This window comes from Oncorhynchus kisutch, linkage group LG12, assembly GCF_002021735.2.
Source record: "Oncorhynchus kisutch isolate 150728-3 linkage group LG12, Okis_V2, whole genome shotgun sequence".
NCBI classification, from domain to species: Eukaryota; Metazoa; Chordata; class Actinopteri; order Salmoniformes; family Salmonidae; genus Oncorhynchus; species Oncorhynchus kisutch.
Genome location: NC_034185.2, coordinates 4,966,268 through 5,030,914, shown reverse-complemented (window position 1 = coordinate 5,030,914; position 64,647 = coordinate 4,966,268). Strand labels below are relative to the sequence as shown.

General features: G+C 43.5%; 1 protein-coding gene across 1 annotated transcript; it reads left to right on the top strand.

The window, feature by feature from the left end:
* The first annotated feature begins 28,102 nt into the window (after positions 1–28,102).
* baalcb (BAALC binder of MAP3K1 and KLF4 b) lies at positions 28,103–36,892 on the top strand. The gene is made up of 4 exons (XM_031836756.1): positions 28,103–28,269; positions 28,867–30,742; positions 31,771–31,964; positions 34,642–36,892. The coding sequence occupies exons 2-4, from the start codon at positions 30,556–30,558 to the stop codon at positions 34,822–34,824; spliced, it is 564 nt and encodes a 187-aa protein (XP_031692616.1). The 5' UTR covers positions 28,103–28,269; positions 28,867–30,555; the 3' UTR covers positions 34,825–36,892.
* The last annotated feature ends 27,755 nt before the right edge of the window (positions 36,893–64,647 follow it).

The window sequence follows — 64,647 nt, the reverse complement described above, 5'->3', positions numbered from 1 at the left end:
TTAATAACATGTCTGTTTAATAACCCTGATGACATGTCTGTTTAATAACCCTGATGACATGTCTGTTTAATAACCCTGATGACATGCCTGTTTAATAACATGTCTGTTTAATAACCCTGATGACATGTCTGTTTAATAACCCTGATTACATGTCTGTTTAATAACCCTGATGACATGTCTGTTAAATAACCCTGATGACATGTCTGTTTAATAACATGTCTGTTTAATAACATGTCTGTTTAATAACCCTGATGACATGTCTGTTTAATAACCCTGATGACATGTCTGTTTAATAACCCTGATGACATGTCTGTTTAATAACCCTGATGACATGTCTGTTTAATAACCCTGATAACATGTCTGTTTAATAACCCTGATGACATGTCTGTTTAATAACCCTGATAACATGTCTGTTTAATAACATGTATGTTTAATAACCCTGATGACATGTCTGTTTAATAACCCTGATGACATGTCTGTTTAATAACATGTCTGTTTAATAACATGTCTGTTTAATAACCCTGATGACATGTCTGTTTAATAACCCTGATGACATGTCTGTTAAATACCCCTGATGACATGTCTGTTTAATAACCCTGATGACATGTCTGTTTAATAACCCTGATGACATGTCTGTTAAATAACCCTGATGACATGTCTGTTTAATAACATGTCTGTTTAATAACCCTGATGACATGTCTGTTTAATAACATGTCTGTTTAATAACCCCGATGACATGTCTGTTTAATAACCCTGATGACATGTCTGTTTAATAACATGTCTGTTTAATAACCCTGATGACACGTCTGTTTAATAACCCTGATGACATGTCTGTTTAATAACCCTGATGACATGTCTGTTTAATAACCCTGATGACATGTCTGTTTAATAACCCTGATGACATGTCTGTTTAATAACATGTCTGTTTAATAACATGTCTGTTTAATAACCCTGATGACATGTCTGTTTAATAACCTTGATGACATGTCTGTTTAATAACATGTCTGTTAAATAACTCTGATGACACCGACCTTGCCACTATACCATGGTCTGATTGTGTTGATCAGTAGTAATGTTTCTCTATCTGTGTCCAGTGCATCGTGGTTTAAACTATCTATCTACTGTGTTGTTCACCGTATCGATTTAACAGTCATCACTCTTCACACCTAGGTTAAGAGAATATAGTGGCTGACATTAACTAAGGAACACCAATAATGAACTCATCTCAAAGCTTGCATCCCAAAAGGCACCCTATTCCCTATATAGCGCACTACTTTTGATGAGGGCTCTGGTAGAAAGTCGTGTACTATGTAGGGAATAGGGTGCCATTTGGGAGGCATGTAAAAGGCTTGTTAAACTCTTAAGGCGAACGACACCGTTGAGGCACTGAGCAGCGACGCCAGACATGATACTGTCAGAATGTCACTGTTGAGGCACTGCCACGCAATTAATCCAGTAACCCCCCGGGAATTAGATAATAATTATGTGTGTGTGTCTGTGTGTGTGTGTGTGTGTGTGTGTGTGTGTGTGTGTGTGTGTGTGTGTGTGTGTGTGTCTGTGTGTTTGCATGCGTGCGTGAGAGAGAGAGAGAGAATAACACAGTAATGACTATGTTGGCCAGCTAATACCCACAAGCCTAAGTACTATATACTTTCACGTGTCATTGTTGCTTTAACTAGATGCACCCATCCTGTTAGCGGGATCATTTACATCAACATCCGCTGAATTGCAGCGCGCCAAATTCAAATTAAATAACTCTAAATATTTAATTTTCATGAAATCACAAGTGCAATATAGCAAAACACAGCTTAGCTTGTTGTTATTCCACCTGGCGTGTCAGATTTCAATACATATTTTTGGCAAAAGCAAACCATGCATACCATGTAAGAACATCTCTCTCAGTAGACAAAATATCACAAACAGCTAGCCGCCAAGTAGATTGGTCACGGAAGTCAGAAAAGCAATAAATGAAATCGCTTACCTTTGATGATCTTTCAGATGTTTGCACTCACGAGACTCCCAGTTACACAATAAATGTTCCTTTTGTTCCATAAAGATTATTTTTATTTCCAAAAAACCTCCATTTGTTTGGCGCGTTATGTTCAGAAATCCACAGGCGCGAGCGGTCACAACATCGCAGACGAAAATTCCAAATAGTATCCGTAATGTCCACAGAAACATGTCAAACGTTTTTATAATCAATGCTCAGGTTGTTTTAGCAATATATAATCGATAATATATCAACCGGAACTTTAGCTTCGTCAATAGGTGAGAGAGACACAATGGCTGCTCCAAACTGTTGCGCAAGCAAAATTCTGGGGACACCCAGCACAGACGCAATGTGATCTTTCTCGCTCATTTTTCAACATAAAAGCCTGAAACTATGTGTAAAGATTGTTCACAACATGGGGAAGCCATAGGAAAATGAATCTGGTTGATATCCCTTTAAATGGAGGGAAGGCATTCAATGGAACATGGAGCTTTCAAAATAGAGGTCACTTCCTGGTTGAATTTTCCTCAGGTTTTCGCCTGCAATATCAGTTCTGTTATACTGACAGACAATATTTTTGGAAATATTTTGTCACTTCCTGGTTGAATTTTCCTCAGGTTTTCGCCTGCAATATCAGTTCTGTTATACTGACAGACAATATTTTTGGAAATATTTTGTTTTCTATCCTAATCTGACAATTATATGCATATTCTAGATTCTGGGCCTGAGAAATAGGCAGTTCAATTTGGGTACGTTTTTCATCCAAAAATCAAAATTCTGCCCCCTACACTCAACAGGTTTTAATTCAGATTGTATATTTTTCACATTATATGCTACAATTACTCCTAAGAATTGAAGGGAAACTCTGTAGGTAAGCATTGTGTTCTGATGAGGCTCTCTCTCGAGTGGGAGAGAGTCTGACACCTGAACAGATGTCTCTCTACACACCTGAGAAGCCCAGCTCTCTCCATCTCTCTCTCTCTCTCTTCTCTCTCTCTCTCTCTCTTAGCTCAGCTCTCTCTCCCTCTTTCTCTCACTCTGTCTTTCTCAGCTCCATCAATCTCCAGGCTGCTTTCCTCCCCTTGAAGACCAAGAACAGATGTGTTTGTCAGACACAGGTATTCAGTCACAATCTGTATCGTTCTTTTGCTCTCTTTCTCCCTCTTTCTTTCTCTCTCTCTCTGGCTTTCTTTCTTGCTCTATCTCGCTCTTTCTTTCTCTCTATATATCTCTCTCTCTCTTTCTCGCTCCTTTTTTCTCTCTCTCTCTGTCTCTCTCTCTTTGTCTCTTTCACTCTTTTTCTCTCACTTAGACTCACACACACTCACACCTTTTTTCTGCTACTGACCTTAACTGATATTGCACATGGCTCACGCAAAAAAATGTTTTGTTTGTGATAATTGAGCGAACAATGAAACAGAAGGTGCCTTCTTCCACAGAAGGAAAAACACCTTTTTTGCATATTGTTCTTCAAGATACCACCGATTCATTGTTAATTTTCTTGGAATCACATTTAAATAAATACAGAGAAATCTATTTGCACGTTTTAAGTGGTTTTACTATCCTTTAGAGATGTTTCCCTGTAATTCGTGCCTTGACAATGTCTCTGTCACGTTCGTCATAACGAGGAGACCAAAGCGCAGCGTGATATGAATACATTCTTCTTTATTTAAACGAAGAACATGAAACAAACTAACAAAATAACAAAACGACCGTGAAGCTATAGCACGAGTGCTGACATGCAACTACACATAGACAATAACCCACAAAACCAAAATGGTAAATGGCAACCTAAATAGGATCCCCAATCAGAGACAACGATAAACAGCTGTCTCTGATTGGGAACCAATTCAGGCCACTATAGACCTACATATACCAAGACATACTAAAACCTCATATATATACAAAAACCCCTAGACAGGACAAAAACACCTAGACAATACAAAAACCAAACCAACCACCCTTGTCACACCCTGACCTAACCAAATGAATAAAGAAAACACAGATAACTAAGGTCAGGGCGTGACAGTACTGAGTCCGCTCTTGTATCACTGACCCGTGGATCATCGTCAGAGGCTCTGGACTGTGGATCCTCGCCGTAGGCCCTGGGCTGGGGACCCTCGCTGCGTGGATCATCGGCGGATGTTCTGGACTGGGGACCGTCGCTGGAGACCCAGGACTGGGGACCGTCGCTGGAGACCCCGGACTGGGGACCGTCGTTGGAGACCCCGGACTGTGGCCCGTCATTGGAGGTTCCAGACTGTGGCCCGTCGTTGGAGGTTCCAGCCTGTGGCCCGTCATTGGAGGTTCCAGACTGTGGCCCGTCGTTGGAGGTTCCAGCCTGTGGCCCGTCGTTGGAGGTTCCGGACTGTGGCCCGTCGTTGGAGGTTCCGGACTATGGCCCGTCGTTGGAGGTTCCAGACTGTGGCCCGTCGTTGGAGGTTCCGGTCTGTGAACTGTCGCCGGACACTCTGGACTGGGTACTGTTGCCGGACGCTCTGGACAGGGTACTGTCGCCTGGCGCTCTGGACTGGGTACTGTCATCAGACGCTCTGGACTGGGTACTGTCGCTGGACGCTCTGGACTGGGTACTGTCACCGGATGTTCTGGACTGCCGAGGAGCATTGTTGGCCTGGTGCTTGGTGCAGGCACTGGTGGTAGCGGGCTGGGGACACGCACCTCAGGGCGAATGTGTGGAGCGGGAACAGGACACACCTGACTGGGAAAGCGCACTTGAGGGAGAGTGCGAGGAGTTGGCACAGGACGTACTGGGTCTTGAAGGTACACTGGAGACCTGGTGTGTATAGCCGGCATCAATTGTTCCGGAACTTTAACACACGTTTCAGGACGACTATGGAGAGCTGACTCAGTTGGCACCAAACTGACAAATCCGTGTGTCCTCCACCAACTCAACAACTCCACCATTTCTCTCTCCTCCGAATCCTCCTTCTTCTCCCAGACTGGCTCTGGTTTATTCCTCGGCTCCTCCGACTGCTCCATGTTCCCCCCCAAAAAAAATTGAATTGGGGTTTCTGTGGTAGCCTTGACTCCTCGTATCGTCGAATTCCGCCTGTGCTATCTCCGCCTGCTTCCATGGCCGGGTCTTGTCCCCTGACATTACCTCCTCCCGGGCCCAGGATGTCCTCCACTCATCTTTCTCCCGAGCCCAGGATGTCCGCTCCTCACTCACACGCTGCTTGATCCTTATTTGGTGGGTTATTCTGTCTAAGTGTAGTTGCATGTCAGCACTCGTGTTATATAGCTCCACGTTCATTTTGTTATTTTGTTTGTTTGTTTAGTGTTCTTCGTTTAATAAAGCGGAATGTAGTCATATCACGCTGCGCCTTGGTCTCTCTCTCTCTCTCTCTCTCTCTCTCTCTCTCTCTCTCTCTCTCTCTCTCTCTCTCTCTCTCTCGTCTCTCCTCTCTCTCTCTCTCTCTCTCTCTCTCTAGTTTGTGATTGTGATGACTGAGTATTGGGAACAATGCATTAGTAACCATACATTAGACACGATTCTCAAAGAGTTTACAAGTCTAGAAACAAGTTATTAAAAGATGTATTTTCAGTAGTCTCTCTTGTTGGCTGCAAGTTTTTCAAAGAATCATATTGAAATCATATTGTCTCAAAAACATTGAGTTATGTGATTGGGAGGGTTTCTTTAATTTTCCCAGAATGCATTGAAGATTCCTAGTCTGAAAAGCTTATTTTGGAGGATTATCTAATACATTATTTAGGAGCATTATCTAATACATTATTTAGGAGCATTATCTAATACATTATTTTTTGGAGCATTATCTAATGAATTATTGGGCATTATCTAATGAATTATTTTGGGCATTGTCTAATGAATTCTTGGAGCATTATTGAATGAATTATTGAGGCATTATCTAATTATTTCTTTGAGCATTATCTAATGAATTATTGGAGCATTATCAAATAAATTGTTGGGACATTATCTAATGAATTATTGGGGCATTATCTAATGAATTATTGGGACATTATCTAATGAATTATTGGGACATTATCTAATGAATTATTGGGACATTATCTAATGAAATCTTGGAGCATTATCTAATGATTTATAATGATTTCTTTGGGCATTATCTAATTCCTTCTTTTAGCATTATCTAATGAATTCTTTGAGCATTATCTAATTAAATATTGGGGCATTGTCTAATGAATTCTTGGAGCATTATCTAATGAATTATTTTCAGAGCATTATCTATTTAATTATTTTGGAGCATTATATAATTCATTTCTAATGTCTTCAAATGTCACACCACTGTATGGTGATCCACTTTAGAAAACAAGGATTTCAGGGGGTGCTAGACAGGTGAACAGAGATTATGATGTACTTGCTTTCTCTCTGACTCACGCACACACACATACGCACACACACACACACACATACGCACACACACACACACACACACACACACACACACACACACACACACACACACACATACGCACACACACACACACATACGCACACACACACACACACACACACACACACACACACACACACACACACACACACACACACACACACACGCACACACACACACACATACGCACACACACACACACACACACATACGCACACACATACGCACACACATACGCACACACACACATACGCACACACATACGCACACACACACACACACATACGCACACACACACACACACACAAACACACACATACACACACACACATACGCACACACACATACGCATACACACACACACACATACGCAGACACAAACATACGCACACACACACACACACACGTGACTGTATGTGTAACTAATACATGTATAACTGTCTCAGAGATTGTCTCTGTCCACCAGCCTGCAGATCCTGATGATCCATAGTTAACACTGATGTAATGGGACGTTGTTTTTGTACAGTTTGTGTGTTGTTGATGTTGTTGTTGTTGTTGTTCTGTGAGAGCTTCCTAACTTAATTTCCTTAAAACGAAAGTGTCTGTTTCGAGAAACTTCATGGATACTAATACTCCCACTCCTACAGATTCCTGGCGGCAGTAAGCCGCAACTAATGCCCAATTCAGTCTCAGTCTCTGATAGAATTAGCATGTTGTGTGTTTAGAGGGACAGTCAGTCTCTGATAGAATTAGCATGTTGTGTGTTTAGAGGGACAGTCAGTCTCTGATAGAATTAGCATGCTGTGTGTTTAGAGGGACAGTCAGTCTCTGATAGAATTAGCATGTTGTGTGTTTAGAGGGACAGTCAGTCTCTGATAGAATTAGCATGTTGTGTGTTTAGAGGGATTGAAACTAAACACAGAAACATTAAAGTGCAGAAGCTGCGTTCGAGGGAGCGACCGACCCTGAACAATGTTTAAAAAGGCGGAAATATTAATGGAGACACGAGGTTGGAGGGAGGAAGGGTGGAGGAAACCAGGTCCATCTATTGGCTATTTCCTCGGTATTAAAGAAGATGACATCAATCTGCCAGGCGGGATGATATGATTATGGAAATAGGATTCAGCTCTTTAGGTAAAACATGACTTTTAATGACCCACCCTTTTCCTCTCTTATACAGTCTTAGTCAGCGTAGAGGTCAGCAGTTTTCAGACAACATTTTTTTTCTCTCTCCCCATCGTAATAAAAAGAGAATCAGGACTTTTCAGATGACTTCCATCGGGATGTATAGATACTATTGATCCTGGAATGTCCATTAAAATGTTTTACAGAGAGGAACACAGACAATGGTATCTATAATGAGAGACAGTATGGGGTCCACTGGTATCTATAATGAGAGACAGTATAGGTCCACTGGTATCTATAATGAGAGACAGTATGGGGTCCACTGGTATCTATAATGAGAGACAGTATGGGGTCCACTGGTATCTATAATGAGAGACAGTAAGGGGTCCACTGGTATCTATAATGAGAGACAGTATAGGTCCACTGGTATCTATAATGAGAGACAGTATGGGGTCCACTGGTATCTATAATGAGAGACAGTATGGGTCCACTGGTATCAATATTGAGAGACAGTATGGGGTCCACTGGTATCTTTAATGAGAGACAGTATGGGTCCACTGGTATCTATAATGAGAGACAGTATGGTGGCCACTGGTATCTATAATGAGAGACAGTATGGGGTCCACTGGTATCTATAATGACAGACAGTATGGGGTCCACTGGTATCAATATTGAGAGACAGTATGGGGTCCACTGGTATCTATAATGAGAGACAGTATGGGTCCACTGGTATCTATAATGAGAGACAGTATGGGGTCCACTGGTATCTATAATGAGAGACAGTATAGGTCCACTGGTATCTATAATGAGAGACAGTATGGGGTCCACTGGTATCTATAATGAGAGACAGTATGGGTCCACTGGTATCAATATTGAGAGACAGTATGGGGTCCACTGGTATCTTTAATGAGAGACAGTATGGGTCCACTGGTATCTATAATGAGAGACAGTATGGTGGCCACTGGTATCTATAATGAGAGACAGTATGGGGTCCACTGGTATCTATAATGACAGACAGTATGGGGTCCACTGGTATCAATATTGAGAGACAGTATGGGGTCCACTGGTATCTATAATGAGAGACAGTATGGGTCCACTGGTATCTATAATGAGAGACAGTATGGTGGCCACTGGTATCTATAATGAGAGACAGTATGGGGTCCACTGGTATATATACTGAGAGACAGTATGGGGTCCACTGGTATCTATAATGAGAGACAGTATGGGGTCCAATGGTATCTATAATGAGAGACATTATGGGGTCCACTGGTATCTATAATGAGAGACAGTATGGGGTCCACTGGTATCAATATTGAGAGACATTATGGGGTCCACTGGTATCTATAATGACAGACAGTATGGGGTCCACTGGTATCTATAATGAGAGACAGTATGGGTCCACTGGTATCTATAATGAGAGACAGTATGGGGTCCACTGGTATCTATAATGAGAGACAGTATGGGGTCCACTGGTATCTATACTGAGAGACAGTATGGGGTCCACTGGTATCTATAATGAGAGACAGTATGGGGTCCACTGGTATCTAAAATGAGAGACAGTATGGGGTTAACTGGTATCTATAATGAGAGACAGTATGGGATCCACTGGTATCTATAATGAGAGACAGTATGGGGTCCACTGGTATCTATAATGAGAGACAGGGTAGCTGGACAGACAGATGGGTCTTTGGCAGGAGGTTGGACTGCAGGGTAGCCGTCAGGGTAGCTGTCAGTGTAGCTGGACAGGCAGACAGGTCTTTGGCAGGTGTTTCGATGGCAGGCTAGCTGTAGGGTAGCTGGACAGACAGATGGGTCTTTGGCAGGCGGTTGGACGGCAGGGTAGCAGTCAGGGTAGCTGTTAGGGTAGCTGGACAGACAGACAGGTCTTTGGCAGGTGGTTCGACGGCAGGGTATCGGGTCAGGGTAGCTGTCAGGGAAGCTGTCAGGGAAGCTGTCAGGGTAGCTGGACAGACAGATGTATCTCTGGCAGGATGTTTGACGCAGGTCACCTGCGTGTGCGTGTGTGCACGTCTCCTTCCATGGCTCCCTCTGCAGGACCACAGGTGTCCTCCAGTCCTCCTGTTGCGTGTCACTGCCAGAAGACGTCTGGTGGAGCTGTAATTGACCCCTGACCCGGGTAAATCCCAATTTAGGCAGCGCCTCTGGTCGGCCTGGCAACAGGGAACAATATCCGTGATTTGCGGATGGATTTGGGAGCAAGCGACGAGCGGACACGAGGCAAGCAGATCAGGAGATGTTTATCTGAGTTCAGGCACTACATTCTAAATCGCACCCTATCTAATACTTCACTAGTGCACTACTTTTGACCAGAGCCCTTTGGTAGTAGTGCACTATAAAGGGAATAGGGTGCCATTTGGAATAAAGCCTAGGGCAGTTTTTTCTCAAGATTGTCTCATAGACCAAAGCTGTGCTTGATTGATAAGAAACAGAAACGTATTGTATCTATCTGCACAAAAGACTGAAGTGGACAACGTTGACAAAGCAGAACATAGCCTAGATGTTATCATGGACAGCTGTCCTATACCTCCTCTTATCCCTCTCTTTTAGCTGTTGGTTCCCATTCATTTAAAGAAGTGAGGAGGTTATAGCAGTGATACGACCGTCTCCCATGACAGTATCAGCGTGTGATGAGTTACGTTTGTTTGAAAGCAGGCTTGGTGCTGATTGGCTTAAAGACACAGGCTCAGGGAGAAGGCCTTTAAAACTGGAGCGAGACGGAACTAAAAACCGCTTTTGAGCGTAACTGCACAGATACGATATGAGCCACGAACAACTGTGAATAATCAACGTTCTGAAACACTTCTCCCCTGTGTCTTCCTCATGGTACTGATTCCATTATTATCTACCATCCATGGAATTCCCCCAGGACTGGGGTGGGCGTGCGTGCATGCCAGTCTGACTTCCATATAAAATAGGCCTACAAGTTCAGGTTTGTGTGGGAACACAGCCTCCTTAGTTACCCACAACCCTAAACAATCCTCCTTTGTTACCCACAACCCCCAAACTATCCTCCTTAGTTACCCACAACCCTAAACTATCCTCCTAGTTACCCACAACCCCCAAACTATCCTCCTTAGTTACCCACAACCCCCAAACTATCCTCCTTAGTTACCCACAACCCCCAAACTATCCTCCTTGGTTACCCATAACCTTAAACTATCCTCCTTAGTTACCCACAACCCCCAAACTATCCTCCTTAGTTACCCACAACCCTAAACTATCCTCATTGGTTACCCACAACCCTAAACTATCCTCCTTAGTTACCCACAACCCTAAACTATCCTCCTTGGTTACCCACAACCCTAAACTATCCTCCTTGGTTACCCACAACCCAAAACTATCCTCCTTAGTTACCCACAACCCCAAACTATCCTCTTTGGTTACCCACAAACCTAAACTATCCTCCTTAGTAACCCACAACCCCAAATTATCCTCCTTGGTTACTCACAACCCTAAACTATCCTCATTAGTTACCCACAACCCCTAACCATCCTTCTTAGTTACCCACAACCCTACACTATCCTCCTTAGTTACCCACAAACCCCAAACTACCCTCCTTAGTTACCCACAACCCTAAACTATCCTCCTTAGTTACCCACAAACCCAAACCATCCTCCTTAGTTACCCACAACCCCAAACCATCCTCCTTGGTTACCCACAACCCTACACTATCCTCCTTAGTTACCCACAACCCCAAACTATCCTCCTTAATTACCCACAACCCCAAACTATCCTCCTTAGTTACCCACAACCCCAAACTATCCTCCTTAGTTACCCACAACCCTAAACTATCCTCCTTAGTTACCCACAACCCCCAAACTATCCTCCTTAGTCACCCACAACCCCAAACTATCCTCCTTAGTTACCCACAACCCCAAACTATCCTCCTTAGTTACCCACAAACCTAAACTATCCTCCTTAGTTACCCAAAAACCCAAACCATCCTCCTTAGTTACCCACAAACCCCAAACTATCCTCCTTAGTTACCCACAAACCTAAACTATCCTCCTTAGTTACCCAAAAACCCAAACCATCCTCCTTAGTTACCCACAAACCCCAAACTATCCTCCTTAGTTGTCCACAAACCCAAACCATCCTCCTTAGTTAGCCACAAACCCCAAACTATCCTCCTTAGTTGTCCACAAACCCAAACCATCCTCCTTAGTTAGCCACAAACCCAAACCATCCTCCTTAGTTGTCCACAGCCTTAAACCATCCTACTTATGTCTTCCATAACTCAGCCTGCCGTACTAGGCTTGCACTTCACTGGTTGTTGTCTTTCTCCTGCACACTGACAGACTGAGCCAGAGCATGACATTACCCCCTTTCCTTCTCCTCCTCCCCCTTTCCTCCTCCTCCCCCTTTCCTCCTTGGCCACCCCAGTTCCTCTCCCCCTGCCAAAGCCTACTCGTAAATCAGTAGAGAAATGCATATTATTTGCTATCAAACTTTCCCAGCTGTTTGGAGCAAAGCTCTGATGAGTAATGACCAACAGAAATAAACTGTCATGCTCAAAGCATCGTTCAGACACACGTGTCTCTTGGCAAACACACACGTGAAAACACAGCGTGAGCTTCGAAAGTAACAAGAGCCTTGAAATTTAAAAAAAGAAAAAGCCTTGAGACTTATCTGTTGCAGAGAGACTTTTAACCAAGGGCCATATGTTCAAAGTCATACAGGCCAAACAGAGATTTAAAAAAAAGCTCTACGACTAGATTCACTGTAACACAACTAGGAAGGTGACGGGAACTGTACTTGTAATGACTACATAATACTGTCATGACTAGCCTGGTTACCAGTCTACATAATACTGTCATGACTAGCCTGGTTACCAGTCTACATAATACTGTCATGACTAGCCTGGTTACCAGTCTACATAATACTGTCATGACTAGCCTGGTTACCAGTCTACATAATACTGTCATGACTAGCCTGGTTACCAGTCTACATAATACTGTCATGACTAGCCTGGTTACCAGTCTACATAATACTGTCATGACTAGCCTGGTTACCAGTCTACATAATACTGTCATGACTAACCTGGTTGCCAGTCTACATAATACTGTCATGACTAGCCTGGTTACCAGTCTACATAATACTGTCATGACTAGCCTGGTTGCCAGTCTACATAATACTGTCATGACTAACCTGGTTGCCAGTCTACATAATACTGTCATGACTAGCCTGGTTGCCAGTCTGTTTAGCTTAAATTCCACTCCTTATACTCCCATGCCATTTGCTTTTGTCTAAACAGACCTGTACCCAGACTAGCCCATGACCTAATATTGGACTACAACTACTTCAATCCTATAGTGCATTCCACCGTCTGTCACCTATCCATCAATCCTCAATGTGTGTAGATACAGGTTGTTTTGTTGCCAAGTCCTTAGAGACGTCTGAATTATCATTAATATTAAATATCTGTGAAAAATATATCTACACTAAATATATGTGAAAATATATCTACACTAAATATATGTGAAAATACTGTTCTATTACTGTGTTTTCCTCACTCTCATTTTCCTACTTAAATGCAGCTGTTGATAAGCCATATCTCGTTAGTAACATGCCACACACACACTTTATTGTTGCTATATCTCTTCTGTAGTTCATTACTTAAATCTGAAACCTGTGATTCTATAGGATTCAAACTACTGGGATGAAATGTTTCCTCTAAGTGAGATACTGTATCTCATATCATGGAAATGATTTGTTTGTTTGTGTGTGTGTGTGTGTGTGTGTGTGTGTGTGTGTGTGTGTGTGTGTGTGTGTGTGTGTGTGTGTGTGTGTGTGTGTGCTACAAATATCCAGCCAACCTGTGCAGAACTCCGGTACAACAACATAATTGAACCGTGACTGTCCTCTTGTGGACATTATACTGAAGTTCTCACTCAGAAAATCAAATATTTATGCAAAATCTCGTTCTCACTCAGAAAATCAAATATTATGGCAAACGCTCCAGAGACCACAGGATGCTGCTGAATGGAGGACGGATCATAATAACGTCAGGAACAGAACAAATTTTGTTTAAAAAAAATGCACCTTTATTTAACAAGGTAGGCAAGTTGAGAACAAGTTCTCATTTACCACTGTGACCTGGCCAAGATAAAGCCAAGCAGTGAGATCTATGTACAGTGTGTGCAATAAATTGTCCCTAGAGGTGAAATAATAACAGTTTAGCATTAACACTGGAGTGATAGATGTGCAGATGTGATGTGCAAGTAGAGATACTGAGGTGCAAAAGGATAAATAATAATATGGGGATGAGGTAGATGGGTGGGCTATTTACAGATTGGCTATGTACAGGTACAGTGATCAGTAAGCTGCTCTGACAGCTGATGCTTAAAGTTAGAGAGGGAGATATAAGACTCCAGCTTCAGTGATTTTTGCAATTCATTCCAGTCATTGGCAGCAGAGAACTGGAAGGAAAGGCAGCCAAAGGAAGTGTTGGCTTTGGGGATGACCAGTGAAATATACCTGCTGGAGCACGTGCTACGGGTGGGTGTTGCTATGGTGACCAGTGAGCTGAGATAAGACGGGGCTTTACCTAGCAAAGACTTTCAGATGACCTGGAGCCAGTGGGTTTGGCGATGAATATGTAGTGAGGGCCAGCCAACGAGGGCATTCAGGTCTCAGTGGTGGGTAGTATATGGGGCTTTGGTGACAAAACGGATGGCACTGTGATAGACTACATCCAGATTGCTGAGTAGAGTGTTGGAGGCTATTTTGTAAATGACATCGCCTACGTCAAGGATCGGTAGGATAGTCAGTTTTACGAGGGTATGTTTGGCAGCATGAGTGAAGAAGGCTTTGTTGCGAAATAGGAAGCCGATTCTAGATTGGAGATGCTTAATGTGAGTCTGAAAGGAGGGTTTACAGTCTAACCAGACACCTAGATATTTGTGGTTGTCCACATATTCTAGGTCAGAACCGTCCAGAGTAGTGATGCTGGACAGGCGGGCGGGAGCGGGCAGCGATCGGTTGTATGCTTTTAGTTTTACTTGTATTTAAGAGTAGTTGTATGGCATTGAAGCTCATTTGGAGGTTAGTTAACACAGTGTCCAAAGAAGGGCCAAATGTATACAGAATGGTGTTGTTTGCATAGAGGTGGATCACCAGCAGCGAGAGCGACATTGATATATACTGAAAAAAGAGTCGGCCCGAGAATTGAACCCTGTGGCAATCCCATAGAGACTGCCAGAGGTCCGGACATCAGGCTCTCCGATTTGACACACTGAACTCTATCTAGGAAATAGTTGGTGAACCAGACGAGGCAGTCATTTGAGAAACCAAGGCTATTGAGTCTGTTGATAAGAATGTGGTGATTAACAGAGTTGAAAGCCTTGGCCAGGTCGATGAAGACGGCTGCACAGTACTGTCTTTTATCGATGGAGGTTATGATATCGTTTAGGACCTTGAGCATGGCTGAGGTGCACCTATGACCAGCTCGGACACCAGGCTGCATAGTGGAGAAGGTACGGTGGAATTCGAAATTGTCGGTGATCTGTTTGTTAATTTGGCTTTTGAAGATTTCAGAAAGGCAGGGCAGGATGGATATAGGTCTATAACAGTTTGGGTCTAGAGTGTCTCCCCCATTTAAGAGGGGGATGGCCGCGACAGCTTTCCAATCTTTGGGGATCTCAGACGATATCAAAGAGAGGTTGAACAGGCTAGTAATAGGGGTTTGTAAAAATGTTGGCGGATAATTTTAGGAAGAGAGGGACCAGATTGTCTTGCCGAGCTGATTTGTAGGGATCCAGATTTTGCAGCTTTTTCAGAACATCAGCTCTCGCGATTTGGGTGAAGGAGAAGCGGGAGGGAAGGGAGGGGCTTGGGCAAGTTGCTGCAGGGGGTGCTGAGCTGTTGGCCGAGGTATCTTATTTCAGATGGCGAGGAAAGCAACCAGGCATCCTCTTTATTTTTTATTTTATTTCACCTTTATTGAACCAGGGAGGCTAGTTGAGAACACCTTTATTGAACCAGGTAGGCTAGTTGAGAACACCTTTATTGAACCAGGGAGGCTAGTTGAGAACACCTTTATTTAACCAGGTAGGCTAGTTGAGAACACCTTTATTTAACCAGGTAGGCTAGTTGAGAACACCTTTATTTAACCAGGTAGGCTAGTTGAGAACACCTTTATTGAACCAGGGAGGCTAGTTGAGAACACCTTTATTTAACCAGGTAGGCCAGTTGAGAACACCTTTATTGAACCAGGGAGGCTAGTTGAGAACACCTTTATTTAACCAGGTAGGCTAGTTGAGAACAAGTTCTCATTTGCAACTGCGACCTGGCCAAGATAAAGCATAGCAGTGTGAACAGACAACAACACAGAGTTACCCATGGAGTAAACAATAAACAAGTCAATAACACAGTAGAAAAAAAGAAAAATAAGAGCCTATATACATTGTGTGCAAAAGGCATGAGGAGGTAGGCGGATAATTACAATTTAGCAGATTAACACTGGAGTGATAAATGATCAGATGGCAATGTGCAGGTAGAGATACTGGTGTGCAAAAGAGCAGAAAAGTAACTAAATAAAAACAGTACGGGATGAGGTAGGTAAATTGGGTGGGCTATTTACCGATGGACTATGTACAGCTGCAGCGATTGGTTAGTTGCTCAGATAGCAGATGTTTAAAGTTGGTGAGGGAGATAAAAGTCTCCAACTTCAGCGATTTTTGCAATTCGTTCCAGTCACAGGCAGCAGAGAACTGGAAGGAAAGGCGGCGAAATGAGGTGTTGGCTTTAGGGATGATCAGTGAGATACACCTGCTGCGTGCTACAGGTGGGTGTTGCCATCGTGACCAGTGAACTGAGATAAGGCAGAGCTTTACATAGCATGGACTTGTAGATGACCTGGAGCCAGTGGGTCTGGCGACGAATATGTAGCGAGGACCAGCCAACTAGAGCATACAGGTCACAGTGGTGGGTGGTATAAGGTGCTTTAGTAACAAAACAGATGGCACTGTGATAACAGCATCCAGTTTGCTGAGTAGCGTATTGGAAGCTATATTGTAGATGACATCGCCGAAGTCGAGGATCGGTAGGATCCGACTCTAGATTTGATTTTAGATTGGAAATGTTTGATATGAGTCTGGAAGGAGAGTTTACAGTCTAGCCAGACACCTAGGTACTTATAGATGTCCACATATTCTAGGTCGGAACCATCCAGGGTGGTGATGCTAGTCGGGCGTGCGGGTGCAGGCAGCGAACGGTTGAAAAGCATGCATTTGGTTTTACTAGCGTTTAAGAGCAGTTGGAGGCCACGGAAGGAGTGATGTATGGCATTGAAGCTCGTTTGGAGGTTAGATAGCACAGTGTCCAAGGAAGGGCCAGAAGTATACAGATGGATCAGGGAATCGCCCGCAGCAAGAGCAACATCATTGATATATACAGGGAAAATAATCGGCCTGAGAATTGAACGCTGTGGCACCCCCATAGAGACTCTACTGACGGGATGAGGTCAATATCCTTCCAGGATACCCGGGTCAGGTCGATTAGAAAGGACTGCTCACTGAAGTGTTTTAGGGGGCGTTTGACAGTGATGAGAGGTGGTCGTTTGACGCGGACCCATTACGCACCCAGGCAATGAGGCAATGATCGATGAGATCCTGGTTGAAGACAGCAGAGGTGTATTTAGAGGGCAAGTTGGTCAGGATGATATCTAAGATTATGGATTTAGGGTTATATCTAGTAAGTTCCTTGATCATTTGTGTGAGATTGAGGGCATCTAGCCAGAAGAGGACTGGCCACCCCACATAGCCTGGTTCCTCTCTAGGTTTATTCCTAGGTTTTGGCCTTTCTAGGGAGTTTTTCCTAGCCACCGTGCTTCTACACCTGCATTGCTTACTGTTTGGGGTTTTAGGCTGGGTTTCTGTACAGCACTTTGAGATATCAGCTGATGTACGAAGGGCTATATAAATAAATGTGATTTGATTTGATTTGATTTGATCTAGCTTAAACTGTAGGATGGCCTGAGTGTTAAGCATGTCCCAGTTTAGGTCACCTAACAGTACTAACTCTGAAGATAGATGGGGGGCAATCAATTCACATATGGTTTCCAGGGCACAGCTGGGGGCTGAAGGGGGTCTATAACAAGCGGAAACATTGAGAGACTTGTTTCTGGAAAGGTGGATTTTTAAAAGTAGAAGTTTGAATTGTTTGGGCACAGACCAGGATAGTATGACCGAACTCTGCAGGCTGTCTCTGCAGTAGATTGCAACTCCGCCCCCTTTGCCAGTTCTATCTTGTCGGGAAAATGTTATAGTTAGGGATGGAAATGTCAGGATTTTTGGTGGCCTTCCCTAAGCCAGGATTCAGACACGGCTAGGACATCCGGGTTGGCGGAGTGTGCTAAAGCAGTGAATAAAATAAACTTAGGGAGTATGCTTCTTAACATGCATGAAACCAAGGCTTTTACGGTTACAGAAGTCAACAAATGAGAGCGCCTGGGGAATGGGAGTGGAGCTAGGGGCTGCAGGGTTAACCTCTACATCACCAGAGGAATAGAGGAGGAGTAGGATACAGCTAAAGGATAGAAGAACTGGTCGTCTAGTCGGAACGGAGAGTAAAAGGAGCAGACTTCTGGGCCCGATAGAATAGATTCAAGGCATAATGTACAGACAAAGGTATGGTAGGATGTGAGAACAGTGGAGAAAAACCTAGGCATTGAGTGACGATGAGAGAGGTTTTGTCTCTAGAGGCACCAGTTAAGTGAGGTCACCGCATGTGTGGGGGGTAGAAAAAAAGGGCTATCTAAGGCATATTGGGCAGAGCCGGAGGCTCTACAGTGAAATAAGACAATAATCACTAACCAAAACAGCAATAGACAAGGCATATTGAAATTAGGGAGAGGCATGTGTAGCATAGTGATCAAAGGGTCCAGTGAGTAGCACTAGATGAGTCAGGGAGCCAATTCAGTAGTCTCTACTACGTAAGGCGAGCTGGAGACATGGCGATTCAGACAGCTAGGGGCCGGGGATAGCAGAAGAAATGGCATTAAACACATGGAAACCATGGAAACCATGTTGCTTTGTTTAGTGCGTTTGATACCATTCCACTGATTCCGCTCCAGCCATTACCACAAGCCCGTCCTCCCCAAATTGAGGGGTCAACAACCACACCTGTGATTTGGACCCTTTCTTTAAATCTCACATCCTGTCTCCTTTGAGTAGTAGGGCCGTGGGTAAAATCACTAGGGAAGCCAATCCCGAAATAAAAGCCATATTACAACCTGTGTGTTGTGATAATTGTGTTGTTTGCTCTATAACCTGTTTAGTTCATATGCCTTGACACCCTGATATATACTGTAGGCCTGAAGGCCAAGACAATAAGAAGACACTGTTTAGTTCATATGCCTTGACACCCTGATATATACTGTAGGCCTGAAGGCCAAGACAATAAGAAGACACTGTTTAGTTCATATGCCTTGCCACCCTGATATATACTGTAGGCCTGAAGGCCAAGACAATAAGAAGACACTGTTTAGTTCATATGCCTTGACACCCTGATATATACTGTAGGCCTGAAGGCCAAGACAATAAGAGGACACTGTTTAGTTCTTATGCCTTGACACCCTGATATATACTGTAGGCCTGAAGGCCAAGACAATAAGAAGACACTGTTTAGTTCTTATGCCTTGACACCCTGATATATACTGTAGGCCTGAAGGCCAAGACAATAAGAAGACACTGTTTAGTTCATATGCCTTGCCACCCTGATATATACTGTAGGCCTGAAGGCCAAGACAATAAGAAGACACTGTTTAGTTCATATGCCTTGCCACCCTGATATATACTGTAGGCCTGAAGGCCAAGACAATAAGAAGACACTGTTTAGTTCTTATGCCTTGCCACCCTGATATATACTGTAGGCCTGAAGGCCAAGACAATAAGAAGACACTGTTTAGTTCATATGCCTTGCCACCCTGATATATACTGTAGGCCTGAAGGCCAAGACAATAAGAAGACACTGTTTAGTTCATATGCCTTGACACCCTGATATATAATGTAGGCCTGAAGGCCAAGACAATAAGAAGACACTGTTTAGTTCATATGCCTTGCCACCCTGATATATACTGTAGGCCTGAAGGCCAAGACAATAAGAAGACACTGTTTAGTTCATATGCCTTGACACCCTGATATATACTGTAGGCCTGAAGGCCAAGACAATAAGAAGACACTGTTTAGTTCATATGCCTTGACACCCTGATATATACTGTAGGCCTGAAGGCCAAGACAATAAGAAGACACTGTTTAGTTCATATGCCTTGACACCCTGATATATACTGTAGGCCTGAAGGCCAAGACAATAAGAAGACACTGTTTAGTTCATATGCCTTGCCACCCTGATATATACTGTAGGCCTGAAGGCCAAGACAATAAGAATACACTGTTTAGTTCATATGCCTTGACACCCTGATATAAACTGTAGGCCTGAAGGCCAAGACAATAAGAAGACACTGTTTAGTTCATATGCCTTGCCACCCTGATATATACTGTAGGCCTGAAGGCCAAGACAATAAGAAGACACTGTTTAGTTCATATGCCTTGCCACCCTGATATATACTGTAGGCCTGAAGGCCGAGACAATAAGAAGACACTGTTTAGTTCATATGCCTCGACACCCTGATATATACTGTAGGCCTGAAGGCCGAGACAATAAGAAGACACTGTTTAGTTCATATGCCTAGCCACCCTGATATATACTGTAGGCCTGAAGGCCAAGACAATAAGAAGACACTGTTTAGTTCATATGCCTTGCCACCCTGATATATACTGTAGGCCTGAAGGCCAAGACAATAAGAAGACACTGTTTAGTTCTTATGCCTTGCCACCCTGATATATACTGTAGGCCTGAAGGCCAAGACAATAAGAAGACACTGTTTAGTTCATATGCCTTGCCACCCTGATATATACTGTAGGCCTGAAGGCCAAGACAATAAGAAGACACTGTTTAGTTCATATGCCTTGCCACCCTGATATATACTGTAGGCCTGAAGGCCAAGACAATAAGAAGACACTGTTTAGTTCATATGCCTCGACACCCTGATATATACTGTAGGCCTGAAGGCCAAGACAATAAGAAGACACTGTTTAGTTCATATGCCTTGACACCCTGATATATACTGTAGGCCTGAAGGCCAAGACAATAAGAAGACACTGTTTAGTTCATATGCCTTGCCACCCTGATATATACTGTAGGCCTGAAGGCCAAGACAATAAGAAATACACTGTTTAGTTCATATGCCTTGACACCCTGATATATACTGTAGGCCTGAAGGCCAAGACAATAAGAAGACACTGTTTAGTTCATATGCCTCGACACCCTGATATATACTGTAGGCCTGAAGGCCAAGACAATAAGAAGACACTGTTTAGTTCATATGCCTTGACACCCTGATATATACTGTAGGCCTGAAGGCCAAGACAATAAGAAGACACTGTTTAGTTCATATGCCTTGACACCCTGATATATACTGTAGGCCTGAAGGCCAAGACAATAAGAAGACACTGTTTAGTTCATATGCCTTGCCACCCTGATATATACTGTAGGCCTGAAGGCCAAGACAATAAGAAGACACTGTTTAGTTCATATGCCTTGCCACCCTGATATATACTGTAGGCCTGAAGGCCAAGACAATAAGAAGACACTGTTTAGTTCATATGCCTTGCCACCCTGATATATACTGTAGGCCTGAAGGCCGAGACAATAAGAAGACACTGTTTAGTTCATATGCCTTGCCACCCTGATATATACTGTAGGCCTGAAGGCCAAGACAATAAGAAGACACTGTTTAGTTCATATGCCTTGACACCCTGATATATACTGTAGGCCTGAAGGCCAAGACAATAAGAAGACACTGTTTAGTTCATATGCCTCGACACCCTGGTTTACCTACAGCATGGTCAGGCAAGGTCATTTTCCTGACATTTTCGGACTACTAAACAGCTATTGATTTAGAACCACGGAGAATTACTGCAAGTCGCAAAGAAAACAGGAGCTGCCTCCACTATTTCAGCATCATTTCAACTTCAACATTTCAGCATCACCTCACCTATGCTTAGTGATAGTGACAACTAATAGATACCAATAATGATTGGCTGTCCATGGTTCTGATATCTGTGTGTGTGTGCATTCCAGTAGAAAGACATGTTGACTCACCCTTCTTGTAGAGAAATGCCAATGACATCCTCCTCTCTTTCTTGTTGCCTAAACAGTCATACGCTTTATTTTTTGTTGTCCAGAGCTACTTGGCTAAAATATTTGCTCACTAGCCTAACTTCCTTTCATGGTCAATGGTATGCCAAACCAGCTAGTTAACATTAGAATACTACATCTAGCAACATGTTGAACTTCCATCCTCTCAGGCCAGGGGCACAATGTATGAATTTATGGTCGGATCAAAATCGCCGTTACAATCATTGGCCAGTACGGAGAATTAAGTAATACCACATGTTCAGATCCCTGTCTCCATCCATGGCTAATTTAGGAAAGGGATGGTTTTAGCTAGCTAGCCACCGGATGAAGACAACACAACAAGATGCAACAATGCAAGTTTTTTTTCTGACGTTTGGTTTGTGATGTGATTGGTCTGAAGCCAAATTCAAACTGGCTTCCATTTTGTTGTGCAGTAGGACCATTCATAGCTGAGCTCACTTAATTAGGTTCAACGCAGATTGGCTATTATACAAAAATGAAAATATCATTATACAAAGATAAAAATATCAAAGGAGGCGAAATACTTGCTAGCTTCCCTTGCATTCAATGCTACAGGCGTCAACAATGTCAAGCTCTTTCTGATCGGACAGCTTCAGATAGATACGCTACACATAGTGAGACAGAGGGGTGCTGTTTCGTTCGCTCAGATGCTTTCGCCGGTGAGATACATTCAGCCTCTGCAAATTGAAGGAAATGTATGAAACACAGAGTCAGTTTTGTAAATTTTATATTCTAGATTGACTTCATAGATGATATTATACATTATATTATACATTATATTATACATTATATTATACATTATATTCTAGATTGACTTCATAGATTATATTCTAGATTATATTCTAGATTGACTTCATAGATGATATTATACATTATATTCTAGATTGACTTCATAGATTATATTATAGATTATATTATACATTATATTCTAGATTGACTTCATAGATGATATTATACATTATATTATAGATTGACTTCATAGATGATATTATACATTATATTATAGATCGACTTCATAGATTATATTATACATTATATTATAGATTGACTTCATAGATTATATTATACATTATATTATAGATCGACTTTATAAATTATATTATAGATTATATTCTAGATTGACTTTATACATTATATTATAGATTGACTTCATAGATGATATTATACATTATATTATAGATCGACTTCATAGATTATATTATACATTATATTATAGATCGACTTTATAAATTATATTATAGATTATATTCTAGATTGACTTTATACATTATATTATAGATCGACTTCATAGATTATATTATACATTATATTATAGATCGACTTTATAGATTATATTATAGATTATATTCTAGATTGACTTTATAGATTATTTTATAGATCGACTTCATAGATTATATTATACATTATATTATAGATTGACTTCATAGATTATATTATACATTATATTATAGATTGACTTCATAGATTATATTATACATTATATTATAGATTGACTTCATAGATTATATTATACATTATATTATAGATCGACTTTATAAATTATATTATAGATTATATTCTAGATTGACTTTATACATTATATTATACATTATATTATAGATCGACTTCATAGATTATATTATACATTATATTATAGATCGACTTTATAAATTATATTATAGATTATATTCTAGATTGACTTTATACATTATATTATAGATCGACTTCATAGATTATATTATACATTATATTATAGATCGACTTTATAGATTATATTATAGATTATATTCTAGATTGACTTTATAGATTATTTTATAGATCGACTTCATAGATTATATTATACATTATATTATAGATCGACTTTATAAATTATATTATAGATTATATTCTAGATTGACTTTATACATTATATTATAGATCGACTTCATAGATTATATTATACATTATATTATAGATCGACTTTATAGATTATATTATAGATTATATTATAGATTGACTTCATAGATGATATTATACATTATATTATAGATTGACTTCATAGATTATATTATACATTATATTATAGATTGACTTCATAGATTATATTATACATTATATTATAGATTGACTGCATACAATCTGGAAAGTGTTTATGTATGTATAGTTGCGTGCAAATGTATTGTCACAATTGTCCATTTTTTTTATACATTCCTATTTCTTCAATAAAATATATATTTTTTAACATATTTGGCCACAACTGTAGTTACATAAATATTTTCCAGATTGTGTGCAGTGAGAGTATTCTGTGGAAGTCAATCTATAATATAATCTATAAAGTCGATCTATAATATAATCTATAATCTATAATATAATCTATAATATCTGGCCTGGTATGGTTCCCAATCAGAGGCAGCTGTCTATTGTTGTCTCTGATTGGGGATCATATTTAGGCAGCCTTTCCCCACCTGTTGTTTGTGGGATCTTGTTTTTGTATTGTTGCTTTTGAGCCATACACGGCTGTACATTAATTTGTTTGTTACTCTTCATTGTTTTGTTGCTGGTTCACATTTAAATAAATTACGATGATCCTAAATCACGCTGTGCCTGATCGTCCACTCCTTATAACGATTGATACAGAAGTCTATAATATAATCTATGAAGTCAATCTATAATACAATCTATAATATAATGTATATTAAAATCTATATTATAATCTATAAAGTCCATCTATAATATAATGTATAATATAATGTATAATATAATGTATAGTATAATGTATAATATATAATGTGTAGTATAATGTATAATATAATGTATAGTATAATGTATAATATAATGTATAATATAATGTATAATATAATGTATAATATAATGTATAATATAATGTATAATATAATGTATAATATAATGTATAATATAATGTATAGTATAATGTATAATATAATGTATAATATAATGTATAATATATAATGTATAATATAATGTATAATATAATGTATAATATATAATGTATAATATAATGTATAATATAATGTATAATATAATGTATAATATAATGTATAATATATAATGTATAATATAATGTATAGTATAATGTATAATATATAATGTGTAGTATAATGTATAATATAATGTATAATATAATGTATAATATAATGTATAATATAATGTATAATATAATGTATAATATAATGTATAATATAATGTATAATATAATGTATAATATAATGTATAGTATAATGTATAATATAATGTATAATATAATGTATAATATATAATGTATAATATAATGTATAATATAATGTATAATATATAATGTATAATATAATGTATAATATAATGTATAATATAATGTATAATATAATGTATAATATATAATGTATAATATAATGTATAGTATAATGTATAATATATAATGTATAGTATAATGTATAGTATAATGTATAGTATAATGTATAGTATAATGTATAATATATAATGTATAATATAATGTATAATATAATGTATAATATAATGTATAGTATAATGTATAATATATAATGTATAGTATAATGTATAATATAATGTATAATATAATGTATAATATAATGTATAATATAATGTATAATATAATGTATAGTATAATGTATAATATATAATGTATAGTATAATGTATAGTATAATGTATAATATATAATGTATAGTATAATGTATAATATAATGTATAATATAATGTATAATATAATGTATAATATAATGTATAATATAATGTATAATATATAATGTATAATATATAATGTATAATATATAATGTATAATATAATGTATAATATATAATGTATAATATAATGTATAATATAATGTATAATATATAATGTATAATATAATGTATAATATAATGTATAATATAATGTATAATATATAATGTATAATATATAATGTATAGTATAATGTATAATATAATGTATAATATATAATGTATAGTATAATGTATAATATAATGTATAATATAATGTATAATATATAATGTATAATATATAATGTATAGTATAATGTATAATATATAATGTATAATATATAATGTATAGTATAATGTATAAAGTCCATCTATAATATAATGTATAATATAATGTATAATATATAATGTATAATATAATGTATAATATAATGTATAATATAATGTATAATATATAATGTATAATATATAATGTATAATATATAATGTATAGTATAATGTATAATATAATATATGATATAATGTATAATATATCATGTGTAGTATAATGTATAATATAATATATAATATAATGTATAATATATAATGTGTAGTATAATGTATAATATATAATGTATAGTATAATGTATAATATATAATGTATAGTATAATGTATAGTATAATGTATAATATATAATGTATAGTATAATGTATAGTGTAATGTATAGTATAATGTATAATATGATGTATAATATAATGTATAATATAATGTATAGTATAATGTATAGTATAATGTATAATATATAATGTATAGTATAATGTATAATATAATGTATAGTATAATGTATAGTATAATGTATAATATATAATGTATAATATAATGTATAGTGTAATGTATAGTATAATGTATAATATAATGTATAATATAATGTATAATATAATGTATAGTATAATGTATAGTATAATGTATAATATATAATGTATAGTATAATGTATAATATATAATGTATAATATAATGTATAATATATAATGTATAGTATAATGTATAATATATAATGTATAATATATAATGTATAGTATAATGTATAGTATAATGTATAGTATAATGTATAATATAATATATGATATAATGTATAATATATCATGTGTAGTATAATGTATAATATAATATAATATAATGTATAATATATAATGTGTAGTATAATGTATAATATATAATGTATAGTATAATGTATAATATATAATGTATAGTATAATGTATAGTATAATGTATAATATATAATGTATAGTATAATGTATAGTGTAATGTATAGTATAATGTATAATATGATGTATAATATAATGTATAATATAATGTATAGTATAATGTATAGTATAATGTATAATATATAATGTATAGTATAATATAATGTATAATATATAATGTATAGTATAATGTATAATATATAATGTATAGTATAATATAATGTATAGTATAATGTATAGTATAATGTATAATATATAATGTATAGTATAATGTATAGTGTAATGTATAGTATAATGTATAATATGATGTATAATATAATGTATAATATAATGTATAGTATAATGTATAGTATAATGTATAATATATAATGTATAGTATAATATAATGTATAATATATAATGTATAGTATAATGTATAATATATAATGTATAGTATAATATAATGTATAATATATAATGTATAGTATAATGTATAGTATAATGTATAATATATAATGTATAGTATAATGTATAGTGTAATGTATAGTATAATGTATAATATGATGTATAATATAATGTATAATATATAATGTATAGTATAATATAATATATAATATATAATGTATAGTATAATGTATAATATATAATGTATAGTATAATGTAAAATAACATCTATAAATGGATAACAAAGGACATGCAGCACTACACTCTTAGAAAAAAAACTGTTCCAAAATTGTTCTTCAGCTGTCCTCATAGGAGAACCCTTTTTGGTTCCAGAGAGAACCCTTTTTTGGTTCCAGGGAGAACCCTTTTTGGTTCCAGGGAGAACCCTTTTTGGTTCCAGGGAGAGCCCTTTTGGGTTCTGTGGAAAGAGTCCTACATGGAACCCAGAAGGGTTCTCCCTGGGACTAAAAAGGGTTATTTAAGGGGTTTTCCTATGAGGACAGCCGAAGAACCCTTTGGGAGCTTCCCAAACGGCATCATATTCCCTGTTGACCATAGTCCTATGGGCCTCATCAACAGTAGTGCACTATTTAGGGAATGGGGTGCCATTTGGGATGCACATCATCTCTTTAGCATTACACAATACATCTGACTCATACACAGATGCCTCACAGTGAGCAGAGAGTAGGTGTGTCAGGGATTTTACATCCGGCATCATGACGTGCTTTTCCTTTAGTTCATTTCCAATGTACTCTGAGTAGCCAGGTAAAATAAGGAATACAAATATATTTTTCAAAGAGCAATTAATTACAATGTAATTACCTGTAATGCCCATTGTAAATATAATCCAGTGTGATGCTTTAAAGAGAAGAAGGTCTAATAAATGACAGTATGTTTTTTTCACTATAGCCCCATTACGGAGAATATGTGAGACACGAATCAAGAGACTGTAGATGACGTGGCATTTCTGCTATCAATGTTCAAATTGGCTACAAGCACTAATATGCGCGCATAGGGCAGGCTCGTTCACGCTTGCGAGCGCCAGCCCCCGCGCGCGTAACACACACACGGTGAAGGGGGAGTGTCATTATTGGCCCAGTGGTTCTACTGGCTCTGGTGGAAGGCTACTCGCTCTGAAAGGAGGGATGCGAGGCGGAGAGGTCAGGCGGAAAAAGAGGAACCAGGTGGATGTTCGTGGATAGTAAGTAAATTAATGCAAGCGCAAGACTATTGTTATTGCTTTTTATATCAGATGAACACACGAAAAAAAGGGTAGCCTTTCTTACAGCTGAATATTAGCCATTCACGTTCATATTTTTTGTTTCTTCCGTCGCATCTGTCTAATTTTCTATTGAAACGTCATTGATTTATTGTGATGTTATTATGGCCCACAACGACATAGATGTGGTGCTCTGTGTTGTCGTACTGTTATTACAGGCGTGTGCCAATACATCGCTAATGCATACAGTATTTCGATACATTGGTAAAATAAATATATATATATATATATATATATGTATATATATATGACATTTCAGTTGGTTATGATGTCAGCGTGATTTCAAAATCCCAAACAGTAATTTTCATTTTGCACAAAAAAACGTTCAAAAAAACACGCAAAATATTAGACATGGAAACAATCAATTAAGATGACAGTCACCCTACTTGCTGTGTCAGATAGGCTTGGGGCATTTCATTTCAATCAGAAAACAGCAGCTAATAACACAACAAGATGTCACTTTATAATGCACAACAAATGACATGCACAGTTGACATGCTTTCTCCATCCTTTCCCTAGGCAAAAACCCCTCAGGCTCCCTTCCCTGACAGACTGATATGTCATTGGACCAATGGGATGTTGATAATGCAGGCGCAGCGGTTGGCCAGGTGAGATGTAAGACCCGCCCACTGTGTGTCCTACTTCACCTGCAGAGGAACAGGAATCTGTAGAAAAAAAGACCCCAATAATTCTTCTGAAACAAATCAACTAAAGTGATTTTAACAAAATGGCGGAAAATCGAACAAATGGGTGCTGGTAGTGAACGCCACTACAAACCACCTCACCCTTCCCCTTGAGATAGGATTGCATCTCCTGCTGATTTCTTGACATCTGGCAGATTCCTTTCTTAGATCTCATGTATTTGGTACATTGCAATCAACCCCAGGCATCCTGCTGGCCCACCAACCTATTAGACCAAGAGGACTTCCAGGTCTCCTGCTGACTCACCAACCTATTAGACCAAGAGGACATCCTGGTCTCCTGCTGACTCACCAACCCATTAGACCAAGAGGACTTCCAGGTCTCCTGCTGACTCACCAACCTATTAGACCAAGAGGACATCCTGGTCTCCTGCTGACTCACCAACCCATTAGACCAAGAGGACTTCCAGGTCTCCTGCTGACTCACCAACCCATTAGACCAAGAGGACTTCCAGGTCTCCTGCTGACTCACCAACCCATTAGACCAAGAGGACATCCTGGTCTCCTGCTGACTCACCAACCTATTAGACCAAGAGGACATCCTGGTCTCCTGCTGACTCACCAACCTATTAGACCAAGAGGACATCCTGGTCTCCTGCTGACTCACCAACCCATTAGACCAAGAGGACTTCCAGGTCTCCTGCTGACTCACCAACCCATTAGACCAAGAGGCCTTCCAGGTCTCCTGCTGACTCACCAACCCATTAGACCAAGAGGACATCCAGGTCTCCTGCTGACTCACCAACCCATTAGACCAAGAGGACTTCCAGGTCTCCTGCTGACTCACCAACCCATTAGACCAAGAGGACATCCTGGTCTCCTGCTGACTCACCAACCCATTAGACCAAGAGGACTTCCAGGTCTCCTGCTGACTCACCAACCCATTAGACCAAGAGGACATCCTGGTCTCCTGCTGACTCACCAACCCATTAGACCAAAGGTCAGAGGGCAACATCAGAGTTAACTTAGGGTTACAACATCCGGGCTTACGAGTCCCAGTAAGGGCTATCTCTTCAAGAGAGTGGGATTCCAAATCACCTCTGAAACATAGAATCCACAGCTCTGATCCCTCCCTTCTCTGCGCCCGCTGAGAGGAGGTACCTGTCTGTCTCTTCATTTTCCTGTCTCTGTCTGAGAGGAGGTACCTGTCTATCTCTTAATTTTCCTGTCTCTGTCTGAGAGGAGGTACCTGTCTGTCTCTTCATTTTCCTGTCTCTGTCTGAGAGGAGGTACCTGTCTGTCTCTGTCTGAGAGGAGGTACCTGTCTGTCTCTGTCTGAGAGGAGGTACCTGTCTGTCTCTGTCTGAGAGGAGGTACCTGTCTGTCTCTGTCTGAGAGGAGGTACCTGTCTGTCTCTGTCTGAGAGGAGGTACCTGTCTGTCTCTGTCTGAGAGGACCCAAGAGCCAGAGTCCCACCGTTTGGGTTTCTCCCTCCTCTTTCTCTGTCTGAGGAGAATCTGGTCTGTCCCTCCCTCCCTGCTAAGTAGGGGGAACTATAGGAGGCACCATGGGGTGTGGTGGCAGCAGGACTGATGTTCTGGAGCCTAGGTACCTGGAGAGCTGGACCAAGGAAACAGAATCTACCTGGCTGACCAGTACAGACACAGACATCCCACTCTCCTCCATACAGAGTATGGATATCCCTTCTGAGAACTCATCTGAAAGCTTCGTCTCTGAGAAAACCATCACACCTGGTAAGAGAACGTACCTGGTTCGGCTTTAGGCTGCACCTGAAACACCATTTTATTTGCTATATAGACCTCTGGGCCAAAGTATTGCACTATGTACAGTAGGGCACACGTGTCAAACTCATTCCACAGAGGGCCGAGTGTCTGCAGGTTTTCACTCCTCACTTAAGGTCACTGATTATTAAGGAACTCCCCTCACCTGGTTGTCTAGGTCACTGATTATTAAGTTAATCCCCTCACCTGGTTGTCTAGGTCACCGATTATTACGGAACTCCCCTCACCTGGTTGTCTAGGTCACTGATTATTACGTTAATCCCTACACCTGGTTGTCTAGGTCACTGATTATTCAGGAAATCCCCTCACCTGGTTGTCTAGGTCACTGATTATTAAATTAATCCCCTCACCTGGATGTCTAGGTCACTGATTATTAAGGAAATCCCCTCACCTGGTTGTCTAGGTCCTATTTGAAAGGAAAACCCTAAATTCCGCAGACACTAGGCCTTCTGTGGAATGTGTTTGAAGCCAGCAAAGGTTGAAAACATTGCCAAAAGGCCTGTAGTTACCATGGAAATAGTAAGTATTTTAGTGGTCACTAAGGGAGATCCATTATCATCCATTATCATGTGTAACAAGGAAACAATGTTTAGGCTGCATGACTCATTCACTTAGTGCAGATGTGACAAACCTATGCATCGAGCAGTGGTGTTTCAACCAGCTCTCACAGTCTCACATCAGAATTAGACATTCATCCATGTTTCTCAAACGTCAAATTTAGAAGTTGTTCGAAAACGTCAAATTCTTATTTACAATGGCGGCCAACTCCGGCCAAACCCAGACGACACTGGGCCAATTGTGCACCGCCCTATGGGACTCCCAATCATGGCCAGTTGTGATACAGCCTGGATTTGAACCAGGGTGTCTGTAGTGATGCCTCTAGCACTGAGATGCAGTGCCTTAGACCGCTGTGCAACTTGGGAGCCCACTGCACAAGAGACTGGTAGATAAAGGGGGACATTAAAGGTGTTTTCTTCTAGATGCAGATTTCTTTGAAGACGGCTTGCCTGCCCCAGCCCAGGCCTATCTACAGGTGTGCTCTGACATGTCTGAAGCAGGACTGAACAATGTAAAGCTGAGTGCCCACCCCGCAATACTGCCCTCCCACAACCAGGCGCTTCAGCCCTCACCTGTCACAGTACAGAGAAGAAGCGTCCTACGCACTGAGGAAATAGTAAGTCAACTCTATCACTGAGGAAATAGTAAGTCAACTCTATCACTGAGGGAATAGTAAGTCAACTCTATCACTGAGGGAATAGTAAGTCAACTCTATCACTGAGGGAATAGTAAGTCAACTCTATCACTGAGGGAATAGTAAGTCAACTCTATCACTGAGGGAATAGTAAGTCAACTCTATCACTGAGGGAATAGTAAGTCAACTCTATCACTGAGGGAATAGTAAGTCAACTCTATCACTGAGTGAATAGTAAGTCAACTCTATCACTGAGGGAATAGTAAGTCAACTCTATCACTGAGGGAATAGTAAGTCAACTCTATCACTGAGGGAATAGTAAGTCAACTCTATCACTGAGGGAATAGTAAGTCAACTCTATCACTGAGGGAATAGTAAGTCAACTCTATCACTGAGGGAATAGTAAGTCAACTCTATCACTGAGGGAATAGTAAGTCAACTCTATCACTGAGGGAATAGTAAGTCAACTCTATCACTGAGGGAATAGTAAGTCAACTCTATCACTGAGGGAATAGTAAGTCAACTCTATCACTGAGGGAATAGTAAGTTAATGGTTGAATCTTAAAAGTATTTTCCTCGATTCTCTCTCATCTCCTTCTCAAAATGGGAACCTGTAAGAGCATTGGAGGAGAAGGTCCTTGTTCAAAATACACTCTTCTCTTCCCTCTGAAGTTGAGGAGGTTGAGGATGAGATTCATTGACAAAATACTTTTTGGATTTACCCACAATGTATTAAAACATTCTTGTTTCGGTAACACTTCAAGTTTACCTACATAGTCGATTTATAACACATCCATAACCCGTACATACCACATTCATGATCCGTACATACCACATTCATAACCCGTACATACCACATTCATAACCCGTACATACCACATTCATAACCCGTACATACCACATTCAGAACCCGTACATACCACATTCATAACCCGTACATTCCACATCCATAACCCGTACATACCACATTCATAACCCGTACATACCACATTCATAACCCGTACATACCACATTCAGAACCCGTACATACCACATTCATAACCCGTACATACCACATCCATAACCCGTACATACCACATTCATAACCCGTACATACCACATCCATAACCCGTACATACCACATTCATAACCCGTACATACCACATTCATAACCCGTACATACCACATTCATAACCCGTACATACCACATTCATAACCCGTACATACCACATCCATAACCCGTACATACCACATCCATAACCCGTACATACCACATTCATAACCCGTACATACCACATCCATAAGCAATATATTGTATATCTTTTTTCAAATACCACAAATTATTATGTTTGCTTATCTAAACAGTTTTTTTTCCTATAATGGTGACAAACCATTCTCTCTTTAGTAACAATTGAAGAGTACCAACATAACACAACACATTCATACGACACACAGTACCAGTCAAAAGTTTGGACACGCCTACTCATTCAAGGGCTTTTCTTTATTTTTACAATTTTCTACATTGTAGAATAATAGTGAAGACATCAAAACTATGAAATAACACATATGGAACCATGTAGTAACCAAAAAAGTGTTAAAGTGCTGAGCACTTGTTGGCTGCTTTTCCTTCACTCTGCGGTCCAACTCATCCCAAACCATCTCATTTGGGTTGATGTCCGGTGATTGTGGAGATCAGGTCATCTGATGCATCATTCCAGCACTCTCTTTCTTGGTCAAATAGTCCTTACACAGCCTGGAGGTGTGTTGGGTCATTGTCCTGTTGAAAAACAAATGATAATCCCACTAAGCTCAAACCAGATGGGATGGCGTATTGCTGCAGAATGCTGTGGTAGCCATGTTGGTTAAGTGTGCCTTGAATTCTAAATAAATCACAGACAGTGTCACCAGCAAAGCACCCCACACCATCACACCTCCTCCTCCATGCTTCACGGTGGCAACCACACATGCAGTGATAATCAGTTCACTTACTCTGCATCTCACAAAGACATGGCATTTGGAATCAAAAATCATTTATTTCAGATGCAATCTGAGGTGCAGGTAACTCTAATGAACGTATCCTTTGCAGCAGAGGTAACTCTGGGTCTTCCTTTCCTGTGGCGGTCCTTATGAGAGCCATGTTCATCATAGCGCTTGATGGTTTTTGCTACTGCACTTGAAGAAACGTTCAAAGTTCTTGAAATTTTCCAGATTCACTGACCATCATGTCTTAAAGTAATAATGGACTGTCGTTTCTGTATACCAACTCTACCTTGTCACAACACAACTGATTGGCTCAAGCACATTAAGAGTGAAATAAATTCCACAAATTAATTTTTAACAAGGCACACCTGTTAATTGAAATGCATTCCAGGTGACTACCTCATGAAGCTGGTTGAGAGAATGCCAAGAGTGTGCAAAGCTGCCGTCAAGGCAAAGGGTGGCCACTTTGAAGAATATATAAAATATATAGGTTTTTTTAAACACTTTTTTGGTTACTACATGATTCCATATGTGTTATTTCATCGTTTCGACATCTTCACTACTATTATACAATGTAGAAAATAGTTTTAAAAATAAAGAAGATCCGTTGAAAGAGCTGGTGTTTCCAAACTATTGACTGGTAGTGTATATACCACATATATACCACATTCATAAAGAGTTACCCTTGTTCCCCCCACAGACTAAATGGCAAGACAACAGGATGTCCACGAAGCAGGTAACCATCACAGTGACACAGAGCATCAGACACGTGGACAAGAGTGGGAAAATTAAGGAGAAGTCCCTCACCACCTTCGAGGTCATGAAGCCTATGGAGGGCCTGAAGGACATGGCTGAAGGACGTAGTAGGAACATTAGGGAATAACACTGTGATACGCCGAGGTCTGAGGGGGTAACAGGGGACAAAGCTAATGACAGAGTGTGGTTTGGAAAATCAATGGCAGAACGTGGTTTGGAAAGACAATGACAGAACGTGGTTTGGAAAGACAATGGCAGAACGTGGTTTGGAAAGACAATGACAGAACGTGGTTTGGAAAGACAATGACAGAACGTGGTTTGGAAAGACAATGACAGAACGTGGTTTGGAAAGACAATGACAGAACGTGGTTTGGAAAGACAATGACAGAACGTGGTTTGGAAAGACAATGACAGAACGTGGTTTGGAAAATCAATGAACGCTGTGAGAAAGACTGTATTGCTGAATAGACTTTCCTTTGAGGGGGAGAGAAACAATGATACCAAAATGCTGTTTGAGGTTCATGAAGATGAAAAAAAAGATAATGATTGGATTATAGAGATAGAGGGTTTGAATCCGTGGCACAATTGGTCCGCTAACTCTACCTGGGACCAGACCTGATAAACGAGATACCTCTACGGGCCTGACACCAAATGCTGTCAGGATGAGAGAGTTTGTGACTTTGTCTAACGAAGATGAATGCTTTTTATAAGCTGGGCTTGGGACCAAGATGTAAAATAAAGAAAAATAAAAGAAAGTACAACTTTGACCTGGTAGGAACTGAACTGAACTGAATTTAATTTAATTTAATTTAATTGAACTGAACTGAACTGAATTGAACTGAACTGAATTGAACTGAACTGAACTGAACTGAACTGAATTGAACTGAATTGAACTGAACTGAACTGAACTGAACTGAACTGAATTGAACTGAATTGAACTGAACTGCACTGTAGCGGCTGAATGATCGGCCATATTGAAGACGTATCATAATCTAATGTTCCTAAATAGGAAACATGTCTTGAAGTAGCTAGCTTTGTAATGTACTGTATATGTTTAGTATTGCTACGGGCAACTCGTTGGGCAGTGTTTGTTTGGTCTTTGATGGATGAAAAAAAAACGTTTTTAGACTACGATGTTTACAAGAAGGTATGTCTTCTAATGAATAGGCACTTTTTGTGAACAAAACTTTATGAACTAGCTAGTGACTTTACAAACTAATGAGTTTATGTACTAGTGACTTTATAAACTAGTGACTGAATGGCTTGATTAAGAGGTCGTGCCACTATATATCTAGTATGAGCTCTACATGAAGAGAGCTTGATTCAATCAGAGAGACAATTTAGTTTCAAACAGATTGACTTGTGAAGTGTGATTATTTAAATCCTTCCTCTAGTGCAGGAATGGGCCACCCCCACTTTTGAAGGCCCTCAGATAAATTCCATCCCCCCAAATTTAAATAATGAGTTCTGATTTTTGGTGGCCCCACCCCCAATCAAAGTTTCCCTTCCCTGATCTATTGAATGCTTACAGTAGCATCAGCAGATTCTCAATGAAATTCTCCGGAAGTTTTAGACGGAAACACTGTGTAGCAGACAGTGGTGAAATACATATATTTTTCCCCTCTTCATATAATTCATACATAGTATTTATCTCAAATTCTAATTCAATTGAAACACAATGAAGTTGTTATCAATGGCTTAGGATTTACTTGGTTTAAACAATACACAATGAATCTGATTGGTTAGAGATAAGTTTAAACAAAACACAATGAAGCTGATTGGTTAGAGATACATTTAAACAAAACACAATGAATCTGATTGGTTAGAGATACGTTTTAAACAAAACAATGAATCTGAATGGCAAATAAGAAAAAAACTGTTAAAAGATCAGACTTATATTGATTGGTTGGAATTGATTGGTTGGAATTGATTGGTTGCAATTGATTGGTGAGTGTACAACAAAAGGGTTGACTTAAGCAGTATTTCAATGGTGTTTTACTAATTTACATATTGCCTCAGTGTGATTATCTTGGTACCTATTTGTACTTTTTAACGTAACAGCTTGTAAGTACACTTTGTCAGGTCATTTTGGCTTAACTCTTTGGTTCAAGTTTATGAATATGGACAGTATACATTTGTACTGAGTACTGACAATAAATTAACATATAGGGACTTCTTTGTAGTTTTGTTTCCTTTTTTAAGTCACTTCCTAGAATTCTTGAAATGTTTGTACCATCTGTAGATACTTTTGGTTGGAAAACTGTCCACTGGTTGATTATCCACTGGATGACTGTCCACTGGTTGACTGTCCACTGGTTGACTGTCCACTGGTTGATTATCCACTGGTTGACTGTCCACTGGATGACTGTCCACTGGTTGACTGTCCACTGGTTGACTGTCCACTGGTTGACTGTCCACTGGTTGATTATCCACTGGTTGACTGTCCACTGGTTGATTATCCACTGGTTGACTGTCCACTGGTTGACTGTCCACTGGTTGATTATCCACTGGTTGACTGTCCACTGGTTGATTATCCACTGGTTGACTGTCCACTGGTTGATTATCCACTGGTTGACTGTCCACTGGTTGACTGTCCACTGGTTGACTGTCCAACCTGTCCACTGGTTGACTGTCCACTGGTTGACTGTCCACTGGAAGATTGTCCACTGGTTGACTGTCCACTGGTTGACTGTCCACTGGAAGATTGTCCACTGGTTGACTGTCCACTGGTTGATTGTCCACTGGTTGATTGTCCACTGGTTGACTGTCCACTGGTTGACTGTCTACTGGTTGACTGTCCACGGGTTGATTGTCCACTGTGCATAATGTTGAACTAAATTCCAGCGCATAAACATTTTGACATTATCGGGATCATAAAAGTGGATTTTGAGTAATACACTTAAAAGAAGAGACACATGCACATTCCAGTACTGTATGTGTCAAAGTAATGGCATCATCAAAACATATTTATGACTGTCATAAACCTACCCCCCAGGCCAACGTCATGACAACATCTATCTAGTCAAGATGGATAATCATGATGGATTGTGTAGAAATTATTAGAAAACCTTAGGGTCTGTTTGTGTGTGACTACCTGATTGACTGACTACCTGACTGACTAATACCTGACTGACTAACTGACTTCCTGACTGACTGACTACCTGACTTGACTGACTACCTGACTTGACTGACTACCTGATTGACTAACTACCTGACTGACTGACTTCCTGACTTGACTGACTACCTGACTGACTAACTGATGACCTGACTTGACTGACGACCTGACTTGACCGACTACCTGACTTGCCCGACTACCTGACTTCACTGGCATCATCAAAACATATTAACATTGTCGTGTCTTTGGCTATGCCGGATTAAGTGATATGACATGCTATTCTATAAAATAATTTCTCCGTAATTAATATTACCTGATTGAGCTAATCATGTAAATGTAATTAACTAGAGAGTCGGGCACCACAAAATAATATTTATAGAGCTGTTATCTTCCCAATAAACTCTTAAAGACCTAGTAATATTTTACATCCATAGCAGAGAATATTAATCATCATCTTAATTCAGTCTCATCTGAAAGTTGTAAATTCTTGGTTATCTTCACGAACCCTGGCTAACAAGTTGAATCAGCAATACAAAATTGTGTTTAATTATTTATTTACTAGCTACCTAACTAAGCACGCAGATTTACACATACACATAATTCATCATAACTTGATTACAAATTACGTCATAAAGGAAAACGTCCCTAGCGGGCGGAACAGATATGACTGATTGTTACACAAACGAAAAGGGGCTGGGTTGAGAGAAAGAGCGGGAACACTGAGTAACAAAGGAAGAAGCTGTGCTATCGTTAATAAATCTTATGCATTATAAATTACCAACCAATTGGAAAAGGAAAATGCAATAAATATTTACTCTGAGCTGCACTTCAGTAGGTTGGTGGTAGATGGAAGACCGTGTTGCCAAACAGAGTCCTTTGTCCTTTGAAGAATGTCTCTGGTGGTCAATTGGATACGTTGTAGTAACATTGTTGTGTGATAGACGGGATACTCTGTCTGTTCCTTCCTAACCTTCGTTTGCATCTGCTGTTGCTAACTCAACGGCTAGGAGGTATCACTTCTGTAGTGAATAAGAGTTCAAAATTCATACCATTCGCAACCAAGGCTCACGCTGATGTTGGCTTTGTTCTGTAGTTATTATCTGAACCATTCTGACATCGGACTGTCGTCCTCACATCCTCGGAACAGGAGGTTATATTGTCGTCAAGGCTTTATATAGGAAGGGAGAGGAGGGCGTGTTTGAAAAGTTTTATAGCCCATGTCTCTTCACAGGGGCGGGCCACTGATTGAGCAGAGCCCTAACCTTATGAAAACCCAAATCTCTCTTTTGGAAGCTAAAATCACATTTCATCCCATCACGAATAATTTCATATTCAAACATTTAAATTGAACAACAATTCCATGTGAATCAGATACCTCTGATGGGTAGACTTTCCACTGTAGAGTTTATGTCATCTTATCATTGATGAGAATGTCTCAGATGACAACCGAACTGACATCATATTCATTAAGTACCACCGCATATGTTCAATTGGTCGGATTACTAGAATGTAGTTCATTTCCCCCCACCTTCTGATGTTCCCAGAATCTCTATGTTAACCAAGGGGTTTGCAAATATAACATCAGTAGGGTAGAGAGAGGAAAAAGGGGGGAAGAGGTATTTATGACTGTCATAAACCTACCCCCCAGGCCAACGTCATGACAACATCTATCTAGTCAAGATGGATAATCATGATGGATTGTGTAGAAATTATTAGAAAACCTTAGGGTCTGTTTGTGTGTGACTACCTGATTGACTGACTACCTGATTGACTGACTACCTGACTGACTAATACCTGACTGACTACCTGACTTGACTGACTACCTGACTGACTACCTGACTACCTGACTGACTACCTGACTTGACTGACTACCTGACTTGACTGACTACCTGACTGACTGACTTCCTGACTTGACTGACTACCTGACTGACTAACTGACGACCTGACTTGACTGACGACCTGACTTGACCGACTACCTGACTTGCCCGACTACCTGACTGACTACCTGACTGACTAAGTACCTGACTTGACTGACTACCTGACTGACTACCTGACTTGACTGACTACCTGACTTCACCGACTACCTGACTTGCCCGACTAGCTGACTGACTGACTACCTGACTGACTACCTGACTGGGGATCACCCAGGCTCCTCCCTTTCCATCCTCACAAGAAGAAACTGATCTGCCTCTGTGCCGACTCCAACGAATCTGAGAAGAGGAGACTGACCAATGTAAATTACATTGATGTGTGTGTTGTGTGTGTAGTGTACGTGGTCTCCCATACTGAAACAATATTGAGTAAAGCGGGCAGACAGGACCTGACAGAGACCACCCACCACAGAGTAGCTTACTGCTGTTTCCCTGCACACCATCAATATTTATCTTTGTTCAGCAGGATCTGCCATGATCCCTATATTACATATATAGTATACAAAACATTAGGAACACCTTCCTAATATTGAGTTGCAATCCCCCCTCCTACAATGTGTCGAAAGAGTTCCACAGGGATGCTGGCTCATGTTGACAACAAACTAAAAAATCCCATAGTTTCAAGTGGGCTGGATGTCCTTTGTGTGGTGGAACATTCTTGATACACACGGGAAACTGTTGAGTGTGAAAAACCCTGCAGCATTGCAGTTCTTGACTCAAACCAGTACACCTGGCACCTACTACCATACACTGTTTAAAAGGCACTTAGATATTTTGTCTTTCCCATTCACCCTCTGAATGACACACATACACAATTAATGTCCCAATTGTCTCAAGGTTTAAAAATCATTCTTTAACCCGTCTCCTCTCCTTCATCTACACTGATTGAAGTGGATTTAACAAGTGACATCAATAAGGGATCATAGCTTTCACCTGGATTCACCTGGTCAGTCGATGTCATGAAAAGAGCAGGTGTTCCTAATGTTTTGTACACTCAGTGTAGGTAGTGCACTAAATAGGGAGTGGGGTACCATTTGACTCTTCAGACGAACAGTCACAACATCATCCAGTCATCTTATAGAAAAAATATGGCCTTCCTTCATAAAGCCAGTGTGAGGAAACAGCTTGACCTCTGTCTATAAGGCCTTCCTTCTTAAAAACAGTATGAGGAAACAGCTTGACCTCTGTCTATAAGGCCTTCCTTCATAAAGCCAGTGTGAGGAAACAGCTTGACCTCTGTCTATAAGGCCTTCCTTCATAAAGCCAGTATGAGGAAACAGCTTGACCTCTGTCTATAAGGCCTTCCTTCATAAAGCCAGTGTGAGGAAACAGCTTGACCTCTGTCTATAAGGCCTTCCTTCATAAAGCCAGTGTGAGGAAACAGCTTGACCTCTGTCTATAAGGCCTTCCTTCATAAAGCCAGTGTGAGGAAACAGCTTGACCTCTGTCTATAAGGCCTTCCTTCATAAAGCCAGTATGAGGAAACAGCTTGACCTCTGTCTATAAGGCCTTCCTTCATAAAGCCAGTATGAGGAAACAGCTTGACCTCTGTCTATAAGGCCTTCCTTCATAAAGCCAGTATGAGGACACAGCTTGGCCTCTGTCTATACACAGATCAATGAAAGATAGGAAGGAAACAAATGCTGTGATTGAAAGAAAACACCTGGTTCATTAGCATGAAAGGTGAACTGGTCTTTACCTGAGCCGTGTGCAGTATCCCTGGTGTCAGTGAGTCCGTACTGGGCTCTGACGGGTAAGGGAGAGGTGTACCAGGAGACCCATCATTTCTCTCCGGGGGGAGGGGAGGGGGGGGGGGTGTATGGCTGCCTCTCTGGCCAGGACGTATTCCTGCATCGAATCACTAGGTAAGTGGAACAGCAGAGGATGGAGAAAGTGAAAATTAGTTTCACACAATCTGATGTGAGGCACAGAAGAGTGCACAACGGTATTCACCTCTTAATATCACTACAAGCTCGATGTCCTCAAATGCTTTGTACATAATATCTCTGAACGACAGAGATATTCTGTGCCTCACATCAGATTGTGTGAAACTAATTTTCACTTTCTCCATCCTCTGCTGTTTGATCAAATCAAAGTTCATTTGTCACGTGCGCCGAATACAACAGGTGTAAACCTTGCAGTGAAATGCTTATTTACAGGGTCTAACCAATGGTGCCACAAAATAGGTGTGTGTGTGTGTGTGTGTGTGTGTGTGTGTGTGTGTGTGTGTGTGTGTGTGTGTGTGTGTGTGTGTGTGTGTGTGTGTGTGTGTGTGTGTGTGTGTGTGCGTAGGTAAGTAAAGAAATAAAACAACAGTAGAAAGACATTTGAAAAGAGAGTAGTAAGGCTCTATACAGACACCTGTTAGTAGCAAGGCTCTATACAGACACCTGTTAGTAATAAGGCTCTATACAGACACCTGTTAGTAATAAGGCTCTATACAGACACCTGTTCGTGGTCAGGCTTATTGGGGTAGTATGTACATGTAGGTATAGTTAAAGTGACTATGCATATATGATGAACAGAGAGTAGCAGTAGCGTAAAAGGGGGGTTGGGGGGCCACACAATGCAAATAGTCTGGGTAGCCATTTGATTACCTGTTCAGGAGTCTTATGGCTTGGGGGGTAAAAACTGTTGAGAAGCCTTATTGTCCTAGACTTGGCCTTTCAAAGCACTTCATGGTGCGATGGTATACTCATTAAAACATGACTAGGTCATCAAGCATTTCGCTACACTCGCATTAACACCTGCTAACCATGTCTATGTGACAAATAAAATTTGATTTGATTTGATTTGATCCACTCAGAGTCATCCCACATGAAAGGCCCACAGTACACAATAACACAATATATTATTGATGACAAGGAAAAGACAGTCTAACCTAAAAATACAAATAAAATACAAACTTGGACCCCCCCCCCCCCCCCTCCGTGACCGGTTACCGCGGCAACCACCTTCCACCGCTGCTTGCTGCCCCCCCCAATGCAGGACAATGTGTTCCAAATGGCAGTCTATTGCCTTTTGAAGAGCCTTTATGGGCCTTGGTCAAAAGTAGTGCACTGTACTAGAATGACGTGTGAAAACACCATTAAAAGCCATAGGACTTCTCTGCATGGGGTCTACAGGCCAATTAATGGTATATTAGGGAATCCCCCTCCACCACTCCCACAAATTGGGGAAAACAAACATTCTTTCCCATATTTTAAAGAAATAACCAAATATGCCGTAAAGCTGCTGTGTTGTTCAATGTACACGTAACCAGGTCAAACATCCTGACCTGCGGTTGACAATTCTCCCCCGTAGGGAAATGGAGCCTGCAGGAAAAAAAGAGCCCGGTGTCTCTTCAGGCTGTTCGGAGTGGGAGAGTGGGGACTGTGGGGACCCGGTGTCTCTTCAGGCTGTTCGGAGTGGGAGAGTGGGAACTGTGGGAACCCGGTGTCTCTTCAGACTGTTCGGAGTGGGAGAGTGGGGACTGTGGGGACCCGGTGTCTCTTCAGGCTGTTCGGAGTAGGAGAGTGGGAACTGTGGGAACCCGGTGTCTCTACAGACTGTTCGGAGTGGGAGAGTGGGGACTGTGGGGAGTGGGAGAGTGGGAACTGTGGGGACCTGGTGTCTCTTCAGGCTATTCGGCGTGGGAGAGGGGGAACTGTGGGGAACCGGTGTCTCTTCAGGCTATTCGGCGTGGGAGAGTGGGAACTGTGGGAACCCGGTGTCTCTTCAGACTGTTCGGAGTGGGACAGTGGGAACTGTGGGGAGTGGGACAGTGGGGACTGTGGAGACCCGGTGTCCAAGTAGACTACACGTAGCTATGTGTGTGGAAAACAATTTCATCACATGTAAGATATTTAACTGGTTTAGTACAGTCTGTTAGTAACACCACTCTACTTGTAGCTGTACAGTCTGTTAGTAACACCACTCTACTTGTAGCTGTACAGTCTGTTAGTAACACCACTCTACTTGTAGCTGTACAGTCTGTGTGTAACACCACTCTCTACTTGTAGCTGTACAGTCTGTTAGTAACACCACTCTCTACTTGTAGCTGTACAGTCTGTTAGTAACACCACTCTACTTGTAGCTGTACAGTCTGTTAGTAACACCACTCTACTTGTAGCTGTACAGTCTGTGTGTAACACCACTCTACTTGTAGCTGTACAGTCTGTTAGTAACACCACTCTCTACTTGTAGCTGTACAGTCTGTTAGTAACACCACTCTACTTGTAGCTGTACAGTCTGTGTGTAACACCACTCTACTTGTAGCTGTACAGTCTGTTAGTAACACCACTCTACTTGTAGCTGTACAGTCTGTGTGTAACACCACTCTCTACTTGTAGCTGTACAGTCTGTGTGTAACACCACTCTCTACTTGTAGCTGTACAGTCTGTTAGTAACACCACTCTACTTGTAGCTGTACAGTCTGTTAGTAACACCACTCTCTACTTGTAGCTGTACAGTCTGTGTGTAACACCACTCTACTTGTAGCTGTACAGTCTGTTAGTAACACCACTCTCTACTTGTAGCTGTACAGTCTGTGTGTAACACCACTCTACTTGTAGCTGTACAGTCTGTGTGTAACACCACTCTACTTGTAGCTGTACAGTCTGTTAGTAACACCACTCTCTACTTGTAGCTGTACAGTCTGTGTGTAACACCACTCTACTTGTAGCTGTACAGTCTGTGTGTTTGTGTTCTTGGTCTTGTGGTCGGTAGCTAGCTAGCACCGTCATGAAAAGAAGCATGAGGGAAGCCCTACCATATTACATTTCTCTAAGTCGTGAGAACGCCCGGGAGCAGGCAATGTTGAAAAGTCATCTTTTGACATGTTCTACTTTTCTTAAAAGTAGTTTTGTTATCGTCTAAAACAAGCAGACAACAAAAAAATGGAGATTGAAAAAGTACTTTTCTGTGATACCTTGGTAACCACAGGTTTTTTCCCCACAGGCGGGCAAGGCCGTGATGTTCTATCTAACAACGATTGGGACTATAGAAGACCTCACAATGGCCACAAGGGCTCCAGGCCCAGTCCTGAATGAGGTGGGCTGACGTCAACAGACACCCCACAGAGCGGCTTCAAAGACTGGTGGATAGAAGTGGTTTGTATGGGGGCTCTCAGGGTCTAAAAATAATACCAGGATAATACCAGGCTCAAGTGATATAGTCTTTTGTTGGGATGATCAGTAAGGATGTTTCAACAGGTGCTTTTCTATTCCAGTTCCTTTAACAACAGTACGACAGTTTATATCCTTTGATTCTCACATTTATAGTCCTGAGATTTTAAAGCTGTGTTTACGTGGGCAACCCCGTTTTGTTCATCTTTAGATCAATTGGTTATTTTGCCAATAATTGGATCAAAACCAGGGCCTCGTTCAGCAGGACACAACTTTGGCCAATGTTCAGATATAAATGTCTAAATTATATAAAACAAGCACATCTCCGGTATACAGAATAAGGACTCAGATCAGATCTAGTTCTATCTGCAGCTCTATGTCTATCTGCAGCTCTATGTCTATCTGCAGCTCTATGTCTATCTACAGCTCTATGTCTATCTACAGCTCTATGTCTATCTGCAGCTCTATGTCTATCTACAGCTCTATGTCTATCTACAGCTCTATGTCTATCTACAGCTCTATGTCTATCTGCAGCTCTATCTGTAGTTGTCACACCCTGACCATAGTTTGCTTTGTATGTTTCTATGTTTTGTTTGGTCAGGGTGTGATCTGAGTGGGCATTCTATGGTGTGTGTCTAGTTTGTCTGTTTCTGTGTTTGGCCTGATATGGTTCTCAATCAGAGGCAGGTGTTAGTTAGTCATTGTCTCTGATTGGGAACCATATTTAGGTAGCCTGTTTGGTGTTGGGTTTTGTGGGTGATTGTCTCTGTGGTTGCCCCAGATAGGGCTGTTTTAGGTTTGCACGGTTCTTGTTTTGTTAGTCTGTTCATGTATAGTTGTCTGTATTAAAGAACCATGAATAGAAACCACGCTGCGTTTTGGTCCGCCTCTCCTTCACCTCAAGAAAACCGTTACAGAATCACCCATCACAACAGGACCAAGCGGCGTGGTAACAGGCAGCAGGAGCAGTTCGAGGAGTACTGGACATGGGAGGATGAGTTGGATGGTAAAGGTCCCTGGGCACAGCCTGGAGAATATCGCCGCCCCAAAGAAGAGCTGGAGGCGGTGAAGGTGGAGAGGTGCTGGTATGAGGAGGCAGCACGGCGGCGTGGATGGAAGCCGAGAGTCAGCCCCCAAAAATGTCTTGGGGGGGGAGGGGGGGGGGGGGAGGGGGGGGGGCACACAGGAAGTGTGGTGAAGCCAGGTAGGAGACCTGCGCCAACTTCCTGTGCTTCCCGGGGGGCTAGAGAGACCGGGCAGGCACCGTGTTATGCTGTAGTGCGCACGGTGTCCCCAGTGCGGGAGCATAGCCCGGTGCGGTACATTCCAGCTCCGCGTATCGGCCGGGCTAGAGTGGGCATCGAGCCAAGTGCCATGAAGCCGGCTCTACGCATCTGGTCTCCAGTGCGTCTCCTTGGGCCAGCTTACATGGCACCAGCCTTGTGCACGGTGTCCCCGGTTCACCTGCATAGCCCAGTGCGGGCTATTCCACCTCGCCGCACTGGCAGGGTGACCGGGACCATTCACCCGGGTAAGGTTGGGCATGCTCGGTGCTCAAGAGCTCCAGTGTGCCTGCACGGTCCGGTCTATCCGGTACCACCTCCACGCACCAGCCCTCCGGTGGCAGCCCCCCGCACCAGGCTGTCTCATCCTTACAGGTGCTCCCGCCTCTCCAGCGCTGCCGGAGCATTCCTCCTCTCCAGCGCAGCCGGAGTCTCCCGCCTGTTTGGCGCTGCCAGAGCTCCCGCCCCTCATTCCAGAGGCGCTAGAGCCCCTCATTCCAGAGGAGCTAGAGCCCCTCATTCCAGAGGCGCCAGAGCTCCTCAGTCCAGCACTGCCAGAGCCTTCCTCTCCAGCGTTGCCGGAGCTTCCCGTCTGCCCAGCGCCGCCGGAGCTTCCCGTCTGCCCAGCGCCATCAGAGTCGCCAGTCTGCCCAGCGCCATCTGAGCTACCCGTCTGCCCAGTGCCGCCAGTCTGCCAGGTGCCGCCAGTCGGCCAGGGGCCGCCAGTGCCGCCAGTCAGCCCAGAGGCGCCAGAGCCCCTCTGTCCCGAGATGCCGCCCCTCTGTCCCGAGCAGCCCCTCTGTCCCGTGGGGTTATTTAGAAAGGTCGCCGTGGTTAGGAGGCCACGGAGGCGGACAATGTGGCAGACTAAGACTATGGTGAAATGGGGGCCATGTCCAGCACCAGAGCCGCCACCGCGGACAGATGCCCACCCAGACCCTCCCCAATAGGTTCAGGTTTTGCGGCCGGAGTCCGCACCTTGGGGGGGGGGGGGGGGGGGGGGGGGGGTACTGTCACACCCTGACCATAGTTTGCTTTGTATGTTTCTATGTTTTGTTTGGTCAGGGTGTGATCTGAGTAGGCATTCTATGTCGTGTGTCTAGTTTGTCTGTTTCTGTGTTTGGCCTGATATGGTTCTCAATCAGAGGCAGGTGTTAGTCATAGTCTCTGATTGGGAACCATATTTAGGTAGCCTGTTTGGTGTTGGGTTTTGTGGGTGATTGTCTCTGTGGTTGCCCCAGATAGGGCTGTTTTAGGTTTTCACGGTTCTTGTTTTGTTAGTCTGTTCATGTATAGTTGTCTGTATTAAAGAACCATGAATAGAAACCACGCTGCGTTTTGGTCCGCCTCCCCTTCACCTCAAGAAAACCGTTACAGCAGCTCTAGTTCTATATGCAGCTCTTCATCTATCTGCAGCTCTAGTCATGTCTATCTGCAGCTCTAGTCATGTCTATCTGCAGCTCTAGTCATGTCTATCTGCAGCTCTAGTCATGTCTATCTGCAGCTCTAGTCATGTCTATCTGCAGCTCTAGTCATGTCTATCTGCAGCTCTAGTCATGTCTATCTGCAGCTCTAGTCATGTCTATCTGCAGCTCTAGTCATGTCTATCTGCAGCTCTAGTCATGTCTATCTGCAGCTCTAGTCATGTCTATCTGCAGCTCTAGTCATGTACTGAACCAGAATTGGGCTGCCTGTGCTGTGTAGACGCAGTGAACGGTACGTCATTAAGTCAATGTTATGTAAGCCACAAACTGTGTGGGGACATGTACCTTGAAGTGTATAGGCTCTTTATATTCAAGAGTCCCTGGGTTTATCCTACATTATCTGATTGTCAGTATTTGTATACAAGGTGATACAATGGTAAATGACAGTCATAGAGGCTGTTACTGTGTTGGGGAAAAATGACTTGAAGTTTTCAAAAAATATACTGTTCTCTTTACATTTGTCGAAAGCAACAGCACTTGATCTGACCTCTTTTTGATTCTCCTACTGGTGAGACATAAAGGTAAGTAATGAAGTTACAGAGTGAGTCAAACTTAAATAAGACACATCCCACTGGGCTGGTCGAATCAACATGGTGGTGCCTTTTGAATTATATGCTTTTTTGGCATCATATTGATGATGTGGCTGTTGACACTTTTGCGTGTTGAAAGTCCAATATCTTGAAAACTCGACTGCTGACGTGCAAAACATTTTTGGGACTGTATCAACAGTGGACTGATGAAAACAATACCGACATTTAGTTTTTCAGTGGATTTCCCCTTTAATCATGCTCTTTAACTTTTAGTTTTCCACACGTTCAAATCAAACTTTATTTGTCACATGCGCCGAATACAACTAAGTGTAAGCTTTACGGTGAAATGCTTACTAACAAGCCCTTAACCAACAGTGCAGTTCAAGAAGAAGAAAATATTTACCAAGTAGGCTAAACTAAAAATTTAAATTGTCCGGTGGCAATTTTTATGAATTGTTCAGCAGTCTAATGGCTTGGGGGTAGAAGCTGTTGAGGAGCCTTTTGGTCCAAGACTTGCCGCTCCGATACCGCTTGCCGTGCGGTAGCAGAGAGAACAGTCTATCACTTGGTTAACAGGCTATTTAATCTGTTGCTGTGCGGTAATGAATTGCGTTTGGTTGTCTGTTGTCGTGCGGTAATGAATTGCGTTTGGTTGTCTGTTGCCGTGCGGTAATGAATTGCGTTTGGTTGTCTGTTGTCGTGCGGTAATGAATTGCGTTTGGTTGTCTGTTGTCGTGCGGTAATGAATTGCGTTTGGTTGTCTGTTGCCGTGCGGTAATGAATTGCGTTTGGTTGTCTGTTGTCGTGCGGTAATGAATTGCGTTTGGTTGTCTGTTGTCGTGCGGTAATGAATTGCGTTTGGTTGTCTGTTGCCGTGCGGTAATGAATTGCGTTTGGTTGTCTGTTGTCGTGCGGTAATGAATTGCGTTTGGTTGTCTGTTGTCGTGCGGTAATGAATTGCGTTTGGTTGTCTGTTGTCGTGCGGTAATGAATTGCTTTTTGTTGTCTGTTGCCGTGCGGTAATGAATTGCGTTTGGTTGTCTGTTGTCGTGCGGTAATGAATTGCGTTTGGTTGTCAAGGCAACCAAATATCAACATTTTGAAAGATCTGTCCCGTGAGTCTGGCTTTAATTCCAGTTCGTCAGCAAATTAATAATTGATATGTTGGGTTCAGATCTCCCTTTCAACCATAAATCAAAGTTAATTAATAGGAATAAATCAAAGAACACTTTAAATTAACTTGAAATACAGTTAGATTTGATTTAGTCATCTTTAACATTTATTTTTGAGATGGAGATGTGAACATATTTGTTTACTAACTTGTAAATTCCATTTGAAATCAACCGAAGCTTGAAAACCCTAGTTGGATCCTGGGTTGAATTAAATCAATAGCTATTGATGACTTCCCAAATGCTATACAGGCCTAAATTGTTGATACATTGATGATATATGATTGATACAGTATGGTTACATTTCATTTGCTCTGTTAAACTTACCCTCTGGAATGACTTTGATAGCAGTGAAGGACCAGTGAATCTATTAGGTGGAGATTTATCAACTACCATTCTCACGATAGCACATTAGTAACACATAGTAACAGTCAGTGACAAATATCTAAGCAGGGCAGTGTAGGACAGGGCAGGGCAGTGTAGGACAGGGCAGGGCAGTGTAGGACAGGACAGGGCAGTGTTGGGCAGGGCAGGGCTGGGCAGGGCAGTGTAGGACAGGACTGGGCAGTGTAGGACAGGACAGGGCAGTGTAGGGCAGGCTGGGCAGTGTTGGGCAGGGCAGGGCTGGGCAGGGCAGGGCAGTGTAGGACAGGACTGGGCAGTGTTGGGCAGGGCAGTGTAGGGCAGGGCAGTGTAGGACTTGACTGGGCAGGGCTGGGCAGTGCAGGGCTGGGCAGGGCAGGATTGGCAGTGTAGGACAGGGCAGGGCTGGCAGTGTAGGGCTGGGCTGGGCAGTGTAGGGCAGGGCAGGTCTAGGCTGGGCAGTGTAGGGCAGGGCTGGGCAGTGTAGAACAGGCCAGGGCTGGGCAGTGTAGGACAGGACTGGGCAGTGCTGGGCTGGGCAGTGTAGGACAGGACAGGGCAGTGTAGGACAGGGCAGTGTAGGGCTGGGCAGTGTAGGGCAGGGCAGTGTAGGACAGGGCTGGGCAGTGTAGGGCAGGGCTGGGCAGGGCTGGCAGTGTAGGGCTGGGCTGGGCAGTGTAGGGCAGGCCAGTGTAGGACAGGGCAGGGCAGGGCTGGGCAGTGTAGGGCAGGGCTGGGCAGTGTAGAACAGGGCAGGGCAGGGCTGGGCAGTGTAGGACAGGGCAGGGCTGGGCAGTGTAGGGCAGGCCAGGGCTGGGCAGTGTAGGGCAGGGCAGTGTAGGACAGGGCTTGGCAGTGTAGGGCAGGGCTGGGCAGTGTAGGACAGGGCTGGGCTTGGCAGTGTAGGGCAGGGCAGTGTAGGGCAGGGCTGGGCAGTGTAGGACAGGGCTGGGCTTGGCAGTGTAGGCCAGGGCTGGGCAGTGTAGGACAGGGCTGGGCTTGGCAGTGTAGGGCAGGGCAGTGTAGGGCAGGGCTGGGCAGTGTAGAACAGGGCAGGGCTGGGCAGGGCAGTGTAGGACAGGGCAGGGCTGGGCAGTGTAGGACAGGAAAGGACAGGACAGGGCAGTGCAGGGCAGTGTAGGACAGGGAATTGTAGGGCAGGGCAGGGCTGGGCAGTGTAGGACAGGGCAGGGCAGTGTAGGGCAGGGCAGGACAGGGCTGGGCAGTGTAGGACAGGAAAGGACAGGACAGGGCGGGACAGGACAGGGCAGTGTAGGACAGGGCAGTGTAGTACAGGACAGGGCTGGGCAGTGTAGGACAGGACAGGGCAGGGCTGGGCAGTGTAGGGCAGGGCAGGGCAGTGTAGGACAGGGCAGGGCAGTGTAGGACAGGGCAGGGCAGTGTAGGACAGGACAGGGCAGGGCAGTGTAGGACAGGACAGGGCTGGGCAGTGTAGGACAGGACAGGGCTGGGCAGTGTAGGACAGGACAGGGCTGGGCTTAGTTAAAACCCTGGATGGGAGACTAACGTGTGGCTGTTAATAGATCTACTCTCCAGTAAGAGGTGCTGTAGGTTCATCAACTCTCCGGTTCCTGGCTAGATCAACCTTTCCGTTACTGGCCCAACGCTCTAACTTCTAGGTGTCCCCTTCTGAGTCACAAGGGGATTCGATGAACAATTAGTGTCCGTTACTATATCAACGGTGTGATAACCTAATGATTAGAATTTTGGACATCATTACTGCCTAAATAACATTCTTTTAATCATCGCTATGCAAACAAGACTGATTTCCGCGACCATCTCACTTTTTGAGCAAGTTTTGTTTACCTAATAAAATGAAAATATTAATTTGAACTACTTTTGGGTACCTTGTTAACATTACAATATCGAAATCCATGTCTTAAGCGTCGCTACGTTAGGGAAATGGCAAAGAAAACGTGTCATCTGCTTGACACAATAACGTTACTCAACCTTATGTACTCATATGTATCTGTCGTAGGTCCTAGGATACAACAAGGAATCGTGTGGAACAAATAAATACCATCAACGAATACCTTACAATCTACAATAATGAACCCCTTGTGAAACAGCTGTGAAAACCAACCTGCTAATATTTAAGATTGTAATACATAAACTGTGATAGTCTTTTGGAACAGTTGTGTCATGAATTCATTTTCACAGATTTATTTATTTTTTACACTTACATAATAATCATAGACTAAAATACTGGATCCTGGTGTGTGGAATATATAGAGGAGGTGGTTGCTGTGTGGGTGGGAAGTTCTGCCTGTCCCTTGACCTCAACAGGAAGTCAGTCTGTTTCTCCTGTGTCTTGTCCATGTTCAGTCTCACCTTGTTCTCAACAGGCACAGCCAGTCTGTTTCTCCTGTGTCTTGTCCATGTTCAGTCTCCCCCTTGTTCTCAACAGGCACAGCCAGTCTGTTTCTCCTGTGTCTTGTCCATGTTCAGTCTCACCTTGATTGATAACAGGAATGAATGCAATTTATTTTGTTCATATTAGAAATACATTTCTTAGATATCTTTTGGAGGGCCAGAATATAAATGAACAGTGGACAATCATTTTTACCTGGTTCAAAAACCTCCGTATCCTTCTCAATCCGTGCCTGAAGGTGGTCCTCTGAGGCGTTCTGGATCTGTTTCGATAACTTCCACATCAGGTGGGGTTTCAGTGATCTGAAAGTATGTTATACAAAAATAGCAATAGACCAACAACACTAATAGACAACACCACCACCAATAGACAACACCACCAGACAACACCACCACCAATAGACAACACCACCACCAATAGACACCACCACCACCAATAGACACCACCACCACCAATAGACAACACCACCACCAATAGACACCACCACCACCAATAGACAACACCACCACCAATAGACAACACCACCACCAATAGACAACACCACCACCAATAGACAACACCACCACCAATAGACAACACCACCACCAATAGACAACACCAATAGACAACAACCAACACCAATAGACAACAACCACCACCAATAGACGAACAACACTAATAGACAAACACCAAGTCATCCACACATTTGAAAGACTACAGTATATGTAATAATTGTATATACAATTGCATTGTTTACCTCAGTGAACAGCTGCGGCTCCCGTCCGTACTCAGTGGAGACCTGGATGCTGCTGTTGTGTGCAAAGTGAATTACCTTCAGGCTGTCCTCTCAACCTTCCTTCCTGTTCCCAGTGGACATTTAATCAGGAAAGAAGAAATATCTAAATAGTTGCTTTTATGTTGCCTCTCATTCAATGAGTGTCACGCCCTGGCCTTAGTATTCTGTGCTCTCTTTATTATTGTGGTTAGGTCAGGGTGTGACATGGGGGATTTATTGTGTTTCAGCTTGTCTAGGGGTTTATTAGATTAATGGGGTTGTGTTCAGTGTAGTATTCTAGGTAAGTCAATGGTTGCCTAGAGTGGTTCTCAATCAGAGGCAGGTGTTTATCGTTGTCTCTGATTGGGAACCATATTTAGGCAGCCATGTTCTTTGGGTATTTCGTGGGTGATTGTTTCCTGTCTCTGTGTTTTGCACCAGTTAGGACTGTTTCGATTTTCCTGTGTTTGTTTTGTTTTGTTTTGTATATGTATATTGTTCACGTTATCATCTTTATTAAAGATGTTCAACCATAACCATGCTGCATTTTGGTCCTCCTCTCCTTCCCAGGAAGAAAACCGTAACAATGAGTTTGTTATCCTGTACAGTTTTCTTCAGGAAGTATTCAGACCCATTTTGTTGTTTGTAAAAGTTTTCCTCCTCTTCGTCTGAAGAGGAGAGGCAAGAAGGATCGGAGGACCAATATGCGGCGTGGTAAGTGTCCATGGTTCTTTTAATACGAAATACTCAACATGAACAACTGAATACAATAAACGAACGAAAACCAAACCAGTACCGTGTGGTGAAAAATACAGACACGGAAATAAACACCCACAAACACACAGTGAAACCCAGGCTACCTAAGTACGATTCTCAATCAGAGACAACTAATGACACCTGCCTCTGATTGAGAACCATACTTAGGCCGGAACATAGAAATCCCAAAATCATAGAAAAACAAACATAGACTGCCCACCCCAACTCACGCCCTGACCAGACTAAATCACGACAAAACAAAGGAAATAAAGGTCAGAACGTGACAGTTGTGTTACAGCCTGAATTCAAAATGGTTTAAATATTATTTATTTTTTCTCCGATCTAAACACAATTACCCGTAATGACAAAGTGAAAACATGTTCTTATACATTTTTGCAAATGTATTGAAAATGAAACACACAACTAATTAAATTACATAAGTATTCACACCACTGAGTCAATACTTTGTAGAATCACCTTTGGCAGCGATTACAGCTGTGAGTCTTTCTGGGTACGTCTCTATGAGCTTTACACCTGGTTTGTACAATATTTGCTCATTATTTTCTAAGTACTTCAAGTGCTGTCAAATTAGTTTAGTCATTATCTTTAACATTTATTTTTGAGATGGAGATGTGATTGGTTGTTGATCATTGCTAGACAACTATTTTCAAGCCATAGATTTTCAAGTCAAGTCAATACTGTTACTCGGTTGCTCAGGAACATTCCTTGTCTTCTTGGTAAGCATCTCCAGTGCAGATTTGGCCTTGCTTTTTAGGTTATTTACGTAGATACTGTACTCTATATCATCGACTGCATCCTTATGTAATACATGAATCACTAGCCACTTTAACTATGCCACTTGGTTTACATACTCATCTCATATGTATATACTGTACTCTATATCATCGACTGCATCCTTATGTAATACATGTATCACTAGCCACTTTAACTATGCCACTTGGTTTACATACTCATCTCATATGTATATACTGTACTCTATATCATCGACTGCATCCTTATGTAATACATGTATCACTAGCCACTTTAACTATGCCACTTGGTTTACATACTCATCTCATATGTATATACTGTACTCGATATCATCGACTGCATCCTTATGTAATACATGTATCACTAGCCACTTTAACTATGCCACTTGGTTTACATACTCATCTCATATGTATATACTGTACTCGATATCATCGACTGCATCCTTATGTAATACATGTATCACTAGCCACTTTAACTATGCCACTTGGTTTACATACTCATCTCATATGTATATACTGTACTCTATATCATCGACTGCATCCTTATGTAATACATGTATCACTAGCCACTTTAACTATGCCACTTGGTTTACATACTCATCTCATATGTATATACTGTACTCTATATCATCGACTGCATCCTTATGTAATACATGTATCACTAACCACTTTAACTATGCCACTTGGTTTACATACTCATCTCATATGTATATACTGTACTCTATATCATCGACTGCATCCTTATGTAATACATGAATCACTAGCCACTTTAACTATGCCACTTGGTTTACATACTCATCTCATATGTATATACTGTACTCTATATCATCGACTGCATCCTTATGTAATACATGTATCACTAGCCACTTTAACTATGCCACTTGGTTTACATACTCATCTCATATGTATATACTGTACTCGATATCATCTACTGTATCTTGCCTATGCTGCTCTGTACCATCACTCATTCATATATCCTTATGTACATATTCTTTATGCCCTTACACTGCGTATAAGACAGTAGTTTTTTTTGGAATTGTTAGTTAGATTACTTGTTCGTTATTACTGCATTGTCGGAACTAGAAGCACAAGCATTTCGCTACACTCGCATTAACATCTGCTAACCATGTGTATGTGACAAATAAGATTTGATTTGATTTGATATTTATTGTAATTAATAACTTCACCATGCTCAAAGGGATATTCAATGTCTGTTTCTTTTAACCCATCTACCAATAGGTGCCCTTCTTTGTGAGGCATTGTAAAACCTCCCTGGTCTTTGTGGTTGAATCTGTGCTTTAAATTCACTGCTTGACTGAGTGACCTTACAGATAATTGTATGTGTTGGTACAGAGATGAGGTAGTCATTCAGAAATCATGTTAAACCCTATTATTGCACAGAGAGTCCATGCAACTTATTATGTGAATTGTTAAGCTGTCACGATCGTTATAAGGAGGGGACCAAGATGCAGAGTGGTATGTTTCCATCCTTTTATTTGGAAGAGAAACTTAAAGAACAAAAACACGAACAACTGAAATGTGAAGCTCAAAATAGTGCTCACAGGCAACTATACCTAGACAAGATCCCACGAAATCTCAAATTCACCTAGATAAACCACCCTAGTCACTGTCACACCCCAACCAACATAGAGAATAAACAGCTCTCTATGGTCAGGGCGTGACATAAGCACATTATTACTACTGAATTTATTTAGGTTGGCCATAAACAAAGGGGTTGAATACTTATTGACTCCAGATTTTTATTTTTTTAAATCATTAAAACATAATTCCATTTTGACATGATGGGGTATTGTTTGTAGGCAAGTGACAACAAATCTCAATTTAAATCAATTTTAAACGCAAGATGTAACAACAACAAAATGTGTGAAAAAGTAAAGGGTTGTGAATACGTAATGAAGGCACGTCTAAAATATGCCAAAAAAGCTCTGTCTCCTGTCTCCAATCTCCAAGCCATAGATTTCCAAGGCAAGTCAAAACTGTTACTCGGTTCCAACCCCCAGTCTACCCCCAGGTCCACCTCACTGACTACCATACGACTGTTACTCGGTTCCAACCCCCAGTCTACCCCCAGGTCCACCTCACTGACTACCATACGACTGTTACTCGGTTCCAACCCCCAGTCTACCCCCAGGTCCACCTCACTGACTACCATACGACTGTTACTCGGTTCCAACCCCCAGTCTACCCCCAGGTCCACCTCACTGACTACCATACGACTGTTACTCGGTTCCAACCCCCAGTCTACCCCCAGGTCCACCTCACTGACTACCATACGACTGTTACTCGGTTCCAACCCCCAGTCTACCCCCAGGTCCACCTCACTGACTACCATACGACTGTTATCCCAGATTATATATATTTATTTATCTATATTTGTATTACATTACCCATTATGACAACCTGACCTACCTTGCCATCCAACTGGGAGGATAAACCCAGTGGTGCAATATCTGTAGAAGTACATTGTAAATACTGGGGGTTACACTTTTAGGTATCTTTAAATGTACTTATTTGTACATAATGTGTACCTGCAAAGTATTGTATATGTTGAACACTGGAGTTCAGTCTTGTCTACCCCCACTCCACCCCCTTGTCCACCCCCACTCCAACCGCCTTGTCTACCATCACTCCAACCCTCTTGTCTATCCCACTCCAACCCTCTTGTCTACCCCCACTCCAAACCCCTTGTCTACCCCCATTCCAACCCCTTGTCTACCCCCACTCCAAACCCCTTGTCTACCCCCATTCCAACCCCTTGTCTACCCCCACTCCAAACCCCTTGTCTACCCCCACTCCAAACCCCTTGTCTAACCACACTCCAACCCTCTTCTCTACCCCACTCCAACTGCCTTGTCTACCCCACTCCAACTGCCTTGTCTACCCCCACTCCAACTGCCTTGTCTACCCCTACTCCAACCCCCTTGTCTATCCCCACTCCAACCCTCTTGTCTACCCCAACCCCATTGTCTACCCCCACTCCAACCCCCTTGTCTACCCCTACTCCAACCCCCTTGTCTAACCACACTCCAACCCTCTTCTCTACCCCACTCCAACTGCCTTGTCTACCCCACTCCAACTGCCTTGTCTACCCCCACTCCAACGCCCTTGTCTACCCCCACTCCGACCCCCTTGTCTACCCCCACTCCAACCCCCTTGTCTACCGCCACTCCAACCCCCTTGTCTACCCCCACTCCAACCCCCTTGTCTACCCCTACTCCAACCCCCTTGTCTACCCCCACTCCAACCCTCTTGTCTACCCCACTCCAACCTCCTTGTCTACCCCCACATCCCCACTCCAACCCTCTTGTCTACCCCCACTCCAACCTCCTTGTCTACCCCCACATCCCCACTCCAACCCTCTTGTCTACCCCACTTCAACCCCCTTTTCTACCCCCACTCAAACCCCCTTGTCTACCCCACATCCCCACTCCAACCCTCTTGTCTACCCCACTCCAACCCCCTTGTCTACCCCCACTCCAACCCCCTTGTCTACCCCCACTCCAACCCCCTTGTCTACCCCCACTCCAACCCCCTTGTCTACCCCATATCCCCACTCCAACCCCCCTGTCTACCCCCACTCCAACCCTCTTGTCTACCCCCACTCCAACCCCTTGTCTACACCCAATCCCCACTCCAACCCTCTTGTCTACCCCCACTCCAACCCTCTTGTCTACCCCCACTCCAACCCCCTTGTCTACACCCACATCCCCACTCCAACCCTCTTGTCTACCCCACTCCAACCCCTTTGTCTACCCCCACTCCAACCCCTTTGTCTACCCCTACTCCAAACCCCTTGTCTACCCCCACTCCAACCCTCTTGTCTACCCCACTCCAACCCTCTTGTCTACCCCACTCCAACCCCCTTGTCCTACCCCCACTTCCAACCCCCTTGTCTACCCCATATCCCCCTCTCCAACCCCCTTGTCTAACCCCCACTCCAACCCCTTGTCTACACCACATCCCCACTCCAACCCTCTTGTCTACCCCCACTCCAACCCTCTTGTCTACCCCCCACTCCAACCCTCTTGTCTACCCCCACTCCAACCCTCTTGTCTACCCCACTCCAACCCTCTTGTCTACCCCACTACAACCCCCTTGTCTACCCCCAGTCCAACCCCCTTGTCTACCCCCACTCCAACCCCCTTGTCTACCCCCACTCCAACCCCCTTGTCTACCCCAACTCCAACCCTCTTGTTTACCCCCCCTCCAACCCCCTTGTCTACCCCCCACTCCAACCCCCTTGTCTACCCCCACTCCACCCTCTTGTTTACCCCACTCCAACCCTCTTGTTTACCCCACTCCAACCCTCTTGTCAACCCCTCTCCAACCCCCTTGTCTACCCACCCTCCAACCCCTTGTCTACCCACCCTCCAACCCCCTTGTCTACCCACCCTCCAAACCCCTTGTCTACCCCCACTCCAACCCCCTTGTCTACCCCCACTCCAACCCCCTTGTATACCCCCACTCCAACCCCCTTGTCTACCCCCCACTCCAACCCCCTTGTCTACCCCCACTCCAACCCCCTTGTCTACCCCCACATCCCCACTCCAACCCTCTTGTTTACCCCACTCCAACCCCCTCGTCTACCCCCACTTCAACCCCCTTGTCTACCCCCACAGTCCTACTCCAACCCCCTTGTCTACCCCCACTCCAACCGTCTTGTCTACCCCCACATCCCTACTCCAACCCCCTTGTCTACCCCCACTCCAACCCCTTTGTCTACCCCCACATCCCTACTCCAACCCCCTTGTCTACCCCCACTCCAACCCCTTTGTCTACCCCCACATCCCTGCTCCAACCCCCTTGTCTACCCCCACTCCAACCCTCTTGTCTACCCCACTCCAACCCCCTTGTCTACCCCTCTCCAACCCCTTGTCTACCCCCACTCCATCCCTCTTGTTTAACCCATATCCCCACTCCAACCCCCTTGTCTACACCCACTCCAACCACCTTGTCTACCCCCACTCCAACCCCCTTGTCTACCCCCACTCCAACCCCCTTGTCTGCCCCCACTCCAAACACCTTGTCTACCCCCACTCCAACCCACTTGTCTACCCCAACCCCCTTGTCTACCCCCACTCCAACCCACTTGTCTACCCCCACTCCAAACACCTTGTCTACCCCCACTCCAACCCCCTTGTCTACCCCCACTCCAACCCCCTTGTCTACCCCTACAACCAACCCTCTTGTCTACCCCTACTCCAACCCTCTTGTCTACCCCCCACTCCAACCCCCTTGTCTACCCCCACATCCTTACTCCAACCCCCCTTGTCTACCCCTACTCCAACCCTCTTGTCTACCCCTACTCCAACCCTCTTGTCTACCCCCACTCCAACCCTCTTGTCTACCCCCACTCCAACCCTCTTGTCTACCCCCACTCCAACCCCCTTGTCTACCCCCACATCCCTACTCCAACCCCCTTGTCTACCCCCACTCCAACCCTCTTGTCTACCCCCACTCCAACCCCCTTGTCTACCCACCCTCCAACCCCCTTGTCTACCCCCACTCCAACCCTCTTGTCTACCCCTCTCCAAACCCCTTGTCTACCCCCACTCCAACCCTCTTGTTTAAACCCACTCCAACCCCCTGTCTACCCCCACTCCAACCCCTTGTCTACCCACCCTCCAAACCCCATGTCTACCCCCACTCCAACCCCCTTGTCTACCCCCACTCCAACCCTCTTGTCCACCCCCACATCCCCACTCCAACCCTCTTGTCTACCCCCACTCCAACCCTCTTGTCTACCCCCACTCAACCCCCTTGTCTACCCCCAAATCCCCACTTCAACCCTCTTGTCTACCCCCACTCAACCCCCTTGTCTACCCCCAAATCCCCACTCCAACCCCCTTGTCTACCCCCACTCCAACCCCCTTGTCTACCCCTACTACAACCCTCTTGTCTACCCCCACTCCAACCCCCCTGTCTACCCCCACTCCAACCCCCTTGTCTACCCCCACTCCAACCCCCTTGTCTACCACCACTCCAACCCCCTTGTCTACCCTCACTCAAACCCCCTTGTCTACCCCCACTCCAACCCTCTTGTCTACCCCTCTCCAACCCCCTTGTCTACCCCTCTCCAACCCTCTTGTTTAACCCACATCCCCACTCCAACCCCCTTGTCTAACCCCATTGTCTACCCCCACATCCCCACTCAAACCCCCTTGTCTACCCCCACTCCAACCCCCTTGTCTACCCTTCTCCAACCCCCTTGTCTACCCTTCTCCAACCCCCTTGTCTACCCCCACTCCAACCCCCTTGTCTACCCCCACACCATCCCCCTTGTCTACCCCCACTCCAACCATCTTGTCTAGCCCTCTCCAACCCCTTGTCTACCCCCACTCCATCCCTCTTGTTTAACCCATATCCCCACTCCAACCCCCTTGTCTACACCCACTCCAACCACCTTGTCTACCCCCTTGTCTGCCCCCACTCCAAACACCTTGTCTACCCCCACTCCAACCCCCTTGTCTACCCCAACCCCCTTGTCTACCCCCACTCCAACCCACTTGTCTACCCCAACCCCCTTGTCTACCCCCACTCCAACCCACTTGTCTACCCCCACTCCAAACACCTTGTCTACCCCCCCTTACAACCCTCTTGTCTACCCCACTCCAACCCCCTTGTCTACCCCACTCCAACCCCCTTGTCTAACCCCATTGTCTACCCCCACATCCCCACTCCACCCCCTTGTCTACCCCCCTTACAACCCTCTTGTCTACCCCACTCCAACCCCCTTGTCTACCCCACTCCAACCCCCTTGTCTAACCCCATTGTCTACCCCCACATCCCCACTCCAACCCCCTTGTCTACCCTTCTCCAACCCCCTTGTCTACCCCCACTCCAACCCCCTTGTCTACCCCCACTCCAACCCCCTTGTCTACCCCCACTCCAACCCCCTTGTCTACCCCCACTCCAACCCCCTTGTCTACCCCCACATCCCCACTACAACCCCCTTGTCTACCCCCACTCCAACCCCCTTGTCTACCCCCAATCCAACCCTCCTGTCTACCCCCCACTCCAACCCCCTTGTCTACCCCCAATCCAACCCTCCTGTCTACCCCACTCCAACCCCCTTGTCTACCCACCCTCCAACCCCCTTGTCTACCCCATATCCCCACTCCAACCCCCTTGTCTACCCCCACTCCAACCCCCTTGTCTACCCCCACTCCAACCCCCTTGTCTACCCCCACTCCAACCCCCTTGTCTACCCCCACTCCAACCCTCTTGTCTACCCCCACTCCAACCCTCTTTCTACTCCCACTCCAACCCTCTTTTCTACCCCCCCATCCAACCCCTGTGTCTACCCCCCATCCAACCCCCTTGTCTACCCCCCATCCAACCCCCTTGTCTATCCCCAACCCCCTTGTCTACCCTAACCCCCTTGTCTACCCCTACGCCAACCCCTTGTCTACCCCCACTCCAACCCCCTTGTCTACCCCCATTACAACCCCCTTGTTTAAACCCAACCCCCTTGCCTACCCTATCCCCCTTGTCTACCCCCCATCCAACCCCCTTGTCTACCCCCACTCCAACCCCCTTGTCTATCCCCCCCATCCAACCCCCTTGTCTGCCCCCACTCCAACCCCCTTTTCTAATCCCAACCCCCTTGTCTACCCCCACTCCAACCCACTTGTCTACCCCCACTCCAAACACCTTGTCTACCCCCCCATTCCAAACACCTTGTCTACCCCCACTCCAACCCTTTTCTACCCCCACTCCAACCCTCTGTTCTACCCCCACTCCAACCCCTTGTCTACCCCCCACTCCAACCCCCTTGTCTACCCCCACTCCAACCCCCTTGTCTACCCCCACTCCAACCCCCTTGTCTACCCCCACTCCAACCCCTGTGTCTACCCCCCATCCAACCCCCTTGTCTACCCCCCATCCAACCCCCTTGTCTACCCCCCATCCAACCCTCTTTTCTACCCCCATCCAACCCCCTTGTCTACCCCCACTCCAACCCCCTTGTCTACCCCCACTCCAACCCCCTTGTCTACCCCCCACTCCAACCCCTGTGTCTACCCCCATCCAACCCCCTTGTCTACCCCCCATCCACCCCCTTGTCTACCCCCACTCCAACCCCCTTGTCTACCCCAACCCCCCTTGTCTACCCCCCACTCCAACCACCGTGTCTACCCCCACTCCAACCCTCTTGTCTACCCCCACTCCAACCCTCTTTTCTACTCCCACTCCAACCCTCTTTTCTACCCCCATCCACCCCTGTGTCCTACCCCCCATCCAACCCCCTTGTCTACCCCCCATCCAACCCCCTTGTCTATCCCCAACCCCCTTGTCCCCCCCCCAACCCCCTTGTCTACCCTAACCCCCTTGTCTATCCCCCCCCATCCAACCCCCTTGTCTGCCCCCACTCCAACCCCCTTTTCTAATCCCAACCCCCTTGTCTACCCCCACCCCAACCCCCTTGTCCCCCCCCCAACCCCCTTGTCTACCCTAACCCCCTTGTCTACCCCTACGCCAACCCCTTGTCTACCCCCATTCCAACCCCCTTGTTAAAAACCCAACCCCCTTGCCTACCCTATCCCCTTGTCTACACCCCCATCCAACCCCCTTGTTCTACCCCCACTCCAACCCCCTTTGTATATCCCCCCCCATCCACCCCCTTGTCTGCCCCCACTCCAACCCCCTTTTCTAATCCCAACCCCCTTGTCTACCCCCACTCCAACCCACTTGTCTACCCCCACTCCAACCCTTTTCTACCCCCCACTCGCAACCCTCTTTTCTACCCCCCAATCCAACCCCCTTGTCCCTACCCCCACTCCAACCCCCTTGTCTACCCCCACTCCAACCCCCTGTCTACCCCCACTCCAAACCCCCGTGTCTACCCCCACTCCAACCCCTGTGTCTACCCCCCCATCCAACCCCCTTGTCTACCCCCCATCCACCCCCTTGTCTACCCCCATTCCAACCCCCTTGTCTACCCTCACCCCCTTGTCTATCCCAACCCCCTTGTCTAGTCCCCAACCCCCTTGTCTACCCTAACCCCCTTGTCCAGCCCCAACCCCCTTGCCTACCCTATCCCCCTTGTCTACCCCCCACGCCAACCCCCCTTGTCTACCCCCCACGACCAATCCCCTTGTCTACCCCCATCCAACCCCCTGTCTACCCTCAACCCCCTTGTCTATCCCCAACCCCCTTGTCTATCCTCAACCCCCTTGTCTATCCTCAACCCCCTTGTCCAGCCCCAACCCCCTTGCCTACCCTATCCCCCTTGTCTACCCCCACGCCAACCCCCTTGTCTACCCCACACGCCAATCCCCTTGTCTACCCCCACTCCAACCCCCTTGTCTACCCCCACTCCAACACCCTTGTCTACCCCCCGTCCAACCCCCTTTTCTACCCCCAACTCCAACCCCCTTGTCTATCCCCACTCCAACCCCCTTGTCTAGCCCCATTCCAATCCCCTTGTCTACCCCCCAACCCAACGCCCTTGTCTATCCCCAACCCCCCTTGTCTACCCCCACTCCAACCCCCTTGTCTACCCCCCCATCCAACCCCCTTGTCTACCCCATCCAACCCCCTTGTCTACCCCCTTGTCTATCCTCAACCCCCTTGTCTATCATCAACCCCCTTGTCTATCCCCAACACCCTTGTCTACCCTAACCCCCTTGTCTACCCCTACGCCAACCCCCTTGTCTACCCCCCACTCCAACCCCTTTGTCTACCCCCATTCCAACCCCCTTGTTTAACCCAACCCCCTTGCCTACCCTATCCCCCTTGTCTACCCCCACTCCAACCCCCCTTGTCTATCCTCAACCCCCTTGTCTATCCTCAACCCCCTTGTCTACCCCCAAACCCAACGCCCTTGTCTATCCCCAACCCCCCTTGTCTACCCCCACTCCAACCCCCTTGTCTACCCCCCATCCAACCACCTTGTCTACCCCCCCATCCAAACCCCTTGTCTACCCCCTTGTCTATCATCAACCCCCTTGTCTATCCCCAACACCCTTGTCTACCCTAACCCCTTGTCTACCCCTACGCCAACCCCCTTGTCTACCCCCACTCCAACCCCCGTTGTCTACCCCCCATTCCAACCCCCTTGTTTAACCCAACCCCCTTGCCTACCCTATCCCCCTTGTCTACCCCCCATCCAACCAACCCCCTTGTCTACCCCCACTCCAACCCCTTGTCTATCCTCAACCCCCTGTCTATCCCCAACCCCCTTGCCTACCCTATCCCCCTTGTCTACCCCCACACCAACCCCCTTGTCTACCCCCACGCCAACCCCCCTTGTCTACCCCCCCATCCAACCCCTTGTC

Bases quoted from the DNA above. Each gene is read 5' to 3' on its own strand.
- baalcb (XM_031836756.1), top strand. From the start codon at position 30,556: ATGGGGTGTGGTGGCAGCAGGACTGATGTTCTGGAGCCTAGGTACCTG. The intron at 30,743-31,770 runs GTAAGAGAACGT...GTTTTCTTCTAG, and splicing joins TGAGAAAACCATCACACCTG to ATGCAGATTTCTTTGAAGAC. The intron at 31,965-34,641 runs GTAAGTCAACTC...TTCCCCCCACAG, and splicing joins TCCTACGCACTGAGGAAATA to ACTAAATGGCAAGACAACAG.